The sequence below is a fragment of the Manihot esculenta genome, chromosome 6, assembly GCF_001659605.2.
Source record: "Manihot esculenta cultivar AM560-2 chromosome 6, M.esculenta_v8, whole genome shotgun sequence".
Taxonomy (NCBI): Eukaryota; Viridiplantae; Streptophyta; class Magnoliopsida; order Malpighiales; family Euphorbiaceae; genus Manihot; species Manihot esculenta.
In genome coordinates, this window is record NC_035166.2 from 15,044,800 (window position 1) to 15,105,747 (window position 60,948).

The 60,948-nt window shown below is 39.2% G+C and overlaps 2 protein-coding genes across 2 annotated transcripts; one reads left to right on the forward strand and one right to left on the reverse strand.

Moving 5' to 3' along the window:
* The first annotated feature begins 52,391 nt into the window (after window positions 1-52,391).
* Window positions 52,392-53,454, forward strand: LOC110616856 (calmodulin-like protein 3). Its single transcript, XM_021759358.2, has one exon. The coding sequence runs from the start codon at window positions 52,482-52,484 to the stop codon at window positions 53,178-53,180; it is 699 nt and encodes a 232-aa protein (XP_021615050.1). The 5' UTR covers window positions 52,392-52,481; the 3' UTR covers window positions 53,181-53,454.
* A 3,248-nt stretch (window positions 53,455-56,702) lies between these two features.
* LOC110617503 lies at window positions 56,703-59,656 on the reverse strand. The gene is made up of 6 exons (XM_021760335.2): window positions 59,496-59,656; window positions 59,003-59,429; window positions 58,332-58,482; window positions 57,558-57,778; window positions 57,227-57,400; window positions 56,703-57,048 (listed from the first exon to the last, which is right to left on the reverse strand). The coding sequence occupies exons 2-6, from the start codon at window positions 59,219-59,221 to the stop codon at window positions 56,962-56,964; spliced, it is 852 nt and encodes a 283-aa protein (XP_021616027.1). The 5' UTR covers window positions 59,222-59,429; window positions 59,496-59,656; the 3' UTR covers window positions 56,703-56,961.
* Between the last annotated feature and the right edge of the window lie 1,292 nt (window positions 59,657-60,948).

Consider the following 60,948-nt stretch of genomic DNA (forward strand, 5'->3'; position numbering starts at 1 on the left):
CATTATCTTGGACCTTTTTTGTATGTCGTTTGGTATTAATAAAAGAGGTATTTATCATTATTATTTGTTTACATGTTACATAATAATAATTATCATCCCTGGTTACTTATTATTATGTTAATAATAATAAAATATAACTAGTATGATTATTGATTGATAATATGATTATGTATATATTGATATAATTCAATAATCATGGATACTTATTAGAGAACAAAGTATTGGATGGACCCGCATTGAGATCACTACATGGGTTATTGTCATAAGTGAATCTCAAAGTAGTTATGTCTTAATCATTTGACTTGAGATTATCATAGTTTCCAACATAAGGACTATTATGTTTTGACATAACCAAACATTGTCTTTAGTCGGACAATTATAAAAGTTATGATTGAGCATAATAGAAATTTTGTAGAGGATAATGAACAATCAAGATAAGATTTATTCCTCTCTCTGAGAGAGATATCTTCTGGGCCCCTCGATAAGTGAGACTGAGAAATGCATAGGCATAGCCGTGCTTAAATGAATTAATAGTGTGATTAATATCATTTGAATTTATCAGTCTACTTAGGGATCAAGAAATCATAAGTTTGAACATTATAAGTTTGACATTGACCATGACTTATGTTCAAACTAGATATCGTGTGACAAAGGGATTAATTCATGTTCTATTTATTAGACCTTATCGGACTATTGATCCTCAGATTAGTTGGGTAGTCATAATGTCTTGCTAGAGGCCACTTATGACTTATGGGTCTTGTGGGACTGAGCCTATTGCCAATTAATGTGAGCCTATTAGGTCACATACAAAAGAACGTTGTTGATGTGCTATGTCATATTAATGGGCTAAAAGCCCAAAGCCCATTAATATAATTAATAATAATAAAGTGTTATTATTATTAATCATTTATTATTATGAGATAATAATATTTAAAAGATCTGCAGTCTATCTGTAACTTTTATAGATAAAGGACTCTATCACATAAGATATTTGAGTATCTATGAGATTGTGATAGTGGTTATGAACACAACTCTTTTGGGAAAAGAGTTGTGGGAAAACAAAAGACTGAAACATATAAATACTCCTTTTACAAATTGTAGAGATGATGTTAATTTTTGAGAAAAATTCAGTCTAACTATTGCAGATTGTGGAGCACATAATCTATCAATCTTTGAGAGAGCTAGCACTCTAGAAGGATAGAAGACATTCGTGTGGATATCATAGAGGGTGTTCGTTTGAAAAAGCAGCACCATCAGTCTCCTATTGTATCTTCTCGACGAGATTAACAGGTTAGTCTCATATCCTTCCTCTGAAATAAACGAAGCACTCAGATTCTGGGAAAGGAAATCTGAGATTTTATTTTTCCGCTGCGTAATTTGGGTTGCAATAATCTCGGGATTTCCCAACAATGGTATCAGAGCCAACTTGTACTTTTCATTTAAATTAATTATGCCATGATTGATATTATATATGCGATATATATTTATTAGAATGGCATGATAATTATGGATGAATGATTGGATCTTTTAGATAATTTTAATTTTTGTTAGAAAAATTAAATTATTAAAAAAAAATTGGATTCACGATGAACAGTCATCGTGAACCCAGAAAACGCTGGAGGACCAGACCATCACATGTGAAGGCCACAGGCGAGCACACGATGGGAGGTGGTCATGTGTGTTGGCATGACCCACCGCTGATGCATGCTCGAAGCAACGATGGGAAGTGGCCACTTCTGTGGCTGCTGAGCTCATCTTCGGACATGGCGGCGATTGCATGGGCTGCTGCTTGGTGAAGAAGCGGCAACTAGGGCTTCTTCCTGAGGAAGAAGATAATGCCCTAATTACAAATCTGCCCCTAGAAATAAAAAAAAAAAGAAAAAAAATATTAATAAGAAAATAAATTTTTATTATTTTCTTTTAGGCTTTAAATAATATATAAATGACTATATTTTATTATTTTATCATATATTAGTATGAGATACTATGCATGATACCCTATATATATGTGTGCATATAGGATGCTATAATTTATATATATGCAAGACAAAATAATTAAAATTAAAAATTGAACCCTCACTCTAAAATTTTAAGTTTTAATGCCATCCATATATTAAATACCTATCAAGACTAAGATCACTAAAATGCAGGTTTTGCCAGAGCAAAGTGCTTAGGTTATCTTAGTAAGATAGGATGAGTAATAATTACTCATTTATTTAATTTTGATTGGGCTTAATTAGGCTATCAAAACGATTTTGGACCTAAGGCATTAGATGGGGTATAACATGCATTTGACATATGATGTCAACACCTCATAATCTAAGAGTTACATTAGATATAATTGGTAAGGAGTTACCTACCTAAATAACTTAATTCTAAGCGTCATGCCAAAGCTAACTTAGAATTAGGTGAAATATGGATTTTAGCCCAGTAAAATATTATTATTTTTTAGAGTTATATTTTAGTGGGAGATTATTATCACCTCAATATTAATTTACTAAATTGATTATATTTGCATATTTTGTAGATAATTATGGCTGCTAATAACAATTCCACCTTATCACTGCGATCCATCCTTGAGAAGGATAAACTGAAAGAAAATGGGACAAATTTTGTTGACTGGTTTAGAAACTTGAGAATTGTTCTCAAGTAAGAGAAAAAGTCCTATGTGCTTGATGAAGCTATCCCAGAACTACCTCCTACTTATGCTACTAATGCTGTTAAGAACAAGCATAAGAAGCATATGGATGATTCTAATGACATTGGATGTCTTATGTTGGCAACTATGTGCCCAGAACTTCAGAAGGATCTGGAGCACCTTGAGGCTTATGAGATAAGTGTCCATCTCAAACAAGCTTTCCAACAGCAAGCTAGGCAGAATAGGTATGAAACTACCATTGCATTGCATGATTGCAAAATGGCTGAAAGTGAATCAGTTAGTGCTCATGTTTTGAAGATGAAAGGCTACATTGATCACCTTGCTAGGCTTGGCTATCCTCTGAGTTTAGAACTCTCTACGGATTTGATCCTACATTCTTTACCTAGTAGTTTTTCTCAGTTTGTTATGAACTATAATATGAACAACATAAAGAAATCCATTCCTGAATTGCATGGGATGCTAAAGACAGCTGAGGTAAATATCAAGAAAAGGCCTATCCAAATTTTGAATGTCAATAAGGGTAAGCCCATGAAAAATAAAGGGAAGCCCAAGTCTAAAGGTGGTAATGGACCTAAGGGATGAGGCAAGCCTAAATGGCAAACCAAGGCAAAAGTTCCTAAGGAAATAGTTCATAAGGAAGGAATCTGCTTCCATTACAAGGAATCAGCTTCCATTACAAGGAATCAGGGCATTAGAAGAGAAATTGCAAACTCTATTTGGATGAGTGTAAGAAGAAGAAGAGTAGTGAGACTACAACTTCGGGTATTTATGTTATAGATATTAATTTATCTATTTCTACTTTATGGGTATTAGATACCGGATATGGTTCTCACATTTGTACAAATGTGCAGGGTCTCAAAAGAGTAGAAAACTGAAAAAGGGCGATGTGAACCTACGTGTAGGCAATGGAGCAAGAATTGCTGCCTTAGCTGTAGGGACTTATGAACTTGTGTTGCCCAATGGGCTTTTGTTAGTTTTGAACAATTGCTTTTATGTTCCTACTCTGAGTAGGAATATTATTTCAGTTTCTGTTTTGGACGATGAAAGTTGTTCATTTCTTATTAAGAATAAGAAATGCTCCATTTATAATAAAGATTTGCTTTATTGTATTGCAAATTCTTATGATGGCCTTTATATCTGACAGTGCGGTTGTCGAGGCCGGTCAAAAATAACCTTCTTAGTTACCTACAATTTACAACTGCAGATAGTGGAGAAAGATCGTATCCACAGAGAATTGATTACCTATTTATTTATCTCAATCAAGACCAATAGAAATAATTGAAAGCGCAAGTGAAAGCAAGTAATCAAAGAGAAATAGAAACAAGTGCAATAAAAGTAAAAGGGGGGTTTTGAGATGATTTGATTAACAACTATTGAAAGCAATTAAAACATCAAGTAATTAAAATAAAAAAGGGAAATCAATATGAGAAAAGTCTAGTTGAAGATATGGATCCACTTTGGTTGTTTGGGTTGATCATTGAAACTTAGGTTTTCTTAATTCATTCAATAGATTAGTTATGGGGGTGGAAAACGCTTCTCACCACCATGTCTCTCCTTATGATTAAACCAATTAGGGAACGTCCTCTAATCAATTACTAATTAACAAATTGCCAAGGAACGTCCTTGGGCCATAGGCATCAAAACAATTGTTAATTGTATAAAGAATGAGAGAGATCCAACCCTAGCTACTCAAACGCATGAGATGTTGCTAGATCATGCAATTCTTTAGTTTTTACACCAAGTGTTCTTAGGTCAGAATATTTTCAGCAATTACGGACTAACAAATATCCTAATCCAACAATCAATTAACTTTGCAATTAAGAATCAAGTGGCCAATTTGATCAAAACAACAAAGCAATCTTGGAATTAAGCACAATTGCATGAATATTGAATAAACCAAAATCAAACACTTTATGTTCAGATCTTACAACCTTTTAAACAACCTTAGTTTCAACCAAACTTCAACTAGAATAAGGGTTTCAGCCACTCATAGCTGAACCAAAACAGAAAATTAAAGAAAAAAAGAAAGAAGAACCGAAATTGAGGGGAGAAGCCCCTTGGAGTGTGGCTGCCCTTGCTTGGCCGAATTTGGAGAGTTGAATTCTGTCTCTTCTTGTGTTCTTGAGGCCTTTAAATAGGTGTTGAGAGGCTGCCCAAGGTCCCTTGACAGCTCATGGATCTTTTAGAGACTTCCTAAAGTGCCCTTGGTTGAACATGTGCCTTCTTTGTGCATGTGTTAAGGCAAAAACGTGGAGCATGTTTTGAATTGCAAGTGGGGGCTCTTTGGTCTTTTAATTACTGCCCAAGATCTTCAAGTTGCTGTCCAAGATATCCAAGAAGTCTTTTTTTGAATTCTCCTTGCTGCCCATGCACTAATAAGGAAGGTGGAGCCTCCTTTTGAATTTTGAATTTTGAATGTGCATGATACTAAGTGGGAAACATGTGATCTTCAAGATTTGGCTTCTTGAATGAGCTGGATCTTGAAATCCAATATCTGAATATGAATCTTGGAGATTTGATTTTCAAAATACTTTCCTTCTTTGGCTCTTCAATTATGGCAACTTGAGATATGGCTTCTTAAATAAGGAAAAGACAACTTGCTGATTTGAAATTCGAATTTCAAATGGCTTTGGCTGAATGTTCTTTCCTTCTTTGCCACTTTCCTTATTTAGAACTTTTCATATTTAGCTTGACTTCATTTCAACTTAGCAGGCTTGCTCTCTTTTGCTCCAAATAAGGCAGTTTTAGGGGTATTTTCTCGAGAATGTCCTTTTACACCATTTTCTGCAAAATAATATTAAAAGCACTAAATTAAGTAGAAATCATGTAAATATTCATCAATAATATTAATATAAAATGGACTAAATTATGCTCTATCAAACACCCCACACTTAGCCTTTTGCTTGTCCTCAAGCAAACAAACATAGTCAAATAAGCTTTCTTACTCTAGATCCTTATTTCCACTTAAGCTCATACTCTAGACACTTATTTTGAAGCATTGCAGTGAAGAATATATGCATGAAGATTACTTACCTCCTTTCCTTGTTTCCCTTTGCTTACCATGGCTAGGATTTGTTTTCCTCAAGAGAGACATGCATATTAATTTGTTAAGACTTTTTCTAGCTTTTGGATTGACTTGCCCTTACCTTGAAATACTTTATTCAGGCTTTTGCACTTTAGATTTTGCTTGGAAAGGTCACCAACCTATTTTTGATGTCATGGTTTATATTTTTCAGTTGGTCACCTATCCAAGTGGCTACTAGCCTTGTTCATAGTCTTTTGACCATCGAAACAGTTTTTGAATTGTGCTTTTGAGGTCTTTGCCTTTGCTGAATTTTCTTTTTCTCAATAATTTGGGCAAATCAACACCAATTGCTAAAGCAAGTCATGTTAAGTTCATTCACACAACTTTAATTTATTCTCAATCAATTGAGGGTCATCAGTATATTTTTCACCATGGCAAACTCAAAGATTCAATTCAAAAGGCAATTCTCAAACATGAATACAACTCACTGCAATTGATTCAACATAAGTTTAAAGAGTTATCACATCAATGGGGTCATGGAAAGAAAAACTCATCCAACATAGTTCATCAGTTTGAGTAGAGTAAAACAAAAAGAAGAATAAGGTTGTGGTTGTGTGTGTTTTATTGAAAGCATAAACAACAAAAATGAAAAAATTTTGCCTAATGCAAGCAAACTAAAGACTAAAGCAAAAATAAACTTAAAAGTAAAAATTTAGATATATGCACCCCCACACTTAAATCATGCATTGTCCTCAATGTATAAGAAATATAAAAGAACAAAGGAAACTGAGTACTCCCCTGGGTGTGGTGTGCATGGTGTGATCCACTTGATCAAGGCTCAAGTAATTGGAGAAGGGAAAAGAGTCCCAACTGTATTGAGCAAAAAGTGTAGCACTCCTTTTGATTTGGTCATAGCCCATCCTATTTTCTCCATGTACTCATGAAGTAACATGATTAGCTTTTCCTCTTTCAGATGAGGTGTGTTTCTAGCTTTTGCATTCTTGAGATGATAAGGCAACATTGTGAACTCCAATTCATGTTTCTCCATGTGTAGCTGCAATTTGGTACTAAAATCTGGCAAAACAAACTCTACCTTATCCGGAGGTTTGGGAAGGCATTGATCTGCATGCTCCTTTGGTTTGGGCTCTTGGAACGCCATTTGTTCCTTCTGTTCAAGATTTGTTTGCATTGGAAGGCTGAAAGGAGTTTCAGTTTCCTCCTTCTGCATAGGACCTAACTGAGGTGGAAGACTGATCTGCGTTGAAAGGCTGAAAGGAGTTTCAGATTGCTCCTTTTGCGCAAGATCTGACTAAAAGGGGAGCTGAAGAGTAGTCAGATTCGGGGGCCGAAAAATGGTTGAGTTCGGCGGCCGAATATCTTCTGTCTGTGCAACCTCTATCGGCTGAATGCTACAGATGGTTTCTTTCAGTTTCAGGTTTTCAGTCCTGCAAAGATCATCATTCAAAATACAATTTTGATTCTCATTAAACACATCTTGGCTCAAACAATCAATAATATCAAGACTATCAACAAGTTTTGCTTGATCAGTTTGTTTGGACAAACAGTTTTCTAGTTGTGTCTCTTCAGCAGCTTGTTCTTGAATTTGCCAACTTTCCTCATCTGTCTCACCATCTTGAAGCTCTTCCTCTTTTCTTACCATGTCTGCTCTCCATTTGGCGGCTACTCAATCCACTTCCTGTTGGAAATTTTGCAAAGTCTCCAACATTTTATAAAGTTTAGTTCTGCGATCTTCAGGTATTGCTTGGGCTTGATAGTTTTTGTAGTAGCTACCTCTTCCATAGTCATAATTTGGTTGGTCTCCCCAACATGGACGTACTTCAAGAGCTTGTTCAGCTTGGTCTATAACAGAACTTCTCATAGCAGTGATTTGTTCATAAAGTTCCGCAAGGAGAAAAGGTATACTTACCTCGTCCATGATTTAATTCTGCGATGGTGACTTACTTGGGTGAGATGATGGGCGGGGGTTGGAGTGAGGAAGGTTCGGCGGCCGAAGGTTGATGAGGTTCGGCGGCCGAAGGTTGGGCAGAATGTTCTTCAGGCGCAGAGGCTTGCTTTCCTAGTCTTCTGAGAGTGCGTTCAATTTTTAGATCAAAGGGCAGTGTGTCCCTACATTCAGATCTGGTCATGAAAGAAAAATAAACAAACAAGTACTCACTCTCACCAGACTATTCCCTTAAAGTGGGAGGTCAAGGGTTCGAGTAGTGGGGGAGGCGACCTAATTTCCAAAGGGAAATTTGGGCCAAATCCACTTGGGGAAGGATGCGATGCGAGAACCCAAGAGGACAAATCCTGCCAGGAACCCGTGAGGGTGAATGGATGTTAAGAGCTGTTCACGACGCCAGTGGAAAGCCCAAGGTGGCAAGAGGCCAGGCGAGGGATAGCCCTGGGCCGTGAACGGTAACAGTGCCGGTGAAAGGGCCGGGCTGTTACAATAGGCATCAAAACAATTGTTAATTGCATAAAGAATGAGAGAGATCCAACCCTAGCTACTCAAACGCATGAGATGTTGCTAGATCATGCAATTCTTTAGTTTTTACACCAAGTGTTCTTAGGTCAGAATATTTTCAGCAATTACGGACTAACAAATATCCTAATCCAACAATCAATTAACTTTGCAATTAAGAATCAAGTGGCCAATTTGATCAAAACAACAAAGCAATCTTGGAATTAAGCACAATTGCATGAATATTGAATAAACCAAAATCAAACACTTTATGTTCAGATCTCACAACCTTTTAAACAACCTTAGTTTCAACCAAACTTCAACTAGAATAAGGGTTTCAGCCACTCATGGCTGAACCAAAACAGAAAATTAAAGAAAAAAAGAAAGAAGAACCGAAATTGAGGGGAGAAGCCCCTTGGAGTGTGGCTGCCCTTGCTTGGCCGAATTTGGAGAGTTGAATTCTGTCTTTTCTTGTGTTCTTGAGGCCTTTAAATAGGTGTTGAGAGGCTGCCCAAGGTCCCTTGACAGCTCATGGATCTTTTAGAGACTTCCTAAAGTGCCCTTGGTTGAACATGTGCCTTCTTTGTGCATGTGTTAAGGCAAAAACGTGGAGCATGTTTTGAATTGCAAGGGGGGGCTCTTTGGTCTTTTAATTACTGCCCAAGATCTTCAAGTTGCTGTCCAAGATATCCAAGAAGTCTTTTTTTGAATTCTCCTTGCTGCCCATGCACTAATAAGGAAGGTGGAGCCTCCTTTTGAATTTTGAATTTTGAATGTGCATGATACTAAGTGGGAAACATGTGATCTTCAAGATTTGGCTTCTTGAATGAGCTGGATCTTGAAATCCAATATCTGAATATGAATCTTGGAGATTTGATTTTCAAAATACTTTCCTTCTTTGGCTCTTCAATTATGGCAACTTGAGATATGGCTTCTTAAATAAGGAAAAGACAACTTGCTGATTTGAAATTCGAATTTCAAATGGCTTTGGCTGAATGTTCTTTCCTTCTTTGCCACTTTCCTTATTTATAACTTTCCATATTTAGCTTGACTTGATTTCAACTTAGTAGGCTTGCTCTCTTTTGCTCCAAATAAGGCAGTTTTAGGGGTATTTTCTCCATAATGTCCTTTTACACCATTTTCTGCAAAATAATATTAAAAGCACTAAATTAAGTAGAAATCATGTAAATATTCATCAATAATATTAATATAAAATGGACTAAATTATGCTCTATCAATATCCTTAATCTAGATGATTCTAGAGACAACAATATCTATAATATAACTTCTAAGAAAACTAAGCCAAATGAGTTAAACCCAACATATTTATGGCATTGTCGTCTTAGCCATATAAATGAGAATCGCATATCTAAGCTCCATAAGGATGGTTTATTGGATTAATTTGATTTTGAATCATTTGAAAATTATGATTCTTGTTTGCTTGGTAAGATGACAAAGGACCCTTTTACTGGACAAGGTCAAAGGGCTTCAGACTTATTGGGCTTAATACATACAGATGTATGTGGCCCACTAAGCATTAGTGCAAGGGGAGGTTATCAGTACTTCATTACATTCACTGATGATTTCAGTAGGTATGGCTACGTCTACCTAATGAAACATAAGCATGAACCTTTCGAAATGTTTAGAACTTTTCAAAATGAAGTACAAAATCAACTTGGTAGAACTATTAAAGTGCTTCAATCTGATCGAGGTGGTGAATATTTGAGCCAAGAGTTTGATGAACATCTTAGAAATTGTGGAATTGTTTCACAATTAACTCCTCCAAGAACTCCACAATGGAATGGTATTTCTAAAAGGAGAAATTGAACTTTATTAGATATGGTTCGATCTATGATGAGTCAAACAAATCTCCCTTTATTATTTTGGGGTTATGCCTTGGAAACAGATGCATTTATTCTAAACCGAGTACCATCAAAAGCGGTTGAAAAGACATCATATGAGTTATGGACTGGCAAAATGCCCAGAATGTCTTTTCTTAAGATTTAGGATTGTGAGGCTTATGTGAAACGCCCAATTTCAGATAAGCTAGCTCCAAAATCTATCAAGTGCAATTTTGTGGGGTATCCTAAGGAAACCAAAGGATACTATTTCTATATTCCCTCAGAGAACAAAGTGTTTGTTGCTCGAAATGGTACCTTTTTGGAAAAAGAATTTATCTCTCAGAGATTCAGTGGGATTACAGTGCAACTTGAGAAAACTCAAGCACCACAAGAGAGCATTGAACCGCCGATAGAAGCACTTCCAGAACCACAAACAGTTGTGGAAACTGAAAGGGTGACACAAGTCCCACGCAGATCTGATAGGACAAGTCATCTGCCTGAGAGATGCGGATTTTTCATGACTGATAGTCGTGAACTTTTGCTCATTGATCAAGATGAGCCTACTACCTATCAAGAGGCTGTGTCAGGTCTAGATTCCGAGAAATGGCTTTCTGCCATGAAATCTGAAATGCAATCCATGTATGACAATCGAGTTTGGTCATTAATTGATCCCTCTGAGGGTGTTAAGACCATTGGTTGCAAATGGGTTTTCAAGAAGAAAATCGACATGGATGGAAATGTGCATACCTATAAAGCAAGGCTTGTTGCAAAAGGTTTCAAGCAAACTCATGGTATAGACTATGATGAGACCTTTTCACCAGTTGCAATGCTTAAGTCGGTCAGAATTCTCATTGCCATTGCTGCGTACTATGATTACGAGATATGGCAAATGGATGTCAAAATAGCTTTCTTTAATGGAAACTTGCTCGAGGATGTGTACATGACATAGCCTGAGGGTTTTGTAATCCCTAAGAATTCTGGAAAGATTTGCAAGCTTCAAATATCCATTTATGGATTGAAGCAAGCTTCTCGGAGCTGGAATCTTCGTTTTGAGGAGACAGTCAGGGACTTTGGATTCATAAAAAATGAAGATGAACCTTGTATTTACAAGATGGTTAGTGGGAGTGCAGTTGTGTTTCTAGTCCTATATGTGGATGACATATTACTCATTGGAAATGATATCCCTACCTTACAAAAGGTTAAGACTTGGTTAGGGAATTCTTTTTCAATGAAGGACTTAGGTGAGGCTGCTTATATCCTTGGTGTTAAGATCTATAGGGATCGAGCCAAGAGGATAATCGGTCTGAGTCAAAGTACTTATATTGACAAGGTGGTGAAGAGGTTCAGCATGCAAGATTCCAAAAGAGGATTCTTGCCCATGTCTCATGGTATTCATCTCAGCAAGAATCAATGTCCTATGACATCTGATGAGCGAGAACGGATGAATAAGATTCCTTATGCTTCTGCTATTGGATCTATCATGTATGCCATGTTATGTACTAGACCAGACGTCTCATATGCCTTGAGCACAACAAGCAGATATCAGGCAGATCCCAGTGAAAGTCACTGGACAACTGTTAAGAATATCCTAAAGTACCTTAGAAGGACTAAGGATGCATTCCTAGTTTATGGAGGATTGGAAGACGAGCTAGTTGTAAATGGTTACACAAATGCTAGTTTCCAAACCGACATAGATGACTTCAGATCGCAGTCAGGATTCGTATTCACTTTAAATGGTGGAGCTGTTAGCTGAAAAAGTTCCAAGCAGAGCACTGTAGCAGATTCTACAACAGAAGTTAAGTATATAGCAGCATCAGATGCAGCTAAAGAGGCAGTCTGGTTGAAGAAATTCATCTCAGAGTTGGGAGTGGTTCCCAGCATTGCAAATCCTATGGACCTTTATTGTGATAACAATGGTGCCATAGCACAGGCAAAGGAGCCCAAATCTCATCAGAGATCTAAACACATACTCAAACAATATCACCTTATTCGAGAGATCATTGATAGAGGAGATATCAAAATATGCAAAATAGACACAAATGACAATATTGCAGATCCACTGACCAAGCCTCTTTCACAAGTCAAGTATGATCAGCACATTAGGTCTATGGGTATTAGATACTTATGTGATTAGGCCTAGTGCAAGTGGGAGATTGTTAGTGTATATGCCCTAGGCCATTATCTTGGACCTTTTTTGTATGTCATTTGGTTATTAACAAAAGAGGTTTTTATCATTATTATTTGTTTGCATATTACATAATAATGATTATCATCCCTGGTTACTTATTATTATATTGATAATAATAAAATATAACTAGTATGATTATTGATTGATAATCATGAGATGATTATGTATATGTTGATATAATTCAATATCATAGATACTTGTTTGAGAACAAAGTATTGGATGGACCCGCATTAAGATCACTACATGGGTTATTGTCATAAGTGAATCTCAAAGTAGTTATGTCTTAATCCTTTGACTTGAGATTGACATAGTTTACAACATAAGGACTATTATGTTTTGACATAACCAAACATTGTCTTTAATAAGATAATCATAAAGGTTATGATTGAGCATAATAGAAATTATGTAGAGGATAATGAACAATCAAGATAGGATTTGTTCCTCTCTCTGAGAGAGATATCTTCTAGGCCCCTCGATAAGTGAGACTGAGAAATGCATGGCCATGCTCAAATGAATTGATAGTGTGATTAATATCATTTGAATTTATCAGTCTACTTAGAGATCGAGAAATCATAAGTTTGAACATTATAAGTTTGACATTGACCATGACTTATGTTCAAACTAGATATCGTGTGACAAAGGGATTAATTCATCTTCTATTTATTATACTTTATCGGACTATTGATCCTCATATTAGTTGGGTAGTCATAATGTCTTGCTAGAAGCCACTTATGACTTATAGGCCTTGAGGGATTAGGCCTATTGCCAATTAATGTGAGCCTATTGGGTCACACACAAAAGAACGTTGTTGATATGCTATGTCATATTGATGGGCTAAAAGCCCAAAGCCCATTAATATAATTAATAATAATAAAGTGTTATTATTATTAACCATTAATATAATTAATAATAATAAAGTGTTATTATTATTAATTATTTATTATTATGAGATAATAATATTTAAAAGATCTGCAGTCTATCTGTAACTGTTACAGATAAAGAACTCTATCACATAAGATATTTGAGTATCTGTGAGATTGTGATAGTGGGTTATGAACATAACTCTTTTGGGAAAAGAGTTGTGGGAAAACAAAAGACTGAAATATATAAATACTCCTTCTACGAATTGTAGAGATGATGTTAATTTTTGAGGAAAATTCATTCTAACTATTGCAGATTGTGGAGCACATAATCTATCCATTTTTGATAGAGCTAGCACTCTGGAAGGATAGAAGACGTTCGTGTGGATATCATAGAGGGTGTTCGTTTGAAAAAGCAGCACCATCAGTCCTCCATTGTATCTTCTCGATGATATTAACAGGTTAGTCTCATATCCTTCCTTTGAAATAAACGAAGCACTCGGATTCTAGGAAAGGAAATCCGAGATTTTATTTTTCCGCTGCGCAATTTGGATTGCAATAATCTCGAGATTTCCCAACACTTGCTATACGCCTCTTTCCTTTTCAGACACAACTTGGGCAGCAAGCACCTCTTGGGCAGCAAGTAAGACTTAGGGCAGCATCTAATCCTATTTAAGAAGCACATAATGTAATACCCGACTAGACTCCGATATCGGAATTCCTACCGTCCGGTGGAATCTCGGATGTCGGAAATCTCTAGAAGGGTAAAATCATGTTTTTATAAAATGTTTTAATGTATCTTATGGTTTTAAGCAAAAAGGAAATCGAGTTTTAAATGAAAAAGACCAATGAGACATTTTCAGGTTCGGTCGCCGAACGTGGGATGGTTTAGGGGGGCAAGTTAGGCTTCCGAAAGTTTCAAAGGTTCAGCCGCTGAACCTCATGTTCGGCCGCCGAACTTGCATGAGTTTTGGAGGCACTTTAGGATACCGAAAGGTGGTCTGCCAGCCCCTATATAAGAGCTCCATAGCCGAAACGGGCGAGTTTTCTTCCCATTTTCGGCCACGGTGAGTTCATACTCTCCTATGGTTGTTTTCAATGTTTTTCCTTCTGATCTTTCATGTTTTAACAAGCTTTATGTTGATTTGAAGATATTTGAACAAAAGAGCGAGTTTTGGAAGCTTGGAGACCAAAGAGTTGAGATCTCTCCCATCTCCAAGTTGGATCGTCTCTCCTCTCATTCTTCAAGAGGTAAGAGTAGATCCATAGTTTCTTTAATGTTTTAAGTAAGTTTTATGAAGTTTCTTGGGGTAGAAATGCATGTGTAGGTTTATGTGCAGTTTATGGGTTTACTGTGCGTTTATGAACAATGTATGTTGGATATGCATATTTGATGTGTTGTAGATGGGGTTTAGGATAGTTTGAAGCCCCTAGGAGCTTGTATGCTTGGGTATGCATGTTGTAGAATAGGAAAATGCATGATTGAATGAGTTGGGAGGCGTTTATGCATGTTGAGCTGAGTTTCTGCCCTTTTGGGAAGAACTCAGGTTCGGCAGCCGAAGGCTCTTTCGGCCGCCGAACCTGCCTTTGGTAGCATGTATCGGCTGCCGAACCTTGCCCCCGAAAGTGGACTTTCGGCTCTGGAAGGGAGTTTCGGCCGCCGAAGGTGCCGCCGAACATGCATGAGTTTCATCTCTGGAGGGAACCTTCGGCCGCCGAAAGTGCCGCCGAAGGTGCATGACTTTCGGCTCTGAAGGGCCTTTCGGCCGCCGAACCTGCCGCCGAAAGTGCCCTGTTCAGCCCTCCTTTGCATGATTTATGTGATTGTTTTAAGGTGTTTTGGGGGGTTTTTGGGGAGTATTTTAGAGTCATGTTTATGTATGTTAGGTCCCTCATTTCAGTCCACCTGTGTAGGTTCGGACCCGAGGAACCGAGGACCCCAGCAGTGAGTTCAGCTGCTTCTGAGTCTGTTAGAGCTTCAGTCAGAGGTGAGTGGAATACCTTATTTTGTTTCAAAGTAAATAAATAAATTCTGAGCATGATACACGCATCATGAATGCCATGAGATATACTAGGGTGCTTGCATTAGAATTCACGAATATGTTGCATTGCATAATATGTTATTGATGTGGATGAATGTTGGATGATCCTTTAGCCGCACTACGTTATGATATGATGTGATACGGTATGGAAGACCAGTGAGGCCCATTCTACGCCCCTGGCACTATGTAAGAGAAAGACCAGTGAGGCCCATTCTACGCCCCTGGCATATTGGAATGTTATGTTATGAATGTAATGTAAGAGAAAGACCAGTGAGGCCCAGTCTACGCCCCTGGCACTATTGGAATGAGTAGTGGGCTATTGGTGACAAGTTCATCCTTGATGTGGATTGGTTGTGATATGTTGCATTTCATGAAAGCATGAAATTTAAATTGAATGTTTAATTATTCTGCTCACTGGGTTTTATAGCTCACCCCTCTCCCTTAACCCCCAGGTTTGCAGGTACAGGGTAGACCAGGAGGTCAACAGAAGTAGAGTCATGTGTTATGTAATAGCTAGATGTGGACATGGATATGATGTAATGTAAAAGTATGATATAGAAATGTTATGTAATGATGCTTATGGAAGTTTAGAGTTGTGCTTGACCTTAGTATGTTGTCAATCCCTTTTTAGTACATGATCTCAAATGTTTAATGATGATTATTGAAAACCAAACTTAATGTATGTATGTTACCCCATTGGAGCATTGTTGAGGACTCCAGTGTGGGTTGATGATTATGATTATGTATAGTGCATGCACAGGTTGAGTTTGGTGAATGAATGAAAAGAAAAGTTCAAAATTTTATGTATGTGTTGATCATGTATGGGATTAAGCAGGTTTACAGGATGAATGTTTGGCTTGCTACGGGTCCCGGCGGCCTTAAGCCGATCTGGATCCTAGCGCCGGTAGCGTCCGATTTTCGGGTCATTACAGATTGGTATCAGAGCCCTAGATTCATATGGTCGGACCTAGAGTGTCGGGCTCATAGATGTTTTAGAAGGTCAAGCACAATAGAAAGATCATGTCCACTAGGATAGGATAAAGAGTCCTGTCTTGAATGATAATGTGAAATGCCATGATTTTATGCATGTGCATTAATGATATGCTATGTATGTGATGTATGTGATGCGGGTTCATGTGTTTGCACATGAACCATTTGATGCTAATGTTCAAAGTGATGTATGCTGTTTTTCAGAAAACAGGATGAGAGAAACTCGTCGATCTGCATGATTGACTAGAGTACCATCCAGGACGAGGGCACTGATGCCCGTCCTCCTGCATTGCCTAGGGCAATGTCAAGCAGGTCCAGTAGAGAAAGAGCAGTAAGAGACCCTAGAAGGTCTTTGGATCTGGGTAGAAGCAGATCAGTGAGGGAAATAGTACAAAGGGATATGTCAGAGGATGTGGGGGATCAGATGGATGTGGATCAGAGGAGGGATGGAAGTCTCGGAGTAAGTATGTCGGAAGAGGGAATGGGAGAGTCCCAAGAAGGCACTCAGGCCTCGGGATTTGTTCAGCCACCTTACTAACCACCCTTTTCACATAATCCCGGGTATTCGATGGGAGGAACATCGGATTACCCCAGTTTTAACTCTTACCACTCACACATGCCATACTCGCCTTTTTACCCACAGTACCCTATGTACCCATCCCCATCTTTCTATCCAGGTACAGCAAACCCTACCCCAGGGGATGCTGCACCTCCACCACCAGCAGCACCTACTGTCCCAGAAACCCAAATGCCTAAACCTAGCTCATCTGGGGGGAGCAAGGTCAAGATGACCGATTACATGAAGCTGGGTGCTCCTCAGTTTGAAACCGGTGATGACCCGTTTGTGTACCTTGAGAGGGTCAAGACAATTACAGATGAGATAGGAGCTGATGACAGTAGAGCCATTCAGATGGTTGGGTTCACACTAAAATGCAAGAAGGCCCGAGAGTGGTTTAAGAACTATGTGAACCCGAAGTTGGACAGCCTATCATGGGAGGAGTTTGCAAATGAGTTTGCAGGATGGGCTTTCCTTGACAGTTCAAGGGAATTGAAGATGATTGAGTTCGAGCAGCTGAGGCAGACGGATGAGATGAGCGTGGATGAGTTCACAGACAGGTTTTTGGAGCTGTTGCCGTTTGCCGAGCAAAATCTGGATATAGATCAGAAAAAGTCAAGGAGGTATATCATGAAGCTCCATTCCAGGTATTCCTCCTTGATTCAGTCAGCAGAGAGGGAGAGTTTCCATGCCATTGTGGATATGGCTCGGAGGATGGAGGCTAGTGCAATCATCGAGGGGAAAGTCAAACAGTCAGTGGCACAGCCTTCTGGTTCCAAGACCCCAGGTGGGGGAAGGATGGACCCTTCTTCTCTGAGTTCAGCTAGTAAGAGGTGGAGCAGTACCACCAAGAAGCCAAAGAAGAACAAGTTCTGGAATAAGATCAAGTCTGGTTTGGGATTAGGAAGTGGTTCGAGCTCAGGTGTAGATAATGCAGTATTCAAGAAGTGTGGGAAGCCGTACAAAGGAGTATGTCTGGTTGGGACGTCAGCCTGCTTCAGATGTGGGCAGGAGGGACACATGGCACGGGAGTGTCCTAGGGCAGCTTTTGTGGCACAGTCTCAGCAGACAGCTTCTGGTAGTGTGGCTCAGCCAGTAGCTCCAGCCGCGACTCAGGCTAGTGGCAAAGGCAGAGGAAGAGGGGCAGCCTCTTCTTCAGCGGGTTTCAGGGGTGAGGGCCCGTCAGCTCCAGCACGGATCTTCACCATGACTCAGCAGGAGGCAAACACATCCAACACCGTTGTGTCAGGTAATCTCATCATTGGTTGTTCTGATGTGTATGCATTAATGGACCCTGGTGCATCTCATTCTTTCATTGCTCCGAGAGCCGTCGAGAGGTTGGGATTGATGGTCTCTGGGTTAGAGTGTCCCCTATGGGTCAGTGGACCCAAGTGTGACCCGTCAGTGGCAGAGTCAGTCTGCCAGTGTAGTCCAGTTTTTGTGGAGGGAAGATGCCTTTCTGCCGACCTTGTGGTTCTAGAGTTGACAGATTTTGACGTCATGCTAGGGATGGATTGGCTATCTATGCATGGTGCTACCTTGGACTGCAGAGACAAGGTAGTCAAGTTCAGATGTCAGGATGGGTCAGAGGTTGTCTTCAGAGGAGACAGGGGGAGTACACTTAGAGGTTTGATATCAGCCCTACAGGCTTGTAGGCTACCCAGGAGGGGTTGTCAGGGTTTTCTAGCTCATGTGAGAGAGCTGGATAATCATATCAGAGAGCCCGCCTCAGTGCCAGTGGTCAGAGAGTTCTTAGATGTTTTCCCAGACGAGCTGTCAGGTCTACCACCTGCTAGGGAGATAGAGTTTGAAATTGAATTGATGCCTAGAACTAGACCGATCTCTATCCCTCCCTACAGGATGGCACCAGTAGAATTGAATGAGCTTAAAGAGCAGTTGCAAGAGCTGGTAGATAAGGGCTTCATCCGACCGAGTACCTCACCTTGGGGTGCTCCAGTGCTATTTATGAAAAAGAAGGATGGATCCCTTAGGCTTTGTATCGACTACAGGCAGTTGAACAAGGTCACTACCAAGAATAAGTACCTGTTGCCAAGAATCGACGATCTATTCGACCAGCTAGCAGGAGCAGGTTGTTTCTCCAAGATAGATCTGAGATCAGGGTACCATCAGCTGAGGATAAGGGAAGAGGATGTACCTAAGACAGCATTCAGGACCAGATATGGGCATTATGAGTTCCTTGTGATGCCGTTCGGGTTAACCAATACCCCTGCAGCATTCATGGATCTCATGAACAGAGTGTTTAGCCAGTACCTGGATCACTTTGTTATTGTCTTCATAGATGATATCTTAGTGTATTCTAGGAATGTAGAGGAGCATGCCCATCATCTGAGGTTAGTTCTGCAGACCTTGAGGGAACATGGCTTGTATGCCAAGTTCTCCAAGTGTGAGTTCTGGCTGAGGAGCATCTCTTTCTTGGGGCATGTGGTGTCAGAAAATGGAATAGAGGTGGACCCCAAGAAAGTGGAAGCTGTAGCTAACTGGCCTAGACCCACTATGGTGACAGAGATCAAGAGTTTCTTGGGTTTGGCAGGTTACTACAGGAGGTTCGTTCAGGACTTCTCTAAGATTGCAGCTCCCATGACCAGATTGACTAAGAAGAACCAGAGGTTCGTGTGGACCGACCAGTGTGAAGAGAGCTTTGAGGAGCTAAAGAAGAGGTTGACTTCAGCACCGGTGTTAGCTCTGCCGACTAGTAATGAGGACTTCACAGTCTTTTGCGATGCGTCCCGTGTGGGACTGGGTTGTGTGCTAATGCAGAATGAAATGGTGATTGCTTATGCTTCTAGACAGCTAAAGAAGCACGAGTTGAATTACCCTACACATGACCTAGAGATGGCAGCGGTGATCTTTGCACTCAAGATGTGGAGGCACTACCTTTATGGGGTTAAATGTGAGATCTTCACATATCATAAAAGCCTGCAGTACATCCTGAGTCAGAGGGAGCTGAATATGAGGCAGAGAAGATGGGTAGAATTGCTTAGTGACTATGATTGCAAGATCCAGTACCATCCGGGTAAGGCAAATGTTGTGGCAGACGCCTTAAGCTGGAAATCACTTGGCAGTTTGTCCCATATTTCAGCAGAGAGGAGGCTAGTGGTGAGGCAGTTCTTCGATCTCATGAATGAAGGCCTACAGTTGGAGTTGTCTGGTACAGGTGCTTTGATTGCCCAGATGAGAGTGGCACCCGTGTTTCTGGAGCAGGTGGCTCAGAAACAGCATGAGGACCCAGAGTTAGTAAAGATTGCCAGGACTGTTCAGTCAGGCAAAGATAGTGAGTTCAGATTCGACAGCAAGGGGATCCTCCGCTATGGAAACAGATTGTGTGTACCAGATGACGTAGGGCTGAAGGGAGACATTATGAGAGAGGCTCATAATGCCAGATACAGTGTTCACCCTGGAGCCACCAAGATGTATCAAGATCTGAAGAAGGTTTATTGGTGGCCAGCTATGAAAAGAGAAGTGGCACAGTTTGTGTCAGCCTGCGAAGTATGTCAGAGGGTGAAGCTGGAATATCAGAAGCCGGCTGGAATGCTTAACCCACTACCTATTCCAGAGTGGAAATGGGAGAATATAGCTATGGACTTTGTGGTGGGGTTACCGGCGACGTCCAACAGATTGGACTCCATATGGGTGATTGTGGACAGACTCACCAAATCTGCTCACTTCATCCCTGTCAGGAGTGGCTATTCTGTGGACAAGTTGGCGCAGGTATATGTTGATGAGGTTGTCAGGCTGCATGGGGTTCCTGTTTCAATAGTGTCTGATCGAGGGCCCCAGTTCACCTCCAGGTTTTGGCGGAGTCTGCAGAACGCTATGGGTATCAGGTTGGATTTTAGCACTGCTTTCCATCCATAGACGGACGGACAATCAGAGAGGACCATCCAGACAATAGAGGATATGCTCAGAATGTGTGTACTGGATTTTGGCGGTTCTTGGAGGCAGCATCTACCTTTGGTAGAGTTTGCCTACAATAACAGCCATCATGCCAGCATAGGGATGGCTCCATATGAAGCTTTGTATGGAAGGAAGTGCAGATCACCTGTTTGCTGGGAAGAAGTTGGAGAAAAGGCCTTGGCAGGGCCTGAGCTTGTAGAGATCACTAGCAGAGTGGTGCCCATAATCAGAGAAAAGATCAAGACTGCTGCAAGCAGACAGAAGAGTTATGCAGACATCCACAGGGGGCAAGTAGAGTTCTAGGAGGGGGATTTGGTATTGCTCAAGGTGTCTCCAATGAAAGGGGTGATTCGGTTTGGGAAGAAAGGTAAGCTAGCTCCACGGTACATCGGACCCTTTGAAGTCTTGCAAAAGATTGGAAATGTATCGTACAAGCTGGACTTGTCTGCTTCAATGGAGAGAATCCATCCGGTTTTCCATGTTTCCATGTTAAGGAAGTTCGTGTCAGATCCGGGCAAGGTTCTTAATGACCCTGATGTGGAGATCCAAGAGGATCTCACCTATGTTGAGCAGCCAGTACGGATCCTGGACACCCAGATCAGAAAGATAAGGAACAAGGAAATCCCGATGGTGAAATTCCTTTGGAATCACCACAACATCGAAGAGTGTACCTGGGAGACACGGGAGTCTATGCTCCGGCAATATCCTCATCTCTTCTAAGGTGAGTTTTTATGTGCTTTGTATGAATGTTTATGTTTTATGCTATGCCATGTGTTTGTTTGGTGAACATTCAGGGACGAATGTTCTTAAGGGGGGAAGAATGTAATACCCGGCTGGACTCCGGTATCAGAATTCCTACCGTCCGGTGGAATCTCGGATGTCGAAAACCTCTAGAAGGGTAAAATCTTATTTTTATAAAATGTTTTAATGTATCTTATGGTTTTAAGCAAAAAGGAAATCGAGTTTTAAATGAAAAAGACCAAGGAGACATTTCCAGGTTCGGCCGCCGAACCTCAAGTTCGGCCGCCGAACGTGGGATAGTTTAGGGGGGCAAGTTAGGCTTCCGAAAGTTTCAAAGGTTCGGCCGCCGAACCTCATGTTCGGCCGCCGAACTTGCATGAGTTTTGGAGGCACTTTAGGCTGCCGAAAGGTGGTCTGCCAGCCCCTATATAAGAGCTCCATGGCCGAAACGGGCGAGTTTTCTCCCCATTTTCGGCCACGGTGAGTTCATGCTCTCCTATGGTTGTTTTCAATGTTTTTCCTTCTGATCTTTCATGTTTTAACAAGCTTTATGTTGATTTGAAGATATTTGAACAAAAGAGCGAGTTTTGGAAGCTTGGAAACCAAAGAGTTGAGATCTCTCCCATCTCCAAGTTGGATCGTCTCTCCTCTCGTTCTTCAAGAGGTAAGAGTAGATCCATAGTTCCTTTAATGTTTTAAGTAAGTTTTATGAAGTTTCTTGGGGTAGAAATGTATGTGTAGGTTTATGTGGAGTTTATGGGTTTACTGTGCGTTTATGAACAATGTATGTTGGATATGCATGTTTGATGTGTTGTAGATGGGGTTTAGGATAGTTTGAAGCCCCTAGGAGCTTTTATGCTTGGGTATGCATGTTGTAGAATAGAAAAATGCATGATTGAATGAGTTGGGAGGCGTTTATGCATGTTGAGCTGAGTTTCTGCCCTTTTGGGAAGAACTCAGGTTCGGCAGTCGAAGGCTCTTTCGGCCGCCGAACCTGCCTTTGGTAGCATGTATCGGCTGCCGAACCCTGCCCTCGAAAGTGGACTTTCGGCTCTGGAAGGGAGTTTCAGCCGCCGAAGGTGCCGCCGAACATGCATGAGTTTCGTCTCTGGAGGGAACCTTCGGCCGCCGAAAGTGTCGCCGAAGGTGCATGACTTTCGGCTCTGGAGGGCCTTTCGGCCACCAAACCTGCTGCCGAAAGTGCCCTGTTCAACCCTCCTTTGCATGATTTATGTGATTTTTTTAAGGTGTTTTGGGGGGGTTTTAGGGAGTATTTTAGAGTCATGTTTATGTATGTTAGGTCCCTCATTTGAGTCCACCTGTGTAGGTTCGGACCCGAGGAACCGAGGACCCCAGCAGTGAGTTCAGCTGCTTCTGAGTCTGTTAGAGCTTCAGCCAGAGGTGAGTGGAATGCCTTATTTTGTTTCAAAGTAAATAAATAAATTCTGAGCATGATATACGCATCATGAATGCCATGAGATATACTAGGGTGCTTGCATTAGAATTCACGAATATGTTGCATTGCATAATATGTTGTTGATGTGGATGAATGTTGGATGATCCTTTAACCGCACTACGTTATGATATGATGTGATACGGTATGGAAGACCAGTGAGGCCCATTCTACGCCCCTGGCATTATGTAAGAGAAAGACCAGTGAGGCCCATTCTACGCCCCTGGCATATTGGAATGTTATGTTATGAATGTAATGTAAGAGAAAGACCAGTGAGGCCCAGTCTACGCCCCTGGCACTATTGGAATGAGTAGCGGGCTATTGGTGACAAGTTCATCCTAGATGTGGATTGGTTGTGATATGTTGCATTTCATGAAAGCATGAAATTTAAATTGAATGTTTAATTATTCTGCTCACTGGGCTTTATAGCTCACCCCTCTCTCTTAACCCCCAGGTTTGCAGGTACAAGGTAGACCAGGAGGTCAGCAGGAGTAGAGTCATGTGTTATGTAATAGCTAGATGTGGACATGGATATGATGTAATGTAAAAGTATGATATAAAAATGTTATGTAATGATGCTTATGGAAGTTTAGAGTTGTGCTTGACCATAGTATGTTGTCAATCCCTTTTTAGTACATGATCTCAAATGTTTAATGATGATTATTGAAAACCAAACTTAATGTATGTATGTTACCCCATTGGAGCATTGTTGAGGACTCCAGTGTGGGTTGATGATTATGATTATGTATAGTGCATGCACAGGTTGAGTTTGGTGAATGAATGAAAAGAAAAGTTCAAAATTTTATGTATGTGTTGATCATGTATGGGATTAAGCAGGTTTACAGGATGAATGTTTGGCTTGCTACGGGTTCCGGCGGCCTTAAGCCGATTTGGATCCTAGCGCCGGTAGCGTCCGATTTTCGGGTCGTTACACATAAGGCCAGCCGAACAGCTTCTTGCACTTCATCTCTTCGGATGCACAAGGCCGACGCCTCCAAGGCTTTCTTCTCTTCTTCTACCTTTCTTCTTTTCTTGTTTTTGATTTTTGGTTCAGGCATGAGTGGCTGAAACCTTTTATTCTAGTTGAAGAATTATTGAAACTTAAGTTGTTTTATGGATTGTGAGATCTGAACATAAGTTTTTTGTCTTTGTTTTATTCAATATTCATACAATTTCATGCTTGATTTTATTATTGCTTTGTTATTTTGATCAAATTGGCCATTTGATTCTTGATTGCAAGGTAATATATTGTTAGTTTGAATAGTTTTAAGTCAACAATTACTTGGATTGTTCAAAAATAAGAACACTTGGTGTAAAAACTAAGGAAATTGTATGATCTAGCAACATCTCATGCGTTTGGGTAGCTAGGATTGGCTCTCTCTATCTCTTAATGCAATTGACAGTTGTTTTGATGCCTAAGGCCGAAGAACTTTCCTTGGCAACTTGTTGATTAGTAATTAATTAGAGGACGTTCCCTAAATGGTTTATGATTAAGGAGAGACATGGTGGTGAGAAGCGTTTTCCATCTCCATAACTAATCTATTGAATCAATCAAAAGAACATAAGTTTCAATGATCAATCCAAACAACTGAAGTGGATCCAACTCTTCAACTAGATCTTTTTCATCATTGATTTCCTTTATTTTAATTATTTGTTTTCTCTTATTGCTTTCAGTTTTAGATCTCTTGAATCAATCTCAAAACCCCCCCCCCATTTTACTTTCAGTTTATTTGCTTTCAGTTTATCTCGTTTCAGTTTACTTCTCTTTCAGTTATTTGCTGTAATACCCGGCTTGTTCAGGCATCGGAATTCCTACCGTCCGGTGGAATCTCGGATGTCGGATTCGTTTTGAGGGGTATTGCAAGGGTAAACTGAAGTTTTCTACACGGTTTTCTAAAGGTTTTCTAACATGGTTTTACGTTTCTTGATGAGAAATGTGTCAAGCTAGGCTTAACATATGATGTGTTTATAAAACTCCCGTGATCAGGGAAGAAAGGGTATAAAACCCCTTGACCCATCTGAGAGGGAAGAAAGGGTATAAAACCCCTTGACCCATAACGGAAAGTAAGGCTAGCCTGTAATATGCTGACCCTAAGAGAGTGGGTTCTATGTTTTCAGCTTAGTCGTAGATCACTGGTGTAGGCCTTGACGGCTGTGGTTTTACGGTTAAGCCTGGTAGTGTTACAGGGAAGGTTTTCAAAGCTAGTGTTCGAGTTGGACCATGTCTGGGATTGATAGTGCAGTTTAGGCTTGCTACGGGTCCCGGCGGCCTTAAGCCGATCTGGATCCTAGCGCCGAGCAGTTTGGGCCGTTACAGAGGGGTATCGGTTTTCGGGCTGTTACAGATGGTATCAGAGCATAGGGCCTCTTGAGTACGGTGTAATGAGCAAAGATGCTCAGGGATTAGAGGTATCTCACATCGGAAAGAGGTTTTTGTCTTTAGGAGGGCAAGCACAATAAGAAAGATCGAGAGAAAGCTCATGTCCACTAGGATAGGATGCGGAGTCATGTCTTGCTTGCTGATGTGTAATGCCATGGTTGATGCAGGTGCATTTTTGTTGGTATGATGGATGTTGACTGGTCCCTTAGTCCTCGATATGCTATGTTCTGATATAAGATGAGTTGAGAGACCAGGTATGGCCTTTGGCACAGTTGGTCAGGGCATGTTATGCTAGATTGAGGGCTTTTGGTGACAGGATCATCCATGATATATATGTTTTAGAGTTCATGTGTTTGCTACATGGACCCTATGTGAGGCTGCTTTTCATGTGCTTTGTGTGTTTTACATGGATCACATGATGTGCAGCTGATGTATGCTTGTGTGCCTGTTGTGTTTCAGAAGAGGGATGATGCAAGGTGCTAGTCAGTTTGTGGAGTCAGATCCATCTGAGTGGGAAGGTACGGCCACCTTTTCTCCCGTTCTGCCAAGAGTGCAGTCAGGAGGAGTTGGCAGTAAGGAACCATCAAGGAACCCTGCAAGGTCGCTAGAAGGAATGGAGCAAGGAAGAATGGCTGGAGACATCATGAGAGTGGAGAGGATGGAGGTGCAAAGGAGGGATGTAAGTGTGCAAGTGAATATGGATGAAGAAAGTATGGGAAAGTCGGAAAATGATGCGCAGACGAAGGATTCGAAGATCTCAAGTTCAGGAGAAGTTGAGCCCTCCCTTCTGAGCACAACTGCTAAAAGAGAGAAAAAGAAGGTTAGAGGCCTTCGAAAGGTGAAGAAAGGCAAGTTTTGGCAGAGACGAAAGGCTAGTCTCGGTGCTGGTGCTGGTGGTGGCTCGAGTTCTGACTCAGGCCCTAGAAGATGTCTGAGGTGCGGAAGGCTGCATCGCGGACCTTGTCGAATTGGTACTACGGCATGTTTCAAGTGTGGACAGGAAGGGTACTTTGCGCGTGAGTGTCCTACTGCGCCCAGGGTGGTACACTCCCAGTGGTTAACTACCAGGAATGGGGCTCAGGCCAGGCACCAAGGAGGAGGAGCAGACACAGCGGACACAGTGATGCCAGGTATGCTCACTTGTTCCTGTTCTGTTGTTTTGTGAGCTCTCGTGTTTCTTTTTCGTTAGTTGCTCTAGGAGCTCTGAGTGGTTAAGTTGATCGCTTCTCGGCTTAGCGTGTCCTCTTTGGGTTAGGTAGACCCGGGTAGGATTCATCTCTGGCAAAGGTTTAGTCCAGTGTCCTTGAGAGTAGATGCCAGACACTCGACTTGACGGTCCGAGACTTGAGTGTCTGGATGTCATTCGGGGGATGGCTTGGTTTTCTCTTTATGATGCTGGGGTTACCTGCGTCTGCAGCGCACGGTAGTCCGGAGTTCAGGATGGATCTGAGGTAGGTGTCAGAGGGGACCCAGTAGAATGCCTAGAAGTTCGATGTCAGCTGTCAGGCTCGTAGGGTGTTTAGGAGGGGTTGTTAAAGTGAGTTCTTGTTCAGGTTTTGCGCGGTTAGCAGGCAGGTCTGGGAACCAGCCTTAATAGCGTAGTGTTGTGCGAGTGATCAAGAAGGATGAAGCCGTGAGCCTAGGAGAGTACAGAGGCAGAAGAGAGCAAAGAAAAGTAAGAGCAAGAGAAGGAGGAAGAGAAGGATCAGAGTAGCGTAGCAGAAGCCTGTTGCGAGTTAAGACGACGCCAGTGTAGTCCAGATGAAGAAAGAAGGGCAAGGATCAGAGTGCGCAGTGGAAGCGTGTGCAGTTCTAGAGAGGCGTTCAGTTTCGTTTGCTTGTTTGCTTGTTGTTTTAACATTCGGGGACGAATGTTTTTATAAGGGGGGTAGATTGTAATACCCGGCTCGTTCAGGCATCGGAATTCCTACCATCCGGTGGAATCTCGGATGTCGGATTCGTTTTGAGGGGTATTGCAAGGGTAAACTGAAGTTTTCTACACGGTTTTCTAAAGGTTTTCTAACATGGTTTTACGTTTCTTGATGAGAAATGTGTCAAGCTAGGCTTAACATATGATGTGTTTATAAAACTCCAGTGATCAGGGAAGAAAGGGTATAAAACCCATTGACCCATCTGAGAGGGAAGAAAGGGTATAAAACCCCTTGACCCATCTGAGAGGGAAGAAAGGGTATAAAACCCCTTGACCCATCTGAGAGGGAAGAAAGGGTATAAAACCCCTTGACCCATAACGGAAAGTAAGGCTAGCCTGTAATATGCTGACCCTAAGAGAGTGGGTTCTATGTTTTCAGCTTAGTCGTAGATCACTGGTGTAGGCCTTGACGGCTGTGGTTTTACAGTTAAGCCTGGTAGTGTTACAGGGAAGGTTTTCAAAGCTAGTGTTCGAGTTGGACCATGTCTGGGATTGATAGTGCAGTTTAGGCTTGCTACGAGTCCCGGCGGCCTTAAGCCGATCTGGATCCTAGCGCCGAGCAGTTTGGGCCGTTACAGAGGGGTATCGGTTTCCGGGCTGTTACATTTGCTTTCAGTCAATTGTCTTGGTTTTGATAAGAAAGATAGGTAAGTTTTCAATTCTCTGTGGATTCGATCCTTTACCACTATCTGCAGTAGTAATATTGTTAATAACCGGAAAGGTTATTTTAAACGCGAGTCAAAAATTGGCGCCGTTGCCGGTGATTTAATTTAACTTATTTGTTTTTCTTTCATGACCAGATCTGAACGTAGGGAAACTCTGCCTTACGATCCAGAAATTGAGCGCACAATCAGAAGACTGAACAAGCAAGTCACGCCGAATCTTCATCTGAAGAGCACCTTTGTGCAAAAGCACCTTCTGAAACCATTAAATCGCACCATCCAACTCCAGAGATGGCTAAAAACATGGCACAACCTGCTGTCCACAATGAACATGTTGTCCGTGAGAAAATAATACAACAAAATCCAGCCATGAGAGCCCCAGTGCTAAGAGAAAGAACCATGAGAGAATTGGCAGCACCTATAGGTGATCAAGCACCTCTTTGCATCACTTATCCACCTCTGACAGTTCCCTTTGAACTGAAAACAGGTTTGATTCATCTCCTTCCTAAGTTTAGAGGTTTAGAAAATGAAAATCCACACAAGCACTTGAAAGAGTTCAACATTGTCTGTAGGTATTTCTGAAGATCATGTTAAATTGAGAGCTTTTCCATTTTCACTTGATGATTATGCTAAAGATTGGTTATTTTATTTACCACCTGGATCTATCACTTCTTGGGATGATATAGTAATAACCTTTTTGAAAAAATATTTCCCAACTTCTAAAACCATTGGCATAAGAAGAGAAATCAGTAGCATTAGACAGAAACCATCTGAAGATTTATATGACTATTGGGAAAGGTTTAAAAGGTTGTGTACAGGTTGTCCTCAACATGATATTTCAGATAAGGCACTCATAGAATTCTTCTATGGAGGATTGCTATCATCAGAAAGAAGATTCATTGATGTAGCCTGAGGAGGTTCCATTGCAGACAAAATGCCTAGGGAGATGAGAGAGTTGATCTCCACCCTTGCAGCCTCATTTAGGCAATATGGAGAGGAAAAACAACTGCAGAGAGGAGCCAATGAGGTAAGTACATCCACTATTTCCTCTCAGCTTTCTGAACTGACATCTGTTATGAAAAATTTTTTCATAGGACAAGCTCAACAGGCTCAAGCACCTCAGCCACCTCGGCCATGTGGGATTTGTGCATATGTGGGACAACTAACTGATCAATGTCCTACACTTCAAGAAGATAGCCAGCAAGTCAATGCCATTGGAGGATACAACAACCAGCCTAGACATGATCCATATTCTAAATCAAGCCCAACCAGCACCTCCAAGTTCCAATACTACTCTTGATAAGGTAGTGAAGACTTTGCAAAGTCTCCAACAGCAGATGGGACAAATGGCCACCAACATAAGCAAGCTTGAATCCCAAGGGAAGCTACCTTCCCAAACTGAAACTAATCCCAGACAGAATGTGAGTGCCATCACATTAAGAAGTGGCAAAGAGCTTTAAGATACCAAGACTGATGAAGGAGAGCCATCTGCGTAAGAACCAGGTGTTTCAGCTGAACAACCTGCGCACCACCTCTCCAAGCCAAATGGGCGACCCCCATCTGAAACCATTCCTGCGCACAAGAAGAAGGCTGATCAACAGGTAAGTTTCAAAATTCCACCTCATTTTCCAAAAAGATTTGAAAGAACACAAAAAGAAAAAGAAGTAAAGGAGATCCTTGAGACCTTCAGGAAAGTGAAAATCAACATACCTCTGCTAGATGTTGTTAAACAGATTCCCAGGTATGCAAAATTTCTGAAAGAACTATGTACCAACAGAAGAAAGCTTGCTGAGAGAGAAAAAGTAAGTGTAGGTGAGGTTGTTACTGCTGTGATAAAAAGAGAGCTCTCAACCAAATGTAAAGATAAAGGAATGTTTGCTATTTCTTGCAAAATTGGAAATGTAGGAATAAAGAAAGCTATGTGTGATCTTGATGCATCCATTAATGTTATGCCTCTTTCCATCTATAATTCTTTGAATGCAGGTGCACTGAAAGATACAAGAGTGGTGATTCAATTAGCTGACAGATATGTGGTGTATCCAAAAGGAGTACTAGAAGATGTTCTAGTACAAGTAGATGAACTTGTCTTTCTGGCAGACTTTTATGTGATTGATACAAAGGAAGACAATTATAGCACTTCTTCAGACATCCTACTTGGACGTCCTTTCTTGAGCACTGCCAAAACTAAAATAGATATGCATGATGGCACTCTCACCATGGAATTTGAAGGGAAAGTGATTAAATACAATGTTTATGATACCATGAAATATCCCCATGATATGTCTCCTATTTATGGTCTTGATATTATTGATTGTTTGAGTCAAGACATCTTTGATGAGAATCAAGATGATATACTAACCAATGATCTTTGCAGAGAGACTGACCAGGAAAAGGTAGAGAGCCAGAGAGAGCCAGAATTGAAGGAAACAGTCTGCACCATCCAGCAGATGAGCTGCAGACAACCGCAGGAAGAACAAAAGTCGAGCGCACCTCTTCAGCTTGAGTCGCAGGTGAGATCCTCCATTCAGCTTCCACTTCAGATAGGTCTTACGCAGAAAGAAGAAGTTGAAACCAGTTCAGCCAGACACCCCATTCAGATAGACACTTGTCCTCCCATGCAGCAGTTTCTAGAATCTGAAGAATATGAGAATGGCTTCTTTGAATAGATCTTCCATGTCCAAACTAATGAACCATGGTATGCAGACATGGTAAACTACCTAGCCAAAGGTAACTTGCCTTCTGACATGCCCAAGCACACCAGAGACAAAATAAAGAAAGGTGCCAAATACTATGTTTGGAATGAGCCATATTTGTGGAAACATTGTTCTGATCAAATGATAAGGAGATGTATTTCAGACCAAGAAATAGCCTCAGCACTTACATTTTGTCATTCATATAGTTGTGGTGGACACTTTGGTCCAAGAAAGACAGCTCATAAAATACTTGAAAGTGGCCTGTTTTGGCCCACTATTTTTCTAGATGCCTTTCTATTTTGCATGTCATGTGCTAGATGTCAACAGACTGGAAATCTGAGCAACAGAAATCAAATGCCACAGAACCCCATCATGGTCTGTGAGGTATTTGATGTGTAGGGCATAGACTTCATGGGGCCATTCCCACCATCCTTTGGATACACTTACATCATCCTTGCAGTAGATTATGTGTCCAAATGGGTAGAAGCTAGAGCAACAAAGACTGATGATGCAAAAGCAGTAGTTGTAATACCCGGCTAGACCCTGGCATTGGAATTCCTACCTTCCGGCGGAATCTCCATTGGAATCTGGAATTCTCGGATGTCGGAGCCTTCTAGAAGGGTAAAATAAAGGTTTTCTAAAATTTTTTTATGTGTTTTTATAAAATATTTTTATATGTTTTTATGGTTTTAATGAAGAAAGAAATTAAGTTTTGAAAGAAAAGAGCTTGAGGGAAAAACCCAGGTTCGACCGCCGAACATGGGGCGGATGCGGAGGCACTTTTGGCCCCCGAAGGTGGTCTGGCCAGCCACCTATAAAGGGCCCCCTGTTCGAAAATGGGCGAGTTTTCTCTCTCCATTTCCGGGCAAGGTGAGTCTCCGCCACCCCTTGTCTATCTTGTGCTTTTCCTTCAAGTCTCTCATGATTTTTATGATTTTCTATCTTGTTTTGAAGATTTTAAGCTAAGGTCAAAGTTTTGAAACTTGGAGACCCCCGGAGCTCGATTTCTCCCAATCTCCAAGTTTGGATCACCTCTCCTCTCGATCTTCAAGAGGTAAGTGTAGATCCTCATCTTCTTTTAGGTTTTAAGTAAGTTTTGAGGAGTTTTAAGGGTGTTTAATGCATGTTTAGAGTAGATGTAAAATGTTAGAGTTTATGTTGGTTTTATGATGAATGCATGCCCTGTATTGTTTGTGTTGATGCTTGTTGGGGGTTTAGGTTAGTTTTTACCCCTTATGCTTGTGGGAAAGAGTATGCATGTTTTTAGTTGTTGGGTGTGAGGATTTGAGAGTTTTGGGGTTGGAAATGCTTGTGACATATTCGAGCCTGCCGTTCGGAGGGAACCAGGTTCGGCCTCCGAAACCATGTTCGGCCGCCGAACCTGCATGGGAGGCAGCCTTTTGGCCACCTAACATGCCCCTGAAGGCTGCGCTGTCGGATCTGTGAAAGGGTTTCGGCCGCCGACCCTGCCCCCGAAAGTGCATGACTTTCGAATCTAGGGAGAACCTTCAGCCGCCGAACCTGCTTCTGAAAGTGCATGACTTTCGGATCTAGAAGGGACCTTCGGCCGCCGAACCTGCCGCCGAAAGTCCCCTGTCCAGCCCTTCCTTGGGTGTTTTATATGCATGTTTTGATGATATTTTAGGGGGTTTTTGGGGAGATGTTTAGAGTCTTTATAGAGTTTGTTTGGTCCCTCATTTGAGTCCACCTGTGTAGGATCGGACCTGAGGAACCGAGGTGATCAGCAGTGAGATAGCTGCTTCAGAGTCAGTAAAGCGTCAGCCAGAGGTGAGTAGAACACAACTCTTTTTAATTCAAAGTAATCAAATATTTTAAGCATGTTCATGCATCATGTATATGTAATAGGTTGGTTGCATTAGACCTCACGAATATGCCGCATTGCATAATTGGTTGTGGATGTGGATGGACAACAGGACGACCCATTAGCCCTCTAGATGTTATGTTATGTAATGAAAGACCAAGGCTGCCATTCTACGCCCCTGGCACAGAGTACATGAAAGACCAGGCGTGGCCTGCACTACGCCCCTGGCACACAGCTTATGTTATGTAATAGAAGTCTTGAGGAGCTCCACCGAGGGCCGGGCACAGAGTAGAGGGATTTTTGGATCAGTCCATCCGTGATGTGAATTGTTTGTGATGTGATGCATTTCATGAAAGCATATATTTAATTATAATGTTTTTACTATTCTGCTCACTGGGCTTTAGTAGCTCACCCCTTTCCCCTAACCCCCAGGTTTGCAGGGTTAGAGATAGCTCAGGAGGTCAGCAAGGGTAATGGTTATATCTATGTAATAGATTAGTAGTGGACATGTAATGTATTAAGGATAGCATGGTGCTTGACCCTACTGATAGATTGTAATCCCTTTTGTGCATGATCTTTATGTTAATGTTTTAATGATGAGATGTATGGAACCAAGCTTGATGTATGAGATGTTGACCCTACTAGAGCATTTGATGAGGGCTCTAGTAAGGGGTTTTTATGTTTACAGTTATGATGTATGTACAGGTCAAGCTTGGTAGATGAAAAGTTAAAGTTTTTATGGAAATGTATGATCATGTATGGGATTTTATCAGGTACACAGGATGTATAGTAGGCTTGCTACAGGTCCCGGCGACCTTAAGTCGATCTGGATCCTAGCGCCGGTAGCAGTCCAGTTTCCAGGTCATTACAGTAGTAGACTTTGTGAAGACCAACATATTTACCAGACATGGAGTACCCAAGGCAATCATCAGTGATAGAGGGACTCATTTTTGCAACAAGGTAGTGGAGAACCTTCTTAGAAAGCACAATGTAATTCACAGAACATTCACAGCCTACCACCCTCAGACAAATGGGCAAGCTAAAGTGTCTAATAGAGAAATCAAGGCTATCCTTGAAAAGACAGTGTCCCCCAACAGAAAAGACTGGAGTGCACGTTTGGAAAATGCTCTATGGGCATACAGAACAGCCTACAAGACTCCCATAGGTATATCTCCTTATAGATTGGTCTATGGGAAAGCCTGTCATCTTCCAGTTGAGCTTGAACACAAGGCTTATTGGGCTGTCAAGAATTGCAACATGGATCTTAAGGAAGCTGGACACCATCGCAAGTTGCAACTGCAAGAGCTAGAGGAGATAAGACGAGATGCGTATGAGACTTCTTGGAACTACAAAGCCAAAACCAAAGCCTCTCATGACAGTCAGATTTCAAGAAAACAATTTGAGGTTGGTGATAAAGTCTTACTCTTTGACTCTCGTTTGAAATTGTTTCCAGGAAAGCTACGGTCTAGGTGGATTGGACCATTCATTGTAAAGCATGCTTATCCCCATGGAGCTGTAGACATTCGCAGTATAGAGACAGGAAAGATCTTCAAGGTGAATGGCCATCACCTGAAACCTTTCTATGAAAGATTCGTAGTGCAAGTAGTGGAAGAAATTCCACTACATCACCCCACTCAGTCTGCTTAGTGGATCGCACCATGCACACCACCCAGGGGAGTACTCAGTTTCCTTTGCTCTTTTAATGTTTCTTATACATTGAGGACAATGCATAAATTAGGTGTGGGGGTGCATATCTCTGAATTTTTCCTTTCAGTCTTTCAGTTTTGCGATTTTCCCTTCTTCTTTCAGTTCTGCAATTTTTTTTCTTTTTTTCTTTCAGTTTGTGCGATTTTCCTTTCAGTCTTCTTTCAGTTTGTCTTCTTTTAGTTCTGCGTGAGAATAATTAGCCACAGTTTGATTTTTTTTCAATTTTTTTTCCGTTTTTGCTTTCAATAATACACACAACCATAGTCTTTTTCTTTTTTATTGCTCTACTCAAACTTATAGACTATGTTAGATGAGCTTTCTTTCCATGACCCCATTGATGTGATGACTCTTTAAACTTAAGTTGAATCAATTTCAGTGAGTTTTATTCATGTTTGGGAATTGCCTTTTAAATTGAATCTTTGAGCTTGCCATGGTGAAAAATATATTGATGACACTCATTAGAAAGAATGAATTGAAAGTTGTGCGAATAAATTTAATATGACTTATTTTAGCAATTGGTGTTGATTTGCCCAAATCATTGAGAAAAAAAATTCGACAAAGGCCTAGACTTCATGACCACAAATTGAAAACTGTTCCAATGGTTGAAAGACTATGAACAGAGCTAGTAGCCACTTGGACAGGTGACCAACTGAGTAACCGAGGGTGGGTATCACCAATATGTACCTTCACGTCAAAAGGTTGGTGACTTTTTCAAGCAAGATTAAAGTGCAGAAAGCTGAATAAGTACTTCAAGGTAAGGGCAAATCACTCTGAAAGCTAGAAAGAGTCTTAAATGAACAAGAATATGTGCATGTATAATCTCTCTCTTGAGGAAAACAAATACTAGCCATGGTAGGCGAAGGAAAACAAGGAAAGAAGGTGAGTAACCTTGATGCATATATTCTTCACTGCAATGATTCAAAATAAGTGTTTAGAGTAAGAGCTTAAGTGGAAATAAGGATCAAGTAGCAAAGAGAGCTTCTTTGACTATGTTTATTTACTTGAGGACAAGCAAAAGGCTAGGTGTGGGGGTATTTGATAGAGCATATTTTAGACCATTTTATCATGATATTATTGATGTTTATTTACATCTTTTCTGCCTAATTTTGTGGTTTTGATCTTATTTTGCAGAAGATAGGTGTAAAGAGACAATCTGGTGAAAATGCTCTTAAAACTGCCAAAAAGTGCCAAATATGGAAAGTGCCAAATAAGAAAAGTTTTTAGATAAGGAAAGTTTTCAAATAAGGAAAGTGCAGAAGCAAAAACAAATAAGGAAAGCGCAGTCAGCAGATTATTTGAAATTCAAATTGCAGATCTTTCTTTCCTTGTTTAAAGATGTACAAACACCTCAGCAGTCAGATCTTCCTATTCAGGAAGCGAGATCTCAATAAGATGCACTTGCCTCTCATGCATTCAGTATTCAAAATGCGAAATTCAAACGAACACTCCACCTAAAAAGGAAAGTTTGGACAGCATCTCTTTCCTTCTGCACAACCTTGTCGCGCGCCTCCTTCCTTCTAAAGAACTAATCTGCGCACCTCCTTCCTTCTGAAGACCTTGCCACACGCCTCTTTCCTTTTCAGACACAACTTGGGCAGCAAGCACCTCTTGGGCAGCAAGTAAGACTTAGGGCATCATCTAATCCTATTTAAGAAGCACATAAGGCCAGCCGAACAGCTTCTTGCACTTCATCTCTTCAGATTGCACATGGCCGACGCCTCCAAGACCTTCTCTTCTTCTACCTTTCTTCTTTTCTTGTTTTTAGTTTTTGGTTCAGCCATGAGTGGCTGAAACCTTTTATTCTAGTTGAAGATTGGTCGAAACTTAAGTTGTTTTATGGATTGTGAGATCTGAACATAAGTTGTTTGTCTTTGGTTTTTTCAATATTCATACAATTTCATGCTTGATTCCATTATTGCTTTGTTGTTTTGATCAAATTGGCCACTTGATTCTTGATTGCAAGGTAATATATTGTTAGTTTGAATAGTTTTAAGTCCGTAATTGCTTGGATTGTTCAAACATAAGAACACTTGGTGTGAAAACTAAGGAAATTGTATGATCTAGCAACATCTCATGCGTTTGGGTAGTTAGGATTGGCTCTCTCTATCTCTTAATGCAATTGACAGTTGTTTTGATGCCTAAGGCCCAAGAACGTTCCTTGGCAACTTGTTGATTAGTAATTAATTAGAGGACGTTCCCTAATTGGTTTATGATTAAGGAGAGACATGGTGGTGAGAAGCGTTTTCCATCTCCATAACTAATCTATTGAATCAATCAAAAGAACATAAGTTTCAATGATCAATCCAAACAACTGAAGTGGATCCAACTCTTCAACTAGATCTTTTTAATCATTGATTTCTTTTATTTTAATTATTTACTTTTCCGTATTGCTTTCAGTTTTAGATATCTTGAATCAATCTCAAAACCCCACATTTTACTTTCAGTTTATTTGCTTTCAGTTTATCTCGTTTCAGTTTACTTCTCTTTCAGTTATTTACTTTCAGTCAATTGTCTTGGTTTTGATAAGAAAGATAGGTAAGTTTTCAATTTTCTGTGGATTCGATCATTTACTACTATCTGCAGTAGTAATATTGTTGATAATCGGAAACGTTATTTTTGATCGATTTCGACAACCGCGACTTAAATATATAAAAAAAATATTAAAATATTTTTAATATAAAATGATTAATTAATAAATATGTTTATAGAAATCGAAAGATTAATTAATAATTTTTTAATAAAAAAATACTTAAAAATCAAAATTAATTAAATGATTAATTAATATATTTTTAAAATATTAAAAATATTTTAATATATTTTAAATATATGGTGAATGGATCCATGCAATTTTTTGCTCATACAAATAATCTTTTGTTTAAAGCATAAATTCTTACTCGGTTATTGAAATATGAATTTATTGATGTAAGAATTAACAGCTATAAAAACTTTTAAAATATACCCTTAATTAACAATTAAAATATATTAAATAAAATTTTAAAATTATTTTCAATTTAAAATTCATCAAAAACATATCAATAATACATTATACCTAATTTATCAAACACTTAAAATTTTTTTTTTGAAAACAAATGTTTCTAGCTTAGAAGAAAGTTTAAAGGCTGAAAGGTTATTTTTATTATGTCAAGATCTGGACATACATCTGGACATACATTTGTTTGTTCAGTAAAAGTGTTGCAAATGCTGAGGTTTTTAAAATAAAAAATAAAAAATTAAAATTTTAGAATCTAAAATCTCTCAAATTTATTTAAATACACTTATTATCAGATTACATTTGATCAAACATTTAAAATATATTCAATACAATCCGTTTCTCATTATCAACTATCAATCTAACTGTGGAATTAAATAAGTTTTAATTAAATTAAAGTCACAATTTTTCAGAAATATTATAGTGGAAAATTTTGCAAAAGTCCAATTTACCCTCTTGATAATTTATTGGGACAATAGAGTTGACCTGATTGATGTTTGTGAACCCCTAGATCTAGTCCTCTACAATTAATTACTTAAACTCCGTTTATTTGTAAAAATTAACTTGTGTTAAAAAATATTTTTCATAGATATTCTTTTAAAAATATTTTTTAATAAGCTAACTTATTTTTTATTATTTAATTTTAATTTAAAAAATAAAATTTATTAAAAAAATTATATATAAATCTTAAGAAAAATCTTGAAAAATGATTTTTGCTTTTCAAAAAGAAATTATTTTTATTAAAATAATTTATCTTTTTAATAAAAAATATTTCCTATTGATTAAATTTTTTAAGAATTCAAACGCCATAAAATATAAAGATAATTTTCTTAAAAAAATATTTTTCAGTAAAATAAACGGGTTTTTTATTAGTTAGTTTGGCTAATACATTAGATTTAAGTTTCGTTCTATAATTGAACATTAATTTAGTTTTCTAAATAATACTAAAATTTTGATAACCAATACGGTTCTTATGGAAATAATTTTTTGTTTCTCATTGTTAACCAACATATTTTGTTAATTAGATTAAGTTTCTAAAGCTTTCGATTTGATTTTTGTTTTTTCATCCCAATTTGAGCAAAGAAGAAAAGAAAAAGCGACGAATAGAAAATATAAATGTAATCAATGATTAAGAATATAATTGTAATACTCGGCTAGAGTCCGGCATCAGAATTCTACTTTCGATGGAGTTTCGGATGCCGGAAGTCTCTAAAAGGGTTAGATTTATGTTTTTCTAAAATGTTTTGGTATGTTTCATAGTTTTCAAGCATAAGGAAATTAGTTTTTGAGTGAAATGAACCAAGGCAGAAAAGTCAGGTTCAGCCGCCGAAGTTGAGGTTCGGCCGCCGAACATGCATGGCTTTCGGTTTCACGTGTGGCCGCCGCAGGTGGTCTGGCCAGCCACCTAAGGCCCTCAGTCGGTTGAAACGATAAGATCACCATTTCTTTGACCTGCTGAGGTGAGACCCTGTCCTTTTTAGAGTTTTCTTCATGTTTTCATTAAATCATGCAAAGATTTGAGTGATTTTTATGTTTATTTGAAGGTTTTGAGTTAGAAACTGGAATTTTGAAGTTTGGCGAGTTTGAAGGAGAGTTGCTCCAAAACTTCACGTTAGGATCGTTCATCTTCTTGGTTTCAAGAGGTAAGTGAAGATCCTGAGCTTGTTTTCATGATTTATGAAAGATTTTTGAGGTTTTGGGGGAGAGTTGCATGAATAGGGTTAAAGGAGAGTTTTTTGATATTTTTGTGAGAAAAGCTTGTTTAGGTATTATGTGATTGTGTTGTTGGGGTTTTTAGGTAGTTTTTGACCCCTTTGAGCATATACTTGGGTATATGCAAGTTGAAGGATTGAGGTGTTTGAGCTTGGGAGATGTTTTGTGCTTTTGTTGAGAGGCAGAGCAAGTTTCTGCCTTGCTGATGAACTCAGGTTCGGCCGCCGAAGGTACATTCGGCCGCCGAACCCATGAGGAGGTGGTTTCGGCTGCCCAAGCTTGCCCCCGAGCTTTTGGACTTTCGGCTCTGGAGGGGAGTTCGGCCGCCGAAAGTGCCGCCGAAGGTTAGAGACTTTCGTCTCTGGAGTGCCTTTCAGCCCCCGAAACTTGCCCCCGAAAGGGTTCGGCTGCCGAAAGTTGAGATTCAGCCGCCGAAGGTGTATGAGTTTCGTCTCTGGAGAGGACTTTCGGCCGCCGAACCTGCCGCCGAAAGTGTCCTGTCCAGCTTTCCTTTGCATGCTTTGCATGGATATTAGAGTGAGTTTACAGGGATTCTTGGGGAGTTTAATAGAGTTGTTCTTCAGGTAGTTTGGTCCCTCATTTGAGTTTATCTGTGCTTACACAGACCAGAGGTACCAGAGAGAGCAGCAGTGAGTACTGCTCCAGAGTTTTCAGAGCCTGCAGAGTCAGTCCAGATAGCCAGAGGTGAGTGGAACTAAACTTAATTCTTTTAATTGAGAAATGGAATGTTTTTAGCATATATCATGCATCATGGTTATGCAGTAGGTTGATTGCATTAGAATCCATGAATATGTTGCATTGCATAGTTATTTGTTGTTGTGGGTGAATGCTGAATGATCCAATAGTCCCAGACAGGTAGTCCAGGACCCCATTCTACGGCCTGGCAGGTATAGGAAAGTCCAGGACCCCATTCTACGGCCTGGCAGGTATAGTAAAGACCAGGTACCCAGTCTATGCCCTGGCAATTGGTAAGTATTGGTGTTATAAACACATACATATACAGTACAGAGGGACCAGGACCCCAGTCTACGGCCTGGCACGGAACAGTTACTGGGACTATGTGGTGACAGGTTTACCCTTGATGTGGATTGTCTGTGATATGATGCATTCCATAGGAGCATGTTTTAATGACTTGTTTTACTGTTCTACTCACTGGGCTATAGAGCTCATCCCACTCCCTTAACCCCAGTCTTGCAGGTTCAGTGTACAGTGTACAGGGGAAGTCCAGCAGAGTTCAGAAAAAGAGAAAAGCTGTGTAATAGGGTGGACATGTAATAGTAAAGAGATGTAACAGTTGTGTATAAAGTTAGAATTGTGCTTGACTTAGTGATGTTTGTGTTGTAAATCTTCTGTTATGTACATGATCTGTATATGTATATGTTTTACAGAGTATGTAAAAAACTAGGCTTAACAGGTATGAGTTAACCCATCTAGAGCAAGCTCTAGTCAGGGGTACAGAGTACAGAGTACAGAGTACAGAGATAGTGCATGCATAGGTTAAGCCTTGATACAGAGAAAAGAGTTTTTATTTTCACAGAAAATGTATGATCATGTATGAGATTTACAGGTACACAGAGAGTATAGCAGGCTTGCTACGGGTTCTGACGGCCTTAAGCCGACCTGAATCCTAGCGCCGATGACGGTCCATTTTGGGGTCGTTAGAGATTGGTATCAGAGTCCTAGGTTCACATGATTGGACCTATAGAGAGAGTGTCGGGCTCATAGAGGCTAGAGGAAGTCAAGCACAATAGGAAATCATGTCCACTAGGATAGGATGTTGAGTCCTGTCTATTTGCTGCTATGAAATGCCATGATATGCATGTGCATTATTGAAATATATGTGATGTATATGTGCTGATATGCTATGTGCTGTGTTTCTTCAGAGTTAAGATGCGAGGAACTCATCGATCAGCTCGATTGACTGGAGTCCCACCAGATAGTGAGAGAACAGCTGCTCGTCCTCCTGCATTGCCAAGGGCAAGGTCTCAGAGATCTAGCAAGGAAGGTACGTCAATAGACCCTAGAAGGTCTGTAGACGAGAGCAGAAGAGGTACAGTTAGAGGAGGAAGATCAGAGGAAGTGAGGGAGGCTATGGAGATTGACCAGTCAATAGATGAAAGCATGGATATGGGTAGATCTGAAGAAGGTATGGGAGGATCCCAGAGAGGCGCTCAGGCCTCAGGTTTTGACTATTCAGCCTTTCCTCAGGACCCAGGGTATCCGATGGAGGGTATGTCGGAGTACTCTAGTTTTGTCCCATATCCTACATATATACCATATATGCCTTATCCTCATTATTATCCGCCATATCCCATGTATCCACCTTCCCCTACCCATCCAGGTGCAGCACACTCAGAGCTAAATGAACCAGTACCTCCACCACCACAACCAGAACCCGTAGCTCCTATTGTCCAAAGACAGCAATCTAGCTCATCTGGAGGTAAGGTGCAAATGACGAAGTACCTGAAATTGGATGCTCCCAAATATAACACGGGAGATGATCCATTTGAATACCTCAGATCAGTTAGGATGATAACCAGTGAATTGGGAGCAGATGATAGTAGAGCCATAGAAATGGCGGGGTTTACACTGAAATGTAAGAAAGCTCGAGAATGGTTCAAGAACTATATGGAGCCTAGGATAGACAGCATGTCATGGGGAGAGTTCGCCAATGAGTTTGCAGGGTGGGCTTTTCTTGATAGCTCCAGGGAGATGAAAGTAGTAGAATTTGAACAGTTGAGACAGACAGATGAGATGAGTGTTGACGAGTTTACAGATAAGTTTCTGGATTTGCTTCAGTACGTGGGTCAGGCCTATGATACTGATCAGAAGAAGGCAAGGAGATATACTATGAGATTGCATCCCAGGTATTCTTCCTTGATTCTTCCAGCAGAGAAGGAGAGTTTCCACTCTATTGTGGATGCAGCCAGAAAAATGGAAGCAAGTGCCAATATTCAGAGACAGTCAAGGGCACAGGCTTCGGGTTCTAAGACCCCTAGTTCAGGAACTTCAGGCAGCAAGAGATGGGAAAAGACAAAAGGAACAAAGAATAAGTTCTGGAGTAAAGTCAAGTCTGGTCTGGGAATAGGTAGTGGCACAAGCTCTGGCGCAAGCAGTCCAGTATGTAGGAGATGTGGGAGACCACACAAGGGAGCTTGTCAGTTGGGATCTTCAGCTTGTTATAGGTGTGGACAGGAAGGGCATTTTGCTCAGGAATGTCCTCAGATGACGTTTGCACCATCCCAGCAGATGAGTTCAAGCAGTGTAGTACAGCCAGCAGCTCCAGTCGTGCCTCAGAGTAGTGGTAGAGGTAGAGGGAGAGGGGTAGCCTCTACTTCAGCAGCAGGTTCCCGAGGTGGAAATCCGGTAGCCCCAGCACGGATTTTCACTGTGACACAGGAGGAGGCTAACACGTCGAACACAGTGGTGTCAGGTAATCTCATCATTGGGTGTTCAGATGTGTATGCTTTGATGGACCCCGGTGCTTCTCATTCCTTTATTGCTTCGAGAGCCATAGAGAGGTTGGGTTTGATCAGTTCTGAGTTAGAGTATCCTCTCTGGGTCAGTGGACTCAAATGTGACCCATCAGTGGCAGTGTCAGTCTGTCATTTCAGTCCAGTGTTCATAGAGGGTAGATGCCTTCCAGCTGACCTTATGGTTCTAGATTTGACGGATTTTGATGTCATTCTAGGGATGGATTGGCTATCTGCATATAGTGCTACTTTAGACTGTAGAGACAAGGTAGTTAGTCTCAGAGACCAGGATGGGTCAGAGTGTGTCTTCAGAGGAGACAGGAGGGGTACACCCAGAGGTATGATTTCAGCCCTTCAGGCTCGTCGTTTGCTTAGGAGGGGTTGTCAGGGGTTTCTAGCTCATGTGAGGGAGCTAGATAGTCAGGTTAGGGAACCAGCCACAGTACCAGTAGTCCGAGAGTTTCCAGATGTGTTCCCAGACGATTTACCAGGACTACCACCTGATAGGGAGATAGGGTTTGAGATAGAATTGCTGCCTGGTACCAGACCTATCTCTATTCCTCCCTACAGGATGGCACCAGCAGAGTTAAAGGAGTTGAAAGAACAGTTGCAGGACTTGGTAGATAAGGGTTTCATCCGCCCTAGTACCTCACCTTGGGGTGCTCCAGTGCTCTTTGTCAGAAAGAAGGATGGATCCCTCAGACTTTGTATCGACTACAGACAGTTGAACAAGGTCACTACCAAGAATAGGTATCCTCTACCTAGGATTGATGATCTATTTGACCAGCTAGCTGGAGCAGGTTGTTTCTCTAAAATAGATCTGAGATCCGGGTATCATCAGTTGAAAGTCAGAGAGGCAGATGTGCCAAAGACAGCTTTCAGGACCAGATATGGGCATTATGAGTTCTTAGTGATGCCGTTCGGGTTGACTAACACCCCTGCAGCATTTATGGATCTCATGAACAGAGTTTTCAGTGAGTTTCTGGATCACTTTGTCATTGTTTTCATCGATGATATTTTAGTGTATTCCAGAGATGCAAAGGAGCATGCCCAGCATCTGAGGATAGTTCTGCAGACACTGAGAGAGCATGGTTTATATGCCAAGTTCTCGAAGTGTGAGTTTTGGTTGAGGAGCATTTCCTTCTTGGGACATGTGGTATCAGCAGAAGGGATTGAGGTAGACCCCAAGAAGATAGAGGCTGTAGCTAACTGGTCCAGACCCACTACAGTGACTGAGATTAAAAGCTTTCTAGGACTGGCAGGTTACTACAGGAGGTTCGTTCAGGACTTCTCAAAGATAGCGGCTCCTATGACCAAACTGACTCAGAAGAATCAGAAGTTTGTCTGGTCAGACCAGTGCGAAGAGAGCTTTGAGGAGCTCAAGAGGAGATTGACAACAGCACCAGTGTTAGCTCTGCCTGTCAGTAATGAGGATTTCACAGTGTTCTGTGATGCGTCTCGAGTGGGATTGGGTTGTGTTTTGATGCAGCAGGATAGGGTGATTGCTTATGCTTCTAGACAGTTGAAGAAGCACGAGTTGAATTACCCCACCCATGACCTAGAGATGGCAGCAGTTATTTTTGCACTCAAGATGTGGCGGCATTACCTCTATGGGGTTAAATGCGAGATCTTTACTGATCACAAGATTTTACAGTACATCTTGAGTCAGAGAGAGCTGAATTTGAGGCAGAGAAGATGGGTAGAATTGCTCAGTGATTATGATTATAAAATCCAGTATCATCAGGGTAAGGCGAATGTTGTGGCAGACGCCTTAAGCCGGAAGTCACTAGGCAGTTTATCCCATATAGCAGCCGAGCGGAGACCAGTTGTGATGGAGCTTTACAAGCTCGTAGAAGAGGGGTTACAGCTAGAGTTGTCTGGTACAGGTGCATTGATAGCACAGATGAGAGTGACACCTGTGTTTCTGGAGCAGATAGCTCAGAAACAGCATGAGGATCCAGAGTTGATGAAAATTGCCAGGACTGTGCAGTCAGGCAACAGTACAGAGTTTCGATTTGACAGCAAAGGGATCCTCCGTTATGGGAGTCGACTTTGTGTACCAGATAGGAGCAGTGTGAAGGAAGACATTATGAGGAAAGCTCATAATGCGAGGTATAGTGTTCACCAAAGAGCCACCAAGATGTACCAGGATCTGAAAAGGGTCTATTGGTGGCCAGCTATGAAGAAAGAAGTGGCGCAGTTTGTGACAGCCTGTGAGGTTTGCCAGAGGGTGAAACTAGAGCATCAGAAACCAGCTGGAATGCTTAACCCACTGCCGATTCCAGAATGGAAATGGGAGAACATAGCTATGGATTTTGTAGTGGGGTTACCAGCAGCGTCCAACAGGATAGACTCTATATGGGTGATTGTGGACAGACTCACGAAATCTGCTCATTTTCTTCCAGTTCGGAGTAACTATTCTGTGGATAAGTTGGCACAGGTCTATCTGGATGAGATAGTGAGATTACATGGAGTTCCAGTGTCTATAGTCTCAGACAGAGGACCTCAGTTTACCTCCAGATTTTGGCGAAGTCTGCAGAGTGCGATGGGCACGAGGTTGGATTTTAGCACTGCTTTCCATCCACAGACTGATGGACAGTCAGAGAGGACCATCCAGACCATAGAGGATATGCTTCGATTGTGTGTGTTAGACTTTGGCGGTTCTTGGAGGCAGCATTTACCTTTGGTGGAGTTTGCCTACAATAACAGCCATCATGCTAGCATAGGGATGGCTCCTTATGAAGTTTTGTATGGGAGGAAGTGCAGATCCCCTGTTTGCTGGGAAGAAATAGGAGAGAAGGCTCTTGCAGGGCCAGAGTTAGTAGAGATTACCAGTAGAGTGGTGCCCATGATCAGAGAGAGAATCAGAACAGCTCAGAGCAGACAGAAAAGTTATGCAGACGTTTGCAGAAAGCAGTTAGAGTTTCAGGAAGGTAATATGGTATTGCTAAAGGTGTCTCCAATGAAAGGAATGGTTCGTTTTGGAAGAAAAGGTAAGTTAGCTCCACGATACATTGGACCCTTTGAGATCTTGCAGAGGATCGGGAATGTGTCGTATAAGCTGGATTTACCTGCTTCTATAGAGAGAATTCACCCGGTATTTCATGTTTCTATGCTACGGCAGTTTGTGTCAGATCCGAGTCAGGTTCTGAGTGAGCCTGAGGTAGAGATTCTTGGAGATCTCACCTATATAGAGCAGCCAGTACGGATTCTCGACACGCAGATCAGGCAGCTAAGGAACAAGGAAATTCCGATGGTGAAAGTTATGTGGAACCACCATAATCTAGAAGAATGCACCTGGGAGACGCGGGAGTCTATGCTTCAGCAGTATCCATATTTGTTTTGAGGTTAGTTTCCTCTTTTTATGTGTTAGTTATTTGTTTTCGGAACATTCGAGGACGAATGTTCTTAAGGGGGGGAGAATGTAATACCCGGCTAGAGTCCGGTATCGGAATTCTACTTCCGATGGAGTTTCGGATGCCGGAAGTCTCTAGAAGGGTTAGATTTATGTTTTTCTAAAATGTTTTGGTATGTTTCATAGTTTTCAAGCATAAGGAAATGAGTTTTTGAGTGAAATGAACCAAGGCAGAAAAGCCAGGTTCGGCCGCCGAAGTTGAGGTTCGGCCGTCGAACATGCATGGCTTTCGGTTTCACGTGTGGTCGCCGAAGGTGGTCTGGCCAGCCACCTATAAAAGGCCCTCAGTCGGTTGAAACGATAAGATCACCGTTTCTTTGACCTGCTGAGGTGAGACCCTGTCCTTTTTAGAGTTTTCTTCATGTTTTCATTAAATCATGCAAAGATTTGAGTGATTTTTATGTTTATTTGAAGGTTTTGAGTTAGAAACTAGAATTTTGAAGTTTGGTGAGTTTGAAGGAGAGTTGCTCCAAAACTTCACGTTAGGATCGTTCATCTTCTTGGTTTCAAGAGGTAAGTGAAGATCCTGAGCTTGTTTTCATAATTTATGAAAGATTTTTGAGGTTTTGGGGGAGAGTTGCATGAATAGGGTTAAAGGAGAGTTTTTTGATATTTTTGTGAGAAAAGCTTGTTTAGGTATTATGTGATTGTGTTGTTGGGGTTTTTAGGTAGTTTTTGACCCCTTTGAGCATATACTTGGGTATATGCAAGTTGAAGGATTGAGGTGTTTGAGCTTGGGAGATGTTTTGTGCTTTTGTTGAGAGGCAGAGCAAGTTTCTGCCTTGCTGATGAACTCAGGTTCGGCCGCCGAAGGTACATTCGGCCGCCGAACCCATGAGGAGGTGGTTTCGGCTGCCCAAGCTTGCCCCCGAGCTTTTGGACTTTCGGCTCTGGAGGGGAGTTCGGCCGCCGAAGGTTAGAGACTTTCGTCTCTGGAGTGCCTTTCAGCCCCCGAAACTTGCCCCCGAAAGGGTTCGGCTGCCAAAAGTTGAGATTCGGCCGCCGAAGGTGCATGAGTTTCGTCTCTGGAGAGGACTTTCGGCCGCCGAACCTGCCGCCGAAAGTGTCCTGTCCAGCTTTCCTTTGCATGCTTTGCATGGATATTAGAGTGAGTTTACGGGGATTCTTGGGGAGTTTAATAGAGTTGTTCTTGAGGTAGTTTGGTCCCTTATTTGAGTTTATTTGTGCTTACACAGACCAGAGGAACCAGAGAGAGCAGCAGTGAGTACTGCTCCAGAGTTTTCAGAGCCTGCAGAGTCAGTCCAGATAGCCAGAGGTGAGTGGAACTAAACTTAATTCTTTTAATTGAGAAATGGAATGTTTTTAGCATATATCATGCATCATGGTTATGCAGTAGGTTGATTGTATTAGAATCCATGAATATGTTGCATTGCATAGTTATTTGTTGTTGTGGGTGAATGTTGAATGATCCAATAGTCCCAGACAGGTAGTCCAGGACCCCATTCTACGGCCTGGCAGGTATAGGAAAGTCCAGGACCCCATTCTACGGCCTGGCAGGTATAGTAAAGACCAGGTGCCCAGTCTATGCCCTGGCAATTGGTAAGTACAGGTGTTATAAACACATACATATACAGTACAGAGGGACCAGGACCCCAGTCTACGGCCTGGCACGGAACAGTTACTGGGACTATGTGGTGACAGGTTTACCCTTGATGTGGATTGTCTGTGATATGATGCATTCCATAGGAGCATGTTTTAATGACTTGTTTTACTGTTCTACTCACTGGGCTATAGAGCTCATCCCACTCCCTTAACTCCAGTCTTGCAGGTTCAGTGTACAGTGTACAGGGGAAGTCCAGCAGAGTTCAGGAAAAGAGAAAAGCTGTGTAATAGGGTGGACATGTAATAGTAAAGAGATGTAACAGTTGTGTATAAAGTTAGAATTGTGCTTGACTTAGTGATGTTTGTGTTGTAAATCTTTTGTTATGTACATGATCTGTATATGTATATTTTTTACAGAGTATGTAAAAAACCAGGCTTAACAGGTATGAGTTAACCCATCTAGAGCAAGCTCTAGTCAGGGGTACAGAGTACAGAGTACAGAGATAGTGCATGCACAGGTTAAGCCTTGATACAGAGAAAAGAGTTTTTATTTTCATAGAAAATGTATGATCATGTATGAGATTTACAGGTACACAGAGAGTATAGCAGGCTTGCTACGGGTTCTGGCGGCCTTAAGCCGACCTGAATCCTAGCGCCGGTGACAGTCCATTTTGGGGTCGTTACAATAATAATGAGAATAAGTACAACATATTTAAAAAAGAAAAAGAAATAATAGAATAAATAATGCCTAATGCACAAGGAATTTCTCTTTTCAAATAAATAAAAAAAAAAAAGAAAAAACAATTTGGATAAGACTTCATTCGACAGAAGTTGGACAAGCTCTCATAAACATACAAAACTTTGAAATTTTATAATATCCAAGATGAAAGCACCTCTTAATTAAATGTGAATATAATATGACTGAAAATAGAGTTAAATTGTAATTGGATAATCTGTAAAAGAGATAATGTGAGGTGATTGGTGTCAATAATCAGTCATTCTAACGTTCAAGTCAGTAAACTAATAAAATACGCGAATGTAATGAATTGTTTTTAATTTGAAATCAGTGTGTAAGAATGCCTACTTTAAACTCTGTATACATTTGCTTTTATACTGTAAAAAGATGAAGTTGGTTGTCGAATCTCCTGAAAATTTAACTAGTATCGACTAATGAATAGAGGATCCCACATTTATAAGTGTAATGGAAATCTGTTAAATTATATCCGCTAACGATAACTTGTGTAATGAGAGGCTCGACCAATTCAGGAGATGTGTTGCCCTAAGCATTGGGTATTACGATGCCTAGGTATTCTTTCTTTAGTGCGAGACTTATGTGACCGAGTGTTGTAACTCTGTGAAGCCTTGCCACATGATTCAGTCCTATGGTGACAGCTTACGGCATGCTTTGGATGGATATTATGTCGTATTAGAGGTCCCCACTGGTCTTCGACTCTTCATATTCGAAGATTACAGTTGCCTCCACGATCTTAGACACGTAGCATGCACAAATTGGCTCTCCATATCCACGTCTCTATTTTTACCAAGTATTTTAGGATCGATACTCGATCCAAAACAAGCATAACTCTCATCCAATTATTTCGTACATCAATTCACCAATCTGATATATAAAATTTAAATAACTTGGATAATTATATTAACGAGACTAACACCCGGTTGAATGCTTAGTGGTTATCCACATTCCTTAAATAATATTATTAACAGGACTAATTTTGAATGCTTAACGGTTACCCGCCTCGTGGCATCAGAATAAAATGTCCTTAGAAAATTTGTTAACGGGACTAACGTCGGGTAATTAGCCTAGAAGTTGCCTGCCTTGTGGCGTCGACGTAAGATGCCTTGTATAATTTTGTTAATGGGATTAATACCCAGTCATGAACCTGACGGAAACCCGCCTTGTGGCTTTGTCATTAAATGCCTTAAATAACTTTATTAAGTAGGACTAACACTCGGTCATGAGCCTGACGGATATTCGTCTTATGGCCTTAGCATAAAATGTCTTTTTAGACTAATAACCATTAGTGGATTTAATGTTTGGTCAAGTACCTGGTGGATACTCGCCTCATGGCGTTAGCATAAAATGCCTAAGAAGAATTATTAACGAGATTAATACCCAGTCATTAGCCTGGCAGTTACCTACCTTGTGGCTCGTCTGACGGTTATCTACCTTATGGCATTAGCATAAAATGCCTTAAAAAATTATTAGCGAGACTTAACACCCAGTAATTAGCCTTGAGAATACCCGCCTTGTGGCATTGATATAAAATACATTAAATAATTTCATTAACGAGACTAACATCCAGTTAAGTGCCTAGCGGATACTCTCCTCATGGTGTTGGCATAAAATGTCTTGAATAATTTTATTAGCGAGACTAACATCCGATTAAGTGCCTGGTGGTTACCCGTCTTATGGCTCACTTGGCGATTACTTGCCTTGTGACGATATTTCTTGTCCCTACACTTTTATCAATCTATCATTTCTGATAATTCTGATTTAAACAACAAAAAACTTGAGAAATATATCATAATTTTATTGATAACATTTCTATGAATTAAAAAATACTCTCAAGAATAAAAAGTGACTTAACCATCTTACTCTCTAACTTATAAGCACCAAGACGAACAACCTCAGGAACCTTAGGATCCCTTTCAATTCTCATCTAACTCAACAGTCTCGGCTCCCCATTTTTACCATACTCTACGTTTAAAGACTTGGGGTTTGACTCAGAAGCTGAATATTTGTGAAATTCTATTTCTGTAGACTCTTGTTGCCACTTGGTCTTCATGCAATTACGTGAATAATTCCTACGAGTTTATTTTTCATCAGAATTGACTAGTACTCTTACTTCAGGTTCTGATCTCTTTTCTTCTTTGTCTTATAGCAAACTTTCAGAGCGTTCCATCTTTATCAGTTTCTCAATTTCATCTTTTAGCTGTCAACATTCTTCTATAGTGTGCCTATGATCTTCATGAAATCGATAATACTTTATTTTATCTCGGATGCCTAATTTGTCCGGGTTAAGTTTTGGCGGGCTATTTGACCTCTTTGTCATTTTTTTTTATTCATATAAGTATATTTGTTCGTGAGTTATTTAGTAAAGTATAACTCTTATGTTTATCTCGGTCATCCCTTTTTTGGGATAGTAGATAATTCTTGCAGTCTCCTTCATACCTTTGTCTCTCCGGCTTTTGAGTTTCCTTTTGACTCGTTCCCTTATCTTCCCTCAGCGTCTAGACTTCGTCATCAAGTCTTATATACTTTTAAGCTTTATCCATCAACTGCTGATAGGTAGCGGTTGTATTTTTTTATCAATGAATTCATGAATTTGATGTTGCGAGTTTTATTTTTCAGTGCCTCGTACGCTATTTCATGGTTTAGCTCTTCCACCTGTATCGCTTCAGCATTGAAACGTGAAATGAAGCTCCTTAAAGACTCACTCTTTCTTTGGAGGACCTTCTGTAAGTTAGAGGAGATTTTTTTCGGAGGTATGCAGGTGATAAATCTGGATTTAAACATCATAGAAAATTGGATAAAATTTAGAATAGAATCTGGGCTCAGATGTTGGTATCATTTATAAGCCAAATCTATGAGCGTGGACGGAAATACTTGACACATCATAAAATCGTTGACATCTTGAAGCTATATCATTATTTTGAAAATTGTTAGGTGATCATAGGGTCTGTTATTCCATCATATTTATCTAAACTTGGCAACTTAAATTTGGTAGGGAAGATTTCTGTAAGGATTTCCTTCAACGGGGGCGAGGCATCGTTCAGGCCATAATCCTCCTCTTGCTCCTTCTGGTTTCTTTGCATAGCTCAGACCAATTTTTAATTGACGTCTTTTGGAGCCTAGTCTAATGATTCCTCATCCTCCAGCTTGGCCTTCTCTCTGGACTGTGTTTATATCGCTTCCGTCCGAGTCCTTAAGGTCTCAATGGAAGTCTCCTTCCTTATTCTAGAAGCCATAAATGAGACTTCTTCCCGAGCCTTGTATTGCTCGAGAGTTACCTTCAACTTTTTAATATACTGGAGCATTTACTCATTATTCAGATTGTTGAAGTCTGCCTCATTGACCATAGAAAGTGTGTTTTGTCCACTGCCAGGAGTGGAGGAAATGATGGCCCTTTGTTGATAGCAGATTTAGCAGCAGCTCGTGAATTGTCAACCATTTGGGAGAAAAGAAAGAAATAAAGATACTATTTTAAGAGAAAGAGAATAGGAATCCGGATTTAATCCAAATGAATAAGAGAAATTCAATGAATATTCCGGTAATGGAACCAAATGATGTGATTGAAAATAAAGCTGAATTGCAATTGGACAATATGCAAAAGAGACGATGTGAGGTGGTTGGCGTCTATGGGCAGCCACTCCGACGCTCAAGTAAACTGATAGAATGGACGAATGTAAGGAATTGCTTTTAACTTGAAATCGGTGTGTAAAAATGCGTACTTTGAATTTCGTGTAAATTTGCTTTTATACTGTAAGAAAATTGAATTAGTTATCAAATTTCTTGGAATCCCTAATAGTGCCGAGTAGTGGATAAGAGATTCTGTATTTATAAGTGTAATGATGATCTACTAAATTATATCCGCTAACAGTAATTTGTATAACGAGAGGCTTGACTAATTCAGAAGAGGACGAGTTTTGTGTTGCCATTCGCATTGGATATTATCATGCCGGACTTCTTTCTTTTTTGTGAGACTTCCATAACCGAGTGTCATAACTCTGTGAGACCTTGCCACGTAGCATAGTCATATAGTGACAGCTCCCGATATATTTTGAGCAGATATTGTATCATATGACTGTATAATATAAGTCAATTAAATAGTTATTTTTTAATTTTAAAAAATAAAGAAATTGAATTTTATTAGTTAAATATAGTAAAAAATTTAAAATATATTTGATACAAAAAATTAATTAATAAATATTTTTATAAAATTGAGGGATAAAATAATAATTTTTTTATATAATAAAAATTAAATAGTAAAATATTTAAATATTAAAATTAATTGAAAATTTTGAGAATTTTAATATATATTTTAAAATTGATAAATTAATTAATAAATTTTTTTATAATATAAAAAATAAATAGTAAATTTTTCTAATTAAAATTTTATAACTCTATTAATAGATTCAGATTCAATCCCGTATTGAAAGCATTAGTTAATTAATTAATTAACTGGTAATTAAAATACACTTCACGCGGTTTGTGGGGTCAAAAAGAACCCCAAATAGCGCGTTCCGTCTTCAATGCTCCAAGAATATTTTCAACTGCTTAAACCAAAAAGTTCAACCACTCTCTCTTTGTCCCTTACTGCTTCTCTCCTCACCCTTTTCCTTCTTCCATTTCACCCAAACATGGTCTTATCATCACCAGCTGCCATGCTCTTACTACTCCTTCTCTTTCTCGCTGGTCTCCTCAATGTTTACTTCTCTGTGCCTTCCAAGAATCTGTATTCATGGATCCAATCTTTTCTCTTCAAGAACCCTTCTGCCAAAGTCCCCCCCCTGATAAAGAGCACAACTGCTTCTTGTAATAGTACTGCTATGGGAGAGCTTAAAAGCGTGTTTGCTACCTTTGATAAGAATGGAGATGGCTTCATAACAAAGCAAGAGCTGAGAGATTCGCTTAAGAATATAGGAATCTTCACTACAGAGAAGGAAGTTGATGAAATGGTGGTGAAGGTTGATTCTAATGGAGATGGGTTGATAGATTACGAAGAATTCTGCCTCTTGTGCAACTCCTCCTCCATGGGCGGTGGTGACCAGGACATGGTGGAAGAAGGCAGTGGTGGAGGAAGAGAAATAGCAGAAGAAGAAGAAGGAGATTTGAAGGAAGCATTTGATGTGTTTGATAGGGATAAAGATGGGTTGATATCAGTTGAAGAATTGAGTTTGGTGTTGTCATGTTTGGGATTAAAGGAAGGAAAAAGAGCAGAAGATTGCAAAGAAATGATCAGAAAAGTTGATATGGATGGAGATGGAATGGTTAATTTTGATGAGTTTAAGAGAATGATGATGATGAGTGGAAGCACCAAGCTTACACCACTCTGCTAATTAAACAACTCTTAATCAGACAATCCCTGGTAAGTAGTGTGATTAATTTCCTCAGTACTAGAGAGAGAGAGAGCTCAAGGCAAGGCATGTGCATGGATCTAACCTTAATTAACCAGAAAAATTTTATCAAACATGAGTAGGACTAATATTGTTAGGGCTTTAGTAGGATTAATATTGTTAGGGCTTTAATTTCTTATTGTTAGGGCTTTAGTTTCTTATTGTATGTTTTCTTTCTTCCTTTTAACTACTTCTGTATAAATTTATCATTTCTATTTGTTTGTTGTCTGAGACTAAATCTGTCCAGTAAAGGCTAAATTGTTACTAATAAATATTTGGTCCATTCATAAAAATAAAATAAAATAACTCAAATTCTCTAATAATTTCGTACGGTACGTGCTAGCTATTATATATAATTTGAATTTATCGTATTTCGTCGATGTGTAATGAAATCCATAAGCTAGCACGTGTATGTGACGTCCTCACAGCTAAATCAGATATAATTGCTAAACTAAAATCGAACACTTAAGAATCGTGGTTTGTTAATATCTCGAGTGACTCCACCTCATCTTACATAAATAGAAATTATTTAGTAGTTTTGTACTAATTATTATATATAATTCAAATTTGTAATGAGACGGAATCCATGAGGTAGTGTCATCCTCAAGTTAACACGTTAAGGTCACGTAACCATTTATCTTAATAGTAGTTAAATATATATACATCCCATGATCAGTTTTGGAGCCATAGTATTTAGATTTGGTGAAATACATGCCTATACTTCAATATTATTTATATTAAACACTTAAATAAAACTAAAATTTATTAAATACTTAAATTTATAAAATAATAGTAGTTAAAAACAAATAATTAGTACAATTATCATAACAAAAAGTTTTAAATTAATAGTATTGGAGTTATGAACTCTAAACTTATAAAATCTCTAACTTGAGTCTCATTTAAAATTAATTATACTAAAAAAACCATTTTTTTTAGATTTAAAAAGAAATTTATCCTCCTATATGTAGTTTACTATTTCACTTATTTTTTTTTCTTTTATTAATTTTTTCCAAATTATTTTTCCATCTTCCTTTCAACAAAATAAATGATAATTAAATATAGGTTACATCTCAAATTGTTTTAAATTTAAAAACACAATCTTTACCAAATAAAGTAAGTTTGTTAAACTTGTTTACTTTTAGAAAATGAATTAGAAAAAAAATCTAATTTAATTTGATCAATAACTAAAAGTGTATCATTGATTTGATAGATCTAATAAATTTGAGTACCCATTTCTCTAATTTCTTAAAAAAAAATAGAAAATAAAACCTATTTCATATTAAATATAAGAACTTAAACATGTTCACATAAAAAGAAAAGCGAAAATTTTCGGTTTAACTCTATATTTCACAAAAATTTCTATTTTATTTGCTAGTGATCTCTTGCCTTTTTTTCACATTTAAAAAAAATTATTGAAACATGTACTCTGCATACAGTGGCTAAATTCGTAGTTGTGTTGGACATTTAAAGTATTTTAAACTTTCCCTTGTGAAGAAAAGAAAGATTATTACCGATGTTTAGAAAGAATAGGGGGAAATGAGACGGGATTATTTAGGGATATAGGGCTAATTTTAAGTACAACTGAATTTAGGAGTACGTGAGCGATAATTTGAGAATTTTTTATGTGTAATATAATCGATATTTGAAAAGTTAAAATGACATGAAAAAAAAAAAAGTTACTTTATTAAATAAGGGAAGGATTTATATATACAAAAGAGGAGGAAGAAAAATATAAAACTGAAGTAACTAAGTTAATAGAATAAGATCTAATTAACTTAATTAGTTATTTCTGAAAAAATCTAGAATTAAGAACTAGTTTTAATTTTAATATTCTCACACACCCCGTAAACTGAAAAATGTATATCAGACATTTTCGGTTTAAGTAAAAAAGTCAGAAAAAGTCCAACAAAGTCAACTAATAGATTAGTTGAATATTCAAGTAGGAGGTGAATTAATTATGAGATGGATTTCTCTCTAACTAGATGGCAATCAAACTCTATATGTTTCGCTTTTTCAGTATAAATAGGGTTAGCAGCAATATGAATGGCAGACGGATTGTCATAGTATATGTTTGTTGGCAATCGATGAGTAATATCAAGATCTTGCAATAGGTAGACAATCTATTGATTATTATAATCATTATATTATTAAATCCATTCACATTAGTGATAATTTTAATACTCCCCTCATAACTAATTGCATTTCTTTATAGTTGCTCTTGAAACCAGAACGAATAGTTTTTGAAACTCTTCTATTTTTGCATTAGGTAAACCTTAGCAAAAATTTCAGCCAATTAATCTTCTATCTTCACCATCATTACCTGATTTCATCTTTTAATGTTTTCTCTCTTATGAAATGATAGTGCACCTCAACATATTTAATTCTTGCATAAAACACGAGATTCTCAACTAGACTGATTGCTAACAAATTATCACGATACAAAAATATTGGATAATCAATTTCTTGATGTAAATCCTTCAGCAACCGTACCAATTAAGTACTTTTTTGTAATAATAATAATAATAATAATTGCATGAGATTAGAGAAAAAAAAAGAAGAAAGAAGAAAGAGATTAAGTAAACGCAAGAGAAAAACTTAAACAGTTGGTAAGCCTTTCTCTTTTTTTTCTTCTTCTCCTTCTCTCTCTCGGTGATTGAATGGCTCAATGAAAGTGAAAAATGGCTCAATGAAAGTGAAAAATGGCTCAACGAAAGTAAAAGAGCAGAAAGACAGTGAAAGTGAAAGGGTAGAAAGGCGCCTGGACTACACCTAGGTATGCCTAGTTGAAGTCGCTCAACTCACAAGCTGCAATGCACAGGACTGTGAGCCTCGTCCGCTTTGTGCTTTAAGTGCGCATTTAATAATTATTATATTTACACTTAGTATGTAAGTAAAGTATATATTTTAAAAAATTTAAATTAAATGCAATTATGCTAAATTAGTTATAATTTGACTAAAATTACATTTATTAGAAGTATAATTCTAATTTATTAAATAAGGGGCAACAACCTCTGCCTGCCCCATTAAATCTGTCATTGATTACTGTGACGGTATCATCATCTTTGAGTCGTTTAAATGAAACAGAAAGATTGTCTTGGAGCTAAGATGCAAAACGCTGGGGCATTCAGAGAACCAGGAGATGAACAATCACTAAAGGCATTTTATTGCAATTATCGACGATGTTAGATATTCATATCTGTTGCAATGCCAGCAAAGTCGGCAATTGTTTCTTTGGGAAGATATTATAGGTTGAATTTGGTTAACTTAGATAAATTTTTCTTCCAATTGCACGGGATAATAATTTGAATTATATAATGTAGGCAGACGTAATTTGGAGCATCACATTCTTTTTAACTTATAAAAAATAATAATAATGATAATAATAATAATAATAACAGACTTCTTTTCCTGCAAATGACTAGACAACAGGAGATGGCTCTTCCCTTCGTATTCGACACGAAACAATGCATATAAATTATTTTTCATTTGCATGTGCAACCTACAAGTTTGGTTAAGGTAAAGCATATATTTAAAACTAAATTCGGAAAATATAAACGGCAAGTGTATTTGAAAGAGCCTAAATTGGTCTTTCAAATGCAGTCTGCCATCAGTTGACAGCACAAGGGAAAATAAAAATCCATGTTTGCAGTGGACCACCAAATCAATGCAAATACTAGCACTCCAATAAATTCTCATACTATTCCATGATTGACGAGGGTTTTAGCTAGAAGACATCTGGGTGGAATCGGCCTGGGATTGAGCTGCTTTGCTGAGCCTGCTTCAGGTGCATTGTCAATGCATAGTTGTTCACCTGGTGTATCATTGCACCAAGAATAAGTACTTGCATTAGAGTCCAAAAAATTGGAGGATTATAACCATAGCAAAATAAAAAACTACTTTACTATCACAATGGAAAAGAAAAAACCAGACATTTCCACCAATAGCTCTGATTATTAAAAAAAAGAATTTCAGTAGTTAGTAAGCCCGACCTCCAAGGCTCTCAACTGTTCCTGGTATTGGGACACCAGTTGCTTCAGATGCTGCAACTCCTGATTCTTATCTTCAAACTCTTTTTGACGCTCATGCTGAATAGATACGGCTCTCTTGAGAATTGCATTTTCCTGAATCAGTGCTTGCACTTGCTCCTTCAACATCATATTTTCCTAAGAAGATGCAAACAACTAGCATATCACTACCTCTTAAAACAACAGAGAATATTTTAGCTTCGGAACCCCCAATTTACCACCCCCCATGAAATTAGTTAAATTAGGAAAAGTAAAAATAGAAAAGCGAGAATAACAACATAAGTGACTGAAAAACCTGCTGAAAACTTTTGGCCGCCTCTGCTCCAGCACGAGCACAGATGGACTTCTCCAGAACTTCCAGTGCTCTTGCAGCACGAGCCCTAGCATCATCCATGTTGGAGGCACTCATCATTTCCCTAACAAATAGCTCTACCCACTCTGGCCCATCCATTGCAAGTTGTACTGGAGCTGATGGATCATCTGTTGGTGAAGCTTCTGTATTATTTGTTGATACGCCTGAAATAAAATATGGTTCTGCACATTAACTGATATAAAATACACAATATGATTTTCCCAATCTTTTTTTCTTTTGGAATTGCAATTCTCATGGTCACATGGTTCATTTGATTGTGTAAATGAAGGGAATAACAGATAAAGAAGAAACGATATTGCAAGCCAGTTGTATCAGGAGTCAGAACACAGCATAGACAAAGAGCAAGTATAGAGAAGGGCATTATTCATGCATGAAGTCTGAACACCTCTATAGTACTGAACTAAATACATGTAATCATTCAGATATTTACTTAAATATATCAACAAACAGGATAGCTTCGTGAAAAGCCAAGAGGTACAACAGATAAACTTGTATACAAACATAAAGAAGAGTATTGAAATGGTAAAAAACAAATGAAGCAGCAATGACCTAAATACATGTAATCATTCATGTATTTAATGCAGCACAAACACTCATGCACAAGCTAGCAATTAGTCAGAAATGATCAGCCCATCCAAAAACAAGCTTGAAACATCCAAGCCATATGGCTGATTTCAAAAAATTTCTCATGCATACCTTCTTGTTGAACATTATTCTCAAGGATTGCATCAGATCTAACTAAATTAGAACCCAAGTTATTATCAGCAGAACCTAAACGAAGCTCATTCAAACTTCTGATAGCTGAATCTAAATCATCGCCACATTCTTCGAGTGCTCTCTCAAGAATCTACAACACAAACAATTAACAACTTTCCTTGTTAATAATAGAATGATATAAGTTACCGACTCCAAAATCCCAAAGATAAGCTTAATTTGCTTTGCAAAATCCTCAAAAAGCAAAAGGAAAAACAAAATAAATCAGAAAAATCCTCAAACAGCAAAAAGAAAAACAAAATAAGTCGGACACTTCTGAATTAACAAATGGAAACAACATCACATACTTCTACGCAAAATAAATTGGGAATATGTGGTTAAACACGAACATCATAATGCATATATAAAAGATTTAACAAATATATGTATTATAAACAAGAATCAAATTCAACAAATAATAAAATGAAAAAATGGGTTAATAAGAATATTCCTGAAAAAAAATTCCGATGATTGGATTGTTCTTCACTGTACCCATTCGATCAAAATATCCAAATGATCAAGATATCAATCAATCAATCAAAATTTTCAATTGATGAACAAGTCAATCAATCAAGAAACGTAAAACAATCATATATGGGAATCAAGAAGAGAACCTGTTTGTCCATATCAGGGAAAAGAGCAAGGAGTTTCTCGATCAAAGGCGAAGAAGATATATTGGACGGGGGGGAGGAAATATAAACAGCGTTATATGACCTTGGAGGAGAGAAACGAACAGGAGAGGAAGAGGAACAGCGGATTCTCTTGGAAACGGGAGGGCTTGTCACTGTCAATTCTTCGAAAAAGGATCTCTTCCCGCACACTATGGCAGACATAGTTTCTTTTTCTCTTCTCTTCTTCTTCTCTTCTCTCGCCCGCTCTCTCTCTCGCTCCTATCTATCTATCTCTACCCTAATTTCCTCTTTCAACAACCGTTTGCTGTTCATACAGCATCGATCGGATCGATCGATCGATCTACCAACCCTAATTCAATAAAATCCCCAAAAGGAAGAGCTTGTTTCGATCGAATCGCTTCCTCTGCACCTAAAATTTCAAGAAATTAGATTGATTCGAGGATTACAAACGAGAAAAATTAGGGTTTTCCCGTACCTAATTCATTTATTAGTCGCTTCGAGGATTTTAGATAAAGATAGAGAGAGGGTTTCCCACTTCCTCTGCTTTCCTCTTCTCGGCATTCATAGTCATTGTTTACGCAAGGGATGCTAGGGTAACGTGTTGGTCAATGAAAGCCACAGATTGAAACTTTGGAAAGGAATTTGTGGAGCGAGATATGCTTTTTCCTTTATCGTTCACCGAGAAACGTGGCTGCAGGTAATTGGATTTTCTTCAAATTTACGAAACGGTATGCCAGGTGTGGTTAAGAACGCACCTTTTATTTTTTGGGAGAAAACCTCATCTAGCCCTTTCTCTTCACTGTTTAGAAGAAATGTCAGAAATTAAAAGGAGTAAATAAAGAGAAAATCAACAAATAATAATAATGAAAAATTACTGTAAGATCCTTAAATTAAAAAAATATATACTATTTCATCTTTATATAAAATCATTCAAATTCAAATGTGTTTATATTTTATTAAATTAAATTAGTTAATTCTTTTATCAAAATAATTTTAATTTATTTATTTTACACTTTAACAAATAAATAATAATTAATTTAAAAATAATTTTTAGCATTGACTACAATATAGTTATAATATAAATTAAAATAAAATATTCATTTCGTTCCTTTGGTGTCGTGGGAGATCAACAGAAAGCCACGTAAGAAAATTAATAAAGGGTTCCAAATGGAGAAATTTAATTCAAATATAATTAATATGTATTTTTTAAAAAATAAAACTCGTCCTTCTATTAATAAAATTTTATTAATTAAGTAGAAATATCATCCAAATAAAAAGACGATTATACCTAATAAATTTTCTAACTAAAATATGAACAATTAGAATAACATTACGACGAATCCATCTAACAGAAATATCAGTTCTAAAGTCTAACAAAAATTTATAATCATTTAAAATCAAACTCCTATATAAAATAATTTAGCAAAAATACTTCTCAAGTATCTGTCGATGCTCATCCTTCTTTCTCATCTCTCGAGCATAAATAATTAAAGTCTCCCGAACAACACCACAGAAGAGAGCTTTTACGAGATAAAACTCGAATAAGATTTCAAAATTGACGTTATCGTTGCGATTCCGAAAACTCATAATAACCAGTAAACCTCCATTGAACATTATCTTCCAAATCAATAAAATTTTAAAAAAAATCAACCACAAAACATGATTCTTCCACATTAACGAATGTCTCCTCCCAATTCTTATTTATTGACTGAGAAGCAACCATTAAAATGTAAAAAATTACGAAAAAATTTCATATAAGAACTAAGAGTTTTTGTTTCCATCAAAAATAAAATGTATGACTTCTTCTTCATTAATAGTCAATTGATACAGATCGTCTTCTATGGAAAAGGAAAAGAAAAAATTAGGTTTAAAAAAAAGAAAAAAACGAGAGAATCGAGTCATAAAGAGATTCCAGAGAAAACTTGCAT

Excerpts from the sequence above, each read along its gene's own strand:
- LOC110616856 (XM_021759358.2), top strand. The coding sequence starts at position 52,482 with ATGGTCTTATCATCACCAGCTGCCATGCTCTTACTACTCCTTCTCTTT.
- LOC110617503 (XM_021760335.2), bottom strand. The coding sequence starts at position 59,221 with ATGTCTGCCATAGTGTGCGGGAAGAGATCCTTTTTCGAAGAATTGACA. Across the intron at positions 58,483-59,002 it reads TCCCTGATATGGACAAACAG|ATTCTTGAGAGAGCACTCGA; the intron begins GTTCTCTTCTTG and ends TTTGTGTTGTAG. Across the intron at positions 57,049-57,226 it reads AACAGTTGAGAGCCTTGGAG|GTGAACAACTATGCATTGAC; the intron begins GTCGGGCTTACT and ends ATGATACACCAG.